At 46.6% G+C, this 72089-nt stretch overlaps 1 protein-coding gene and 1 long non-coding RNA gene across 4 annotated transcripts; both read right to left on the reverse strand.

The window, feature by feature from the left end:
- Window positions 1–7209: 7209 nt before the first annotated feature.
- Window positions 7210–28458, reverse strand: LOC103190510 (deleted in malignant brain tumors 1 protein-like). 3 transcript variants are annotated; one of them, XR_006085912.1, is made up of 8 exons: window positions 28258–28458; window positions 27332–27367; window positions 22312–22647; window positions 19518–19768; window positions 18547–18798; window positions 15912–16163; window positions 14819–15102; window positions 7210–10583 (listed from the first exon to the last, which is right to left on the reverse strand). XR_006085912.1 is itself a non-coding variant. In XM_042345470.1 (5 exons), exons 1-4 carry the CDS (start codon window positions 19663–19665, stop codon window positions 14873–14875), a joined length of 882 nt encoding a protein of 293 aa, XP_042201404.1. In that variant the 5' UTR covers window positions 19666–19749; the 3' UTR covers window positions 7210–10583; window positions 14819–14872. The 3 variants fall into 3 exon arrangements, 1 of the variants encoding a protein (XP_042201404.1); XR_006085911.1 differs by lacking the exon at window positions 28258–28458 and having other exon boundaries at window positions 27332–27549; XM_042345470.1 differs by lacking the exons at window positions 22312–22647; window positions 27332–27367; window positions 28258–28458 and having other exon boundaries at window positions 19518–19749.
- Window positions 28459–43839: 15381 nt separating this feature from the next.
- On the reverse strand, window positions 43840–45742 carry LOC103190509. Its single transcript, XR_006085915.1, has 3 exons — window positions 45557–45742; window positions 44078–44176; window positions 43840–43888 (listed from the first exon to the last, which is right to left on the reverse strand). It is a non-coding gene; the product is annotated as an uncharacterized LOC103190509 (long non-coding RNA).
- Window positions 45743–72089: the final 26347 nt, after the last annotated feature.

The following is a 72089-nucleotide window of genomic DNA, read 5'->3' on the forward strand; positions in this document are numbered from 1 at the left end:
TGAAAAATGGTCCACGATTTTGGAAAACAATCTCATTTTTTGGTGCCTTTCTTTATTTTGATATAGGTATAGAATTAGACTCTAACATACCTCTGTAACTGGAGGTTATTTGCTCAGTTTCGGATCTACTGATTCTATCAGCAAATTGGAGTATGACACTGGGGACAGTGTGAATGGATCTGATCCAGAACAAGGAAACGCTGAAGTGTTTCTAACCAATGGCGATGGTGAGTGAGTGAAATAATCATTGTATTTCATTCAGCCTCTAATCATTTCGACGAGACGTTTCATAGCACTTCACATTTGTTCACAGTGATTTATAGTGACTGTGTGCCTGCAGATGAACTGGACAGGTAATTTATGCGCAAAATATGCAAAACAATGAAGTAAATGAAACAGCTAATCGGGGGGATTTGTTGGCCAACCCTCCGGGATAAGCCCTATTTCCCTTGTGAGTTTTGCAATATTTAAATTCCAGCTGAACAGGCAAACAAAGCTCAATACACTGCACTCCTCCAGCACTGCCATGTAGTGTTAGCCAGAGTGTGATGTTACAGTCCCTGATTGGATTACACTCGGATCCTTCTGTCCTGGACGCTAAAGAGCTCCCAATTGATCCAGTTTTCATTGCAAAACTAGCTTTATTCTTCAGGTAACATATATAAAAGAAATTCAGTACTTTTTCAGTATTTCATGCATAAGATACAGTGAGCCCCACTGGGTCCAAATTTGGGGGATATGACTAGATATTTGGAGAAAAAAATTTGCAGGGGTGTGGGGAGAGCGTAGAAGAGTTGGAGTAATTTGGGTCGCTCTTTCAAGAAATGGAATGTATGGCCTCCTTTTGTGCTGTCTAATATTATGATATCTACCTCCTTTTCCTATCTGAATGTTTGAGTATGTAAGACTGTCTCCCTGTTAACAGATCAACTTGAGGAAGATGCTGATGACGCTGAGAGCGGAACCTTCCAAATGCCGGACCGTGGCCTCCTCCTGGACATTGACACACGCACTGATGTTCCCACACTGACCAGCCACACTGTGCAGGAAGCCTCGCTCTGTCGGGGTAACAGCCTAACTGTCATGTCTTAACTTACTGCGGGAGATAATTAATTAGAAACAGAGCTGGGAGGGAAAATCATCAGTCACAGTTATAATCAATCTTCTATTCGACACAGCAACAACAAGATTTACATTTGTATTGTACCTTTCAAGTTGGGACGTCCCTGATGCACATTAATGTGTCGTGACTATATAAGCTGTAGACCAGTTGGTACGTGTTTGCAACAAGGACTTAGTTTCAGGGCAGTTGGTGATATTTGGACTTGCTGTGACATCTAAAATCAGATTGATTACGAGTCGATGTCCAATCTGAACTGGATATTTCTCGGGGCATCTCAATAATTATACACTTTATAATTATTGATGTTTATAAATATCAATAATTACACACAGGGACGATGCTGTATGAAATGTCAATAAACAGACAGACAGAATCGTGCTGTTTGTAATGCCAATAATTACACATAGAGAATGGTACTGTGCGAAATTTCAATAATTACAGATATAAAATGGTGATGTGACAGATAGACTAACACAGAGTTCCTTGTTTCTATGTCTTGTTAATAACAATCAAAATGTAGTTAAGTAAATAGTGCTTTACAGCACTATGGTGAATTGTTGAAATGAATGTTTAAAAATAACAATCCCCTTAAAATTTAACAAGTGAGGAATTATTCCATCTTGAAAGCCCAACCCAAGTTTTTAAAATTCTGATTGTAGTGATGGAGCCATGATACACCATCACAATTACAAGATGGTTATCTCTACAGTCGTTTTTTTATTCTCTCACGCACAAACACTCAGATACACACGTAGAGACACACAAAAATACACAACAAACATATGTACACACAGACACAAACGCAGCACATACACGCTCACAGGCAGACACAAGCCCACACAAATAGACACACAGAGACACACAACACACAGCCACTCACAGACAGATAGACAGGCACACAGAGACAAGCACACAGACAACACACAGAGACACACAGATTCACATATACACAGACAGACAAATGCTCACGCAGACACGTACAGATACACAGTGACTCCATTCCGAATGTTATTACTTATAAACGATGGCTCTCTCTGCAGAGGGTGGACATCACACAGACAGTGACCCGCTGTTTTCTGTTGACTCCAGTCAGTGTGCTTATGATTATGATGATGTTGACTGTGACAGTGACACCGAGCAGCACAGACAGCTTCCCATTGGGAATCAAAGTGAATCTCCTGAGCTCTGCACCGTCTGATCTTCACATCCAGACCAAACAGTGAGTTTATGGCTTCATGACTTCCAGCATTATTTAACACCACAGAAACCCGCCATTGCCTGGCATTAATCACTACGGTGACATGTATATTGGTAACCAAAGTTACCGGTTTGTTCGGTAAGGGCTGATTCTAACGATTATAAACCTTGACCAACACCTGCACTGATTCTAATCAATCACAATCCTGACTTGAGGCTGATATTAGACTGAAGTGACCCAGGGCTGAGACAAATTCATGTTTCCTGATCCGAGAGCATTTCTTAAACATCTTGAAAAGAAATATGAAAAAGCTGTGAGGGTATGGCTGGAGAGTGGGGTGAAACCGATTGCAACAGTTATTGAAGAAAGTCTTTTATACAAGCACGATTGTCATTTTTTAAAATGGGTTGATCATAGCCACCGGGTGAGCAAAGACACCATTATATACCCCAGGTGACCATAACCACCAGGGATCGGCTGATCATAGCCTCATCCTTACCTTTAAAGCCCTCTGCGGTTTTTGCCCCAACCGAACTTTGCAAACTCCTTACACCATAAGAACTGTTCCGATTCCTCCCTTTGCCTGTTTAATGTCCCCGGCCTTGCTCTGCCTATCACACCATTGGACTTTCAGGCTATCTCACCCACTCTATGGTATCACATCCCAGGGATCATTTGTCTCCCCAATCCGCAAGTGACCATTGCAAAATGATTTACGATAATCGATGAATACAGTTTGCCTTCATTTGTCCATTTAGGCAATGAGATCCATTCTTGCTTCAAGCAAAGAACATTGTATGTTGACACTTTTTGAACCTGGTTCAGTTTGTGGTGCTCTCTCTCGCCTCTGATTCAGAATGTTGTGGGATGCAGCGCTTACACAACGTTGGAATTCGATCGATGCCAGAATGTCTGAATGGCTTATAATTATGTGTATATAGGACTGGAAATTGGTTTTGCCTTGACTAACACCCATCTGCACTGATGGGGAAGACCTACTTTGTTTGACGCTCTCAGTTCCAAACACACGTTTAAGTGATGTGCCCTCTGTGCCTGTGCTACTGGATGTAAAGAATAACATTTATCCTTACATTTGACGTGGCACTTTTCACGACTTCTTGGCGACTCAAAGCGCTTCACAGAATATACTGTAAAGTGAATTCACTGTATAATCTGTGGGGAAGCGTACATCATTATTCTATCGTACGATTCCAAGTTAAGGGAGGTTATCCATCCATTCGTGGTAATCATAACGGATTAATATTGATGTTAATATTAATATCAGATGTTGTGATCATCTAAATTAATGACAAAAGGCTACTCGTTTCGTAAAACAATATGAACAACATTAAAGCATGTGTATATCAGAGGATTTTTATAGATGGACAGTAGCTGGTCGATTGTTATCAACTTCGTGTTGTTGAGCAACTGGCATATTATCACATTTTTCGATCATATCAACAGAGTTATGTTTTATTCTCATTAATTCTGTGAAATTTAAACCGACCAGGTGAAAGCTGGTGCCAGGCAGAATACAAGCAGAAGTTTTAACTTGAATTGTTCTGCTCATTATGTATATTTCACAAAATATTCCGATCCACAACTGCAGAAAATGTAGATGCTAATACAGTTATGGAAAAGCATTGAAGAAGAAATTGAAGTTTATTATACAGTACGGCATGCGACATACAGACCGATAGACTGTCAGCCATTAAGTTGTGCATGATCTGACACTTTCTTCAAATGAACTTTGACGATGGAGGAAAAGCCGTTTGTGGAAACACAACGAAGATGGTGGGAGAGGTACGACTTAAACCACTCAAAGACAGGGCCTTGAAGTTTGAGGTGGGAGGACAATCGGTGAAGTAGGATAGCGTGGTCGACCCTATGACTGCTGCCGATAGGTCGAGGAGGACGAGGAGGCAGAGGGAGCCCTGGTTGCAGATGGTCAGGATCTCATTGGTGACCTTGACCAGGGCAATGTCTGTGCTATGGGCAGCACGGAAACCCGACTGAAGCGGTTCGACTAATGAGTGGATGGAGAGGAAAGAGCGCAGCTGGGAGCCGACAACTCATTCCAGGACCTTGGACAGAAAGGGGTGGTTGGAGATGGGCCGTTAGCTTGATAGCTGCGACGCATCAAGGGAGGGTTTTCAAAGTGGGAGTGATGGTGGCCATGTTTAGGGGAATGGCAACAGAGCCAGAGGAATGGGACAGCTTGATGATCTCTGTGATATGTGGGGCAGGAGGTGAAGCTGGGAGATAAGGAGTGGAGTGGGAATGGGGTCCAGGGAGCAGGTGGTGGATTTCAGTTATAGGATGAGTTTGGTGACAGAGGGTGGGGCAACGGGTACGAAGGTGTGTAGGGAAGAATGGGTAGGAGTCGGAGTGGGTGGGAGGGAGGGGCAGGGTGTCGCTGGAGGTTGGAGGGGATGTACCGCGGAGCGGATTCCCTTGATTTTGGTTTCAAGGAAATCCAGCATCTCCTCACAGTGAAGGTTGGAGGCGACGACCTGCGCGGGGTGGCGGGGTGGACGGAGGAGTCGAAATGTGATAGAAAACAGTAGCCTGGGTTTGTTCTTCGTCTCCAGGATTATCCTGGAGTAGAAGGACGACTTGGCCGAGGCTAGAGTGAAAAGGTAGATTTTGAGGAAGTCCAGCCAGATTTGTCGGTGGACCGTTGGGCCAGATTTGAGGCAGGTGCGTTCAGCGGCCCGCACCTGGCTCTTCAGTGAGTGGGGGTGGGTGGTGGGGAGGAGCGAGAGTAGAAGACAGTACGGGAGATGATGGGGGCAAGAGCGTCGAGCGTGGAGGAGAGGGTGTTGTGGAGGAGGGTGAGAGGAGGAGAGGGGTCAGTGAGGGTTGAAGGTCAGAGGGAATGGAGTTCAGATGACTCCAAGGCAGCGGTTAGGGATTGTGGGGTTAACTTTTCCAGGGGTGGTAGAAGATGGTGGTGGGTCTGGTGGAGGTGGGGAGGAGGGTGGAGATGGTGAAGGATATGAAGTGGAGATCGGAGACGGCCTTGTCGGCAACGGTGACATCTGAGACACTTAGGCCCCGGGTGACCAACAAGTCGAGTGGGTGGCCATGACTGTGAGTGGAGGAGTTGATGTGGAGGGAGAGGTTGAGCGAGGAGAGCAGGGAAGAGAAGTCCGAGGAGATGGAGCAGGAGGAGGTGAAGTGCAGGTTGAAGTCGCCCTGGAAGATTAGGCCATCAGAGCAGAGGCAGAGAGATGTAAGTAGTGTCGAAATAATGGAGATGAAGGTGGAGGAGGTTTTAGGTGGACGGTAGAGGAGGAGGATTTTGAGTGAGAGGAAGGAGGGGTGGGAGAGGGTGACGTGCTTGAAAGAGGGGAAAGAGCCAGAGGAGTAGAGTTACAGGACAATCGGTGTCCTTGAGATAAGGGCTAAACCACCGCCACGTCGTTGTGGCAAGGGATGTGGTGGGAGGTGTAGCCAGGTGGTGTGGCCTCTGTGAGGGGGACGGTGTCGCCTGGGGTGAGCCAGGTTTCCGTTGATGCCATGATGTCAACGCTCACATCATGGATGAACAGGGCCTTTTTGCAGAGGGAGCGGACGTTTTGTAGTCCGATGTAGAGGGAGCGGTTGACCGAAGAGTTTGTGGGGAGGGAGGTGGGTCCAGGTTGTGAGGCAGGGGTGGGGGAATGTGGATGAGAAAGGAGAGGTTCACTATATAGCAGTCCTGGTCCTTGTGTAACAGTCCTGGTTTCTGTATAAGAGGCCTAGTTTCTGTATAACAGGCCTGACCACTGTAAAACAGGCCTAGACTCTGTATAGTATGCCTGGTCTCTCTATTATGGTTCTGATCTCTGTGTAATGGGCCGGGTCTCTGCATAACAGTCCTAGTCTCTGCATATCGGGCCGCGTCTCCATAGAGCAGGCTCGATCTCTGTATAAAATGTCTGGTATCTGTGTAACTGGCCTGGTTTCTGTGTAACGGACAGTCCGGATCTCCATATAACAAGCTTGTTCTCTGTATAACATCTATACAGATACAACAGAAAGACCTATACAATTTGCTGCAAAAAGTGACGTTATTTGAACGACACCCAATTTGAAAATTTTGCTTGATTAAACTTGATGAATAAAGCCTGTATTTCTATCCTGTGTAAACCGATTTGGACTTTAGCGTTCTATTAACTGACGTGATGTCTTCAAGGGAAATCTTGATTTTTTGATAATTCCTTCACGTGATGGACAACAGAAATTTCCAACAGACAGTAATAATAATAATAATCCTTTCATTTGATATAGCGCTTTTCGGGTCGGGAGGACGTCCCAAAGCACTTCACAGAACACACTGTAAAGTGAATTTACTGTATATTTGTGGGCTAACGCGGCAGCCATTTGCGCACAGCAATGCTGCACAAACAGTCGTAGATAGAAAATGACCAATTTATTATTGTTTTGATTTCTGGAGGGATTATTATTAGGATCTGTGTGGAGTAAGGAAACTTGCCCGAGGTTTCGCCCCCTGCCTGGAATTGAACTCAGGTCTTTTTGATTAATATCTTACAAAGCGAGTGCTCTAACCACTGAGCTACGGGACTCCACACACATTGTGTGCCGTTCTTGCTCAGTAGTATCTATCTCACCTCTGGTTTGAGGTTCAAGCCCCATGTTGCGACATGGAATTGTATTGTATTAACTAAATTTCCAATGTAGTGACGCAGGTGCCGTCCTTTGGATGAAACGATCAACTGAGGTCTGGCTGCTTGTTCGGGTGGAGATTAAATAACCAATGGAAATAAACTGTTCCGAATGCAGGGCATGAACCATGAATATTCTGAACCAAAAAGGACAGTTCTTCTGAGCTACAGAGACAGACTGAAATACGTACACTTTATTGCTTTTCAGTATTATTCTTGCGACAATGAGTGAGGAATCTTGTCTCAAACTGGTGACAGATATTCCATTATTTACCCATAGTTTTTTACTCAATATGGACATTTGAACTGTAATTCTAATTACTGGGAACATTCTGATTAAGCCAGGAACATTGTTGAATTAAATAAATATTTGTAAAATTGTGTGAAATAAAGCGCATGTTCCAATCTTGTGTTTTTGTGTCCATAGCTTAGTTTTGTTTTGAGTAATGAACAGTGTGAGTACCACAGCACTGCTGTCTTGACGGACTTTGACATTGCAATGAGATAAGGAAGCCATCATCCAGCCAAAGGGGGAGTAGTAGATCTTTCTGTCTTTCAAAGTGAAATATCAGCTGTTAAACTGCAAGAGAGGAAACTGGCAGATATTGTTTCGGCAACTTAATTTCATTGTTCTGAAATCGGTAATAATTTTCATTTCGTTCATCTGAATTAATACAGATTATCAAACTAGATATTTTTATGAGCACCACTGAGTTGGTAAAGGTAAGCGCGTTAACAAAATAAGAATGTTTTGTTTTTCTCAGAAAGGCATCAGAACTTCATGGAAACAGTCCACTCCCTTAAAACATTCCAAACAAAACATTTTGAATTTTAAATCAAATAAAGATAAATGTAGATTTTATACAGATAGTTGTTAGGAGGTGGAATTCCCAGCATGAATGTCTGGCTAAGGTAGATCCGTATTCCATATTAAGAGCGTTTGATTAATATCTGGAACAGAAAGAAACAACGTTGAGGGGTAAAGAGCTGGAGAATGGGGTGAAACTGTCAGCATCCAATATTGAAAAAAGCCTTTCGAAAAAGCACGATTGTCAATGTTTTAAATGGTTTGATCATAGCCACCGAGTGATCATAGTCAGCACATATCCCCAGGTGATCATAGCCACCACGTACCGGCTGATCATGCCCAGGTCCTTACTTTTAAAGTCGTCCGCGATCTAGTCCCACCTGACCAGTGCAATCTACCCTCACCCTACGAACTGATCCGCTTTCATCTTTTGCCTGGTTAATGTCCCCGCCCTGTCTTGCCTACCCACCATTGGAAATTGGGCTTTCAGTCTATCTGCCCCCACTTTCTGTAACTCCATCCCAGGTCCTTGCCTACACACTTGTTTCCTGCCTTTCAGGTCCAACTCAAAAACTTACTCTTTGACTGTCAACCTTTCTCTCCACCATTAAAAAAGCCCAAGCATCAGTCCGATACAAACCCTTGAACATTCAGCGAATTGGGACGTGCTCCCAACAGGAAAGATGCTGTATACAGGCAATCTCTCAATGTTATCTTGTTACTGAACCAGGTGGGTACATGGTGTTCCACAGTGCTGATGAAGGATAACTTCACCTGACTCATTGACAGGACGAGAGAAGACCAGTCGCTGCTTTTGACAGCAATTGGAACAATCGGATATTAACTGTAAATAAACTCCCTGCTGCTTCAATAAAACTAAACTGTTAATTATCAGATATCGAACTCCGAGATAATGTATCTCAGAAACAGTTCGTAATGCATTAAATAAACCTTTCTATAGCGATGTGCATGTACAGAAATATAATGCTGCCAATTAGTCTATATTGTCTTCTTCACTCTGGAGGATGTTCAACTTGAGTCCAGTCAGTGAGCATCACATATACAGCTTTTCCACTTTCCAATCAACCTCGTTGCAACAATACAATCCGCCGTCTTCCTCTTGATTTTCACCCAACGGATACCATCCAGCAAAACATTCCTTCCCTGCTGGAGCACATCAGCAAGAACAGGAGATAACGGAGCTCTGCATGAATAAAAACCCAGCCCATAAGTCATCTCCTATCACTATTAGACGATCTCCTTGTTTTTTTTTCCATTTATCGTGCAAAACATCTGCTTTTACCTTCATTCTTCTCAGAAACATATCCAACCAAGCAAAGCAAGTGTAACAAGCATCAATCAAGGACACTTCACTAAATTGTCAATAAACTCTCCCGGGAAAGCAAAGACACATGAAGGCCATTAGTTGCAGAAACAAGTGTCTGGTTCACGTCAAATGGTTTACAGATTTAGTAACAGACATTCTTCTAAACAAAGCTATAAAAGTTAGATTAGCTATATTACATGTAAAATACACACAAAACCGCATAGTAATCAGTTCGACAGAATAAAAAGGGTTAAAATATTAAAATGATTACAACTCTATTTAATTTGAGCAAAGCTTATCAAAAGCACATATATATTACTATCATGTATCATTGAAATGCCAAGAACAGCTGACGAGGAAGCTTCACTTTGAGAGCGCGCACATTCCAATATATATGTTGAGAGTTCTGCGTAAATTAGACACTACAATCACACACAAATTCACAATAACTACACTTAACAATATATTACATGACCCATTTTGTGACATTCTCTGCGTTCGAGAGGCTCTATACCAAAGATAAAAATACCATCTGCTTATTATGTATGTGAAACACTCAGTGTGGAATGGATCATTTTAAACAAGTAAGAGGAAGCTAGATATATAAACGAAACCGAGCGGAATTGGACAGGGCAATGTCTCCCAGTGTAGTTTTCCGTGTACATCACCTTGAATCATGTTCTTGATGTGAAATGTGCTTTGTAAGTACATATTATTTGGTATTGTAAGTTTCCTTCATTTCCACTTGACATCTCAATCCCTTACTCCCCAAGTCAAAGTACATCTCCCTCTGACATCTTTTGATGGGCTAATGTATGGTCAAATATAGGGAGTTGTACCAACTTCATCCACTGCAAAGCAATTTAGTGAAACATGTTTGTTCGCCTTCAAAATAAATCACATGATTCTATGTTTTCACCAATTTGATGGCTGATTCTGGGTCATTGTACAAAGGTTATCTCTCTCGTTCATCCCCAAGTTACCCAGACTTGGAACAGTATATTATGAAAAGTGCTTTGAGACGTTTTCCTGATGTGACAACTGCAACATCAAATGTGGGAAATGTTACTGTTACTACAATTTTCAGGTGCACTTAGCCATTCAGTGCTCAAGGAGTCCAATTTAGCTCCTACATGAGGGTAAATGAGTTTAAAAGAGAACTTGGGAAGTGAGTGGATCAAGGTGTCGGAGGCAAATGCAAAGTCAGAAAATTAAAACATGAGTAAGAGAAAGGTACGGTGCTCTGAGAGGAAGGACAAGCTGGAGACGAGCTGAATTCTGAGAGCTTCGAGGAGATCAATTGTGAGGTCAAGTCGTTTCTTCAATAATCCTTTTCTGACTGCTGTCCTTTTTTATTGTTCGGAATTGAACCACGAGCAGAACAATAATTACCAGAGACAATGCAATCACCAAGATGAGGCGGGCAAGGTTCGCAATTCCCTGAGTATTCAAGGAACCTGTGAGAAAGACACAGATACAACACTGGTCAGAGAGTAAATTATGATTATTCTAGTGACAGAAGTTCATTTTGTCAGCCGAATATCTCTATAGCGCGGTGATGCGCTTTCTACTGTGGACAGTAGAAATGAATGCACTTCAATAGAGCAGCACAGGTCCCATAGACACCACCTGTGCTCCATAGTTCTGTGGTTGTACCTATGCAATTGACACATGGATATTTGGCTCTGGTTGGAATTAGCGTGGAAAGTTCTCTCCTGATTATCCAATCAAAAAGACTGTTGCAACAACTTCCTGCATTTATATCTTTCCCTTAACACATGATAGTGCCTGGCAAAGGTACGCATGGAAGTATGGTTTGCAAAGTATGGGAGAGGACGACGGATGTGTGAACATAGGAGCCGTTAAAGAGATAATTCAACAAATTAGATTAAAGACAGATAAAGGGAGGTTAAGGGAAGGATTACGGGGAGGAACGAGGAGGACACGGGGCACAATGTCACTATCCCTACCAAGAATCATAGAATAATAGAATGTTTCAGAACAGAATGAGACCTTTCCGCCCATCGTGCCTGTGTCAATGAGATATTTGAAAGAGCTACCAACTTGTCGCAACAACCCGTTCTTAACTCATAGACCTGCATTGCTTTTACTTTTTAAGTGACTACCAACTTCCATTTTGAAAGCTGATGTCGAAACTGTTTCCACCACCATTTAAGCAGTGCAGTCCTACCAACTCTCTGGATCAAAAAATATTTTCCTCATCTCACCTCTGCTTCTTTTGTAAATTATGTTAAATCTCTGCTCTAAGGAGAACAATCCCAGCTTGTCCAGTCTCTCCAAATAATTAAGTCCTTTATCCCTGGTACCGACCTGGAAAAGATCATCAGCTCCCTCTACAAGGCTACAATCCTCTAGTATCCCTTCTAACGTGTGATGCCTAGAATTGGAGACAATACTCCACCTAAGACCTAACCAGCGATTTCTAAAAGTTCAACAGAAGCTCCTTATTTTGTACTTTTTGCCCCAATGTATTAAGCCTAGCATACTGTATCCTTCTTAGTAACAATTTCGCCAACCTGTCCCGCCACCTACAAAGATTTGCATACGTGCACCCCAGGTCTCTCTGCGAAAGCAAACTCTTTAAAACAGCAACAATTATTGTAATTTCCCTCGACTCATTCCTCTACTGAAGATGTTCAAGTCACACTGGTTTGCAACAGCTTCTACCATGTGTCTGCCCATTTCACCAGCCTGGCTGTATCCAACTGCATTCTGCTGCCATCTTCCTCGCTTTTTGCTACGTTTCCAGACTTTGTGTCATCTGCAAACTTTAATATGTTACTCCTATAGGCAAGTCTAGGTCATTACTCCACACGCCAAATAATAATCCCTCCAAAACAAAACAATAATAAATGGGTCATTTTGATTCCACGACAGATTGTGGAACAATGCGGTGTGCAAATGCCTGCCACGTTTCGCCCACAACTATACAGTCAACTCACTTTACAGTCTATCTTGCGAAGCGCATTGAGACGTCGAGAAGACGTGAAGAGCGCTATATCAAATGCAAGGATTTTTATTATTATTAACGGATATTAAAAAGAACAGTAGAACTAACACCGAACCATGGGAGGTACCACTTTATACATTGTTCCAGCCTGAAAAGCAGTTGTTGACTAACACCTTCTGCTTTCTGTCTCCAACCAAAGTTAGACCCATGTTTCCTTACTGTTCCTTTAAACTCATGCCCTTCAGTCTCGCTAATGAGTCTGTATTTTGGCACCTTATCAAACGCATTTTGAAAGTCTACGTACACAGTATTAAATGCATTAACTTCTTCAACCAACACTTGAAGGAACAACTAACTCTAAGTATCGTATTTATAGAGCGTAATATTGAATAGGGTTGAGGGGTGCGGTAAACGGTTGCGGGAGAAGTGGATTGGGAATATCAGAAACGAATGCACCCTGATTGGACTCTATTCTGGTTCATGACCAGTCACTACAGGCAGGGAATATTCCATTCAGATTCTGTTACCGCTACAGCCGAAGCCCTAACTAACGCGAAGGGTGGTCCTAGCTGCAAAAGCAGCGGAATCGCTTGCCTAACAGCGTCCTCCCTCCATTACAAGCCATGTGGGTTTAACTGGAAACCCTCGAGCATTTAACTCAACGCAAATTCTGGAGTTTCGCTCTCATCGACCAACATGCAAAACGATTCAGGATTGAGCAGAAGTATTCCATCCTCCAGTTACAAGAGGGGAAGCTGGGGGAGAGAGGGTAGCAAGTGGTGAAGAGGAGAAGGAGAGCGAGGGGGAGGGGGAAAGTGGGAAAGAGAGGAGATCGAGTGGAAGCGGGTGGATTATGGGCGAAGGAGAGTGGATGCCGGAGGGAGCGACTGTTTGAAGGGGAGAGAAGGAAGTGAGATTGGAGGGGGAGAGTTGCGGGACAGGGGAGGGGGAGATGGCGAGAGTGATGCAGACAGGGCGATCGGGGCAGGGTTGACAGGGGGAGAGGTAGTTGGGCTGGAGATGGGGAAAGGGGCGAGAGAATGTGGAGATAGTGTTGCAGATGGAGGGAGAAAGGGCGGAAAGGGGCAACGGGGAGAAAGGAGAAATGTGGAGAGGTGTGGAGCATGGAGAGTATATTGGTAGATAGTGGGGTAGAGAGTGGGTGAGAGATGCACGGGCGGCGAGAGATGTTGAAGTGGGGAGACGGATGCAAATGGTGGGCGAGAATGTGAGAAAAAGGCGTGGGAGAGGGGAGAAAGACGGGGAGAGAGGTGGGGAGTTGGAATGGGTAAGAGTGAGAGACAGGGAGGGAAAGATGGTAGAGAGTGTTAGAGGGCAGAGAGCTGGAGAGAGACGTGGGAGGCAGGGGGGCGAGAGGTGGAGAGGGGAGAAGAGAGAACGGAGAGAGAAGGAGTGGGAGAGGAGTGAGAGAGCGTAGAAAGTGGGGAAAGTGGATGATAAAGGGTGAGAGAATTGGTGAGATGGGGAAAGTGGTGGGGAGGGCGAGACGAGGAAAATGAGAGATGATGGAGGAGAAGGGGGAGTGCGTGGGAGAGAAGGGAGAAAAAGGGGAGGTGGAAGACTTGGAAAGGGGGAGAGCGAAGCAAGAGACAAGATGGGCGAGAGAGGGGGAGAGTGTTGAAGAGCGTCCGGGAAATGGAGAGAGGGGCGGAACAGGGTGGGAGAGAGGAGACACGTGGGGAAAGGGTGACAGGAGCGATAGAGTGAGCGGAAAAATGGGGCAATGGGGGAGAGGGGCCAAGCGTGAGACGTGTGGGAGTTTAGAGTTTAGAAGCTGTGCAAAGAGGAGTGAGAGAGGGGCAGCGAGTGGGGAATAGAGATGATGAGCAAGAGAGAGATGGGGGTAGAAATGGTGGGAGGTGTGATAGATGGCTATAGTTGGATTAGTATTAGATTACGGAGGAGTGAAGTGTGAGAGGGGGGAGAGATTGTGGGAGAGTGGGGGAGAGAGGGGGAAAGAGTGTGCGAGAGAGGCGGGCAGAGAGGGGGAGAAAAGGAGAAGAGGGCAGGAGAGTGGGAGAGAGTAAGTAAGGCGGAGAAAGAGGAAGAAAGGGGGGAGGGATTGGAGAGAGGGAGAGAGTTGGACGAGAGGTGGAAAGAGGTGGGTAGAGGAAGGGGAGAGATGAGAGCGTGAAGAGGTGTGAGTGAGGGCGAGAGGGATGAGTACGTGAGAGAAACGTGCAGAAAGATCGAGAGAAGGGGGAGAGTGGGAGAGGAGGGACAGATGTGGAAAGCGGCGTGGAGAAGGGAAAGCGGGATTGAGATGAGTGATGTGGAGACAGTGTAGGAGAGAAGGACAGAATGAGGGGAGAGATGGGGCGGGAAAGAGGTGGAGAGAAATGATGTGAGGAGAGGCGGAGAAAGGTGGGTGAGGGGAGAGACGGGGTTTAGGTGGTGGTGGTGAGGGAGAGATTGAAAGGGAAGAGCAAGGGTGAGAGAAAGGAAGAGATGATTTGGGGGCAGTATACAGGTGATAGAGAGTCCGTGCCTTGCGGTCATCTCTCGGGAGTTCGTGTTTGGAAACTATGTTATCGTGGGGATGGGTTCCCGCTCTGGTCAAAGTCTCCAGCCAACACCAGGAGATAGCATGGGAATATGATGGATGGTTGTAAACAGTGGTTAAATAATGATTATAACAGGAGATGCTGTAAATGGTCAAAGACAAACACGTTATTGTGTGAGATTTTACTCAGCTCTTACCAGACACAGAGATTCCCAATCGCTCGCTCTCTGGTGATGTGAACTCTCGGCCATCTATATGTGCAGTATATTTACACCAGAAATTTCCTGCACTGATCTCGGATACGATGAAAATTGCTGTCTTGTTATGTTCCGGAGCTGGTTGTGATGTGATAAACGCGCCATCGCTATACAAAGAGAAATTGCAGCCAGGATAATTCCCAGAACATGAATTTCAGCACTTTCCCCTCGCACAATCACCTGGGCGTCTGACATCATGGAAATGTTGGGCTTCTGGAGATGATCTGGAATTTAAATACAGTAAAGATGATTTTACAAACCTCGAGTAGTCTCATGAACACTGAGAGCTCAGGGTTTGCTTGAGTTATGGGTCTGTGTAAGCGTGGAGTCAGTGTGATCTCTGGGTCAATGTGATTACACTGACTCAATCCCTCAAATAAAATGGATCATTCGCTTCACGGCTGTTTGACGACCTGCGCTGTGATCAAATAATTATTGTCCGTGGTTGTATTAATCTCTTCCCGACAGGGATTTTCACATCTAGCGCCTTCGGACGTCTTGCTGACATTAGCCGCGATGGCCACTGGTTGTTGGTGTAATGCTGTGGGTCAAGTCGTTGTGTTCATACTATCCCCCGCTTCCCAGCTGCTCCATCTATTCTTAGCCCCTACCACTGAGCTCAGAACCTCCCACTGTGCTCACCTTCCCTTGCTCATCACCCTCACCTGTATGCTCACATTCACACCACTGTGTTCACGCACCTGTGCTTACCCAACCACTGTGCTCACATTCACTCCCCTGTTCTTACCAACTCCCTATACTCATACCCCTGTAATTACCGCTCTGTCCTCACAGTTACCACCTGTACTCACATTCGCAACCCTGTGTGCACGCAACTGTGCTGACCCACCCATGTGCTCACACTTGTTAACCTGTGCTTTGTACCGTATTCACATCCAGATTTGAACTCACACAAACCCTCTGTGTTCACTGCCGATGTGCTCAGCCCCTCTGCCCAGTCGGGCCGCACACTCTCTGTGATAACTCCCGCCCACCCTGTTGTGTCAATGCAAGTTGTTGTTATGTCCTGTACCTGAGCAAAATATTCCACCGGCCTCTCTGTGTCCGCAGTCAGGCCGACCAACCACAGGCCCCGATCCTTCGCCAAAGCGACCGCCACCTGAGGCTGATACAGCAAATCCACATTCTAGATATGTACAAATATCTTCTGCAATCTTCATGTCCAGTGTCTCGCCACAAACTGTGCCCCAAGTGTCATTGGTGTACAGTTCTACTCTCCCCACACAGCGACTGCTTCCATTCACCAGTCTGGGTGGTTTACCTCCTACCAATTACATACAACACATTATATACAGCCAAAACTTCAATCATATACAATATACTATTACAATCTGTACTATCACAAACTGCGAAAGATTAACATTGGGTTAGCAGAGGATGTGTGACACACGGTTAGCAGAGGACGCGTGACACTTGGTTAGCAGATGATCTGTGACACTGGGTTAGCAGAAGAGGTGTGGCTAGTTGTTAGGAAGGAGGAGTGACATTAGATTAGGAGAGGAGATTTGCTCACCCACCATGTGCTCCCAACCTTGTGCTCACCTCCCAGGTGTTCAACCCTCCTGTGGTCACAACCCTGTTTTCACTCGCCATGTGCTCCCGCTATGAGCACCAACACCTGTGTACATCCCCTCCTTCTACTCACACACTCCTTATTCTCACCCGACCTCCTGTGATAACAACTCCGAAATCTCCCCTCGCTTGCTGATACCCCACTTCTGCTCATTCCACCCCTGTGCTTACTCAAACATTCTGCTGACTTCCCTATGTCGATCCAACCTTTTCCTCTCCCTCTTGTACTAACACCCGCTTTTGCTGACCACCTGTGCTCAGCCCCTTTACTTGTGTTCATTCCGCCCCATGCGCTAATCACCTCTCCCTGTGTTCAACCCTTTGTGCTCAGCATCCTATGCTCATGAAGCTGTATTGACACATCTTGTGTTCATCCACCGTTGCTCACACCAATGTGTTTTCGTCACTGTGCTTAATCCCTTGTTCTCAACCACCTTGCACACCACACCTAACGCTCACACCAATCTGCTCTAAATCACTGCTCTCCTTCCAATGCGCTAACACTGTTGTGTTCATCCCCACTGTTCTCACCCACCACTTGCTCTCTCCACCCTTTGCTCACAACCCCATGTTAACAACACTGTGCTCCCACTGCTCTCTCCACCCCTGTCCACTCTTCCCCTTTGTGCTCAGAGAACCTGTGCTCACCAAACTGTGCACACCTATCGCTGTGCTAACACCTCCTTATGCTCAACCCCCTCTGCTTATATAACCACTGTGCTAGGAAAGGAAGAGTGACATGAGGGATTAACGGTTATGGAGATGAGGCTAGAAGATCAGGCATGATCTTATTGAATGGCTGGCAAGGATCGTGTTGCCCAATAACCTGCACCTAATCCAAATTTCCATATTCCTATGTACCTGCACCAACCCACCCGGTGCTCAAACCGCTGTGCTCAACCACCCTGTGGTCACCTCTCTGTGTTCGCACACCATTGCTCTCACCGTTCACTGTGCTCACCACCAATGTTCTCATCACCACTTTTGCAATCACCACTGTGCTCACTCTCTTGTTCTCAAATGCACGGTGCTCACGTATCCCCGTGCTCAACGCACCCTGAGATCGTAAAACTATTTTCATCTCCATGGGCTCCCCATGTGCTAAAGATTTCCGTGATCTCCCACACCTTGTGTTCTCAAACCCCATGTGCTCAACCTACCCCCCACCCTTGAATCAAGCCCCTGTGCTAACTCAACCGCTGTGCTCATCTTGTGCTTAAATCCCCCTTGAGCTCCCAGTACATTATCCAACCCCGGCGCTCAGCCGCTCCCCATGTGCTCAGTCCCGCCCCAATCTGCCGAGCCCCTCCCATTTTGCTCATCCCCTTCCCCTGTAATCATTGGCACTCTGTGTGCTCAGCTCCTCCCCCTGTACTCAGCGCTTTGTGCCATCCTACCGCACACCAACCCTCTGTTCACCCATAACGTGTTCACGCCCAAACCCTGTTCTGACACTGAGCATCCTGTGCTCATTCCCTTGCTCACATTCTCCCATTGCATATAAATTCACTGCCCTGTGCGTAGACAAATGTACTTATCCACACTTGGGCTCACACACGCTCGCTTGTGCTTACTTCCCTGTTCTCACACCTATACAATTTACTCACACTCATCCCACTGTGTTTATTCCCACTGTGCTCACTCTCACTCAATGTGGTCAAAGGCACGAGCTAACAATCACTCTGGTGTTCTCACCCACCTGTGTTCAAACTCGCACCCCGTGCCAGAACCCATGTGCTCACACATTCTTGGGATGACAATCAACACCTGAGATGAGCAACCTTTATTCACATTCACTAATTGTACTCACATGCACCTTTCTGTTCTCAAACACACTCCTGACTTTAACTACTAATTGCGAGTCCATCCATGCTCACGCCCATCGAAGGCTCAGACCTAGCCCACTAAGCGCATGCTCACCTGCCCTCTGCTGGCTCCACTGTCCTAATAATCAGCCACCTCTTTTACAGATCAAATCCTTGTGCTCAAATTCACTCTACTGGGCTCACGACACCAACCAGCCCAACCCCCTTGCCCGACGCTATCTGAATGCATTCAATTATTATGGATTGTACCTGAACAGAATACGCCACCATCCTGTCCGTGTCCGCAGTCAGGCCGACCAATCACAGGCCCCAATCCTTCTCCAAAGCGAGCGCTACCTGAGGCTGACAGAGCAAATCCACATCCCAAGTATTTACAAATATCTTCTGCAATCTTCATGTTCAAGTTCTCGCCGCAAAGTGTCCCCCAAGTGTCCTTTGTATGCAGCTCTACTCTCCCCGCACATCGGCTGCTTCCATTGACCAGTCTGGGGGGATTGCCTCCTGCCCATTACATACAATACATTACGTTCAGCCACAACTTCAAACATATACATAATTAACACAATCTGTACCATCACAAACTACAGACATGTGACATTGGGTTGGAAGTGTAGGATTGACAATGGGTTAGGAGAGAAGGTTTGAGACTGGCATAGCAAAGAAGTTGTGACCCTGGGATAGCCAAGGTGTGTCCAGCTTACTGTGCTCAAAAGTATCCAATTTATTCATACTCAACATACTGTGTTCACTCCCCATGTGCTCAAACCATTTGGCCTATAATAACCCCTACGCTCAACGTCATATCGTCACAATAATACGCTTGTGCTCACACTCACAATATGTGCCAAACCCATATTCTCAACCAATACTGTGACCACCATCATCCCATGCGCAGAGCAACATATGTTCACCCTCAGCCCATATACACGCATTCACTCTACCGTGTTCACAAATAAAGCAGTGCAACGTCCCTAGAGATAACCAATCTGTCCTCAATTGAATCCCTGATTCTCACCTAATAAGATGTTTTCATGCATACCTGCCCTATGCTCAACCCAAGGTTCTCACAGCTACCACGCTTGCAAACACTCATCATCTCTTAATCACACTCATTACCCTGCATTCCTCCGCAGCACTCGCCCTCCACCACTACCCACCTCCACACCCCCACCTCCACCACATGGTGCTGTGTGAATGCTCGTTGTTGTTGAGGTCTGTACCTGAACAGATTATGCCACCATCCTTTCCGTGTCCACAGTCAGGCCGACCAATCACAGGCCCCAAGCCTTCTCCAAATCGAGCGTCACCTGATGCTGATACTGCAGATCCACATCCTAGATATCTACAAATGTCACCTGCAATCTTCATGTTGAGAGTCTCGCCACAAACTGTCCCCCAAGACTCCTTGGTGTACAGCTCTACTCTCCCCACACAATGGCTGCTTCCATTCACCAGTCTAGGGGATTACCTCCTGCAAATTACATACAATACTTTATCCACAACTGTACCTTCAAAAATATATACAATTAAAACAATCTATACCATCACAAACTGCGGCCGTGTGTTATCACTGGGTTCGCAGCGGGGGGGGGGGGGGGGGGGGGGGGTGATTCTGTGCTAGTAGAGGGTGTGTGACGCTGGATTAGCAGAGTAGGCATGATGTTGGATTAAGGGAGGAGCTGTGAAACTGTGTTCGGAGAGGAGGTGTAACGCTGGGATAGAAGAGTAGGTGTGACACTGGTTTATCAGAGAATGTGTGACACTGCTTGAGGGGAAAAAGTGTAACACCGGATTAGGAGAGGTGGAGTGACACTGGGATAGCAGGTCAGGTGTGACAGTGGGTTACCGGGAGGTGTGCTCACCTCCCTGTGTTCAACAATTTGCTCATACATCTCCCGTGCTCAAGCCCCTGTGCTCACCACACTTTTCTAATCCCAACGCTACTCAGCCCCCTGTACTTTTCCACCCTGTGCTCACTCGACCACCACCCACCACTTTGCTGAAACCTCCTTGTGCATACCCCTGTGCTTACCCTCCTATGCTCAACCCCACCTGTGCTCACCCACTATGCTTCCTTCCCGGTGCAACACCCTGTGCTCTCCCGCCATATGATTACACACCCGCTGGATTCACCACTCCTCAGCTGACTCCCTTGTTCACCCATCCGTTCTCTAAAACCCACCAGGTTCACCCCCGGATTCACCAACTCTGTTCACGCCCCCATGTTTTTCAGCCCCTTCCGTGAACAACCACTGCATTGTGCACACCTCCCCCATGCTTAACACCCCCCTACTCCCACCTCCCTCTTTGCTCGCGTGATCCTCTTCTTACCCCGTACTTACTCTCCAGTGCTCACACGCGTCTTTGCTCCCCCATTGTGTACTCTCTCACCTGTACTAACACTCTTCCTGTGCTCAACCACCTGTGTTCCACCACTCTGCTCAATTTCGTGCGCTGTCGATGCACACGTTCCTTTATCATCCAAGTGTGTTAACCCTCGATTGATCTCACATCACCTTTGCTCACTCAGCGCCATTTGCTCACCCGCGCCTTCTGCTCAACCACGCAACCCTGTGCTCACTCCCACAATGTGGTCATCTCTTGTATCACCACTACGCTGTGCTTACCATCGCCTTCCTGTGCTCATTCCCAATGTCACACGTTTCACAGTGCTCAGTTTCCCTTTGCTCATTCCCAAGCGTGATTACCCCGCTCTGCTGACACAACCTGCTCACGACCCTGAGCTACCATCCCAGCCACCCGTGCTCACCCCACTATGCTCAATCCACAGTACTCACCGCCCCTGACACCAATTACCTGTGCTCTCCCACAACCTGTGCTCCCGCACTGTACTCACGTTTCCCACCTACTCCCCCACAATGTGATCTGCTATCCTTGTGCTTTCCCACTGTGCTCATCCTCCCCAGTTTAATCAGCCCCTCCTGTGCTTCCACTGTACTTTTCACCCATGCTTGACTACATAGCTCTCGCCCACCTTGCTCACCCCTCCGTTTTTTTCACCCCGTGCCTGGGCTCACCTCTCTCCGTGTGCTACCTCCAGCTTACTTTTCCGTGCTCAACCCTCCATCTGTGCTCCCCCCATTTGTGCTCACCAACACTCTGTTCTGCTCCACACTTGCCCTCGCCCCATTTCCTCTCTCCCACGATGCTCAACGCGGCGCCCAAGAGATCACCCACATTTGCTCATGGCCCCTGTTTCAGCCCTTGTACTCAACTCATTCCACTCCGTTGCTCAACCCGCACTGTACCAACCGCTCCTTCCCAGGGCTCAACTCTGACTCTATGTGCACCATTCCCTTCAACCCTCCCATGCGCTCACACCCCGGGAACCCTCTGTGCGCAAATCAGCTCTACTCAACTACCCTGTTCTCACCACCCTCTACAAAAAGCCCACAACCCATGCTCAAAACCGACCCATGTTCTCACCCCTTTTTGCTCACTGAGCCCTGTGAACAGCCCATTTACTCACTCGCCCGTACTCACCACGATTGTGCTCACACCCCCCAGCCGCTAAGCAGTCTCACAACATCCAGTTCTATTCATTTCCATTGCTCATAATCCTGTGCCAGGCTTCCATATGATCCCTGCTGTGCTCAGCCTTGAGATTATCCCACGTTAGTGTAAACAGCCTCCCCATCTACTCGCGTCAACTGTGCACATCTCTCCTGTAGTCTGCCCTTCGGCTCATCAACCTCTGTGCTTATTACTCCCCATTTGCTTCCCCCTGTTCTCACCCAATTTACTACACTCCTGTGCTCAATTTCTGTGCCCCACCCCCGTGCTCTTCACCTACACTCAACAAACCGCACAAGTTCCTCATCCCCTATTACTCTCCCAAGAACACGGCTCTTTGGTGCAACGCTGTGCTCACCCACCCCCGCTATTCACTCCGGTTTAACTCCCTCTTTGATGACCCATTTGCTTCACCCTCCAGACCACCGTTCTCGTCCCTACCCCACGAGGATCAGATGACAATGAGACACATTAATTTACCTGAGCAGATGACACCGACATCAGTAGAGTGGGACCAGCGGTGGTGATCCCAGGTCCATGAGGGACATTCCCGCAGCGCAGACTCGCTCCCTTTGCAGCGGACATCACACGTCACAACGACTCCTGATCCACTCCCAAAGGGAGATCCCATTGAGGCTGAGAGCGCGGCTCCGCAGCCCAACTCCAAACATACCACAGCCGCGGCCTTCATATTCCATGTGTAATACAAATAGCTCTTGCCATAGCCACCCACTGTGCCCCATTGCCCTCTGTGGTAAACCTCCACTCTCCCAGCACACGGGCTGCCGCCATTCACCAGCCTCACGCTCGCATTCTCTGTAAAACATCACACAAATTATTAAGAGGCTATTTCCAGTTTGACTTCCAGTCACCCAGGCTAACACAATATAATGCACACCAACAGAGCGCCTTTCACATTGGGAGAGGGCCTGGGGCTAAAGAACACAAAAACAACAATAGTGCAACAAAAACAACAATAATGGTTTGAGTGACTGCTGGCTAAATACAGTCCACAACCTGGGTGTCAAAATGACACAAACAGTTTATTATATTACAAGCTGTACCTTCTGCAGCTACGTTTGTAAACAAAGGATCAAGATATGTTGGAACCGGATGATGGTGGGGTGAAATGTTCGCGGAGCCTGTACGGGAGTGGATACGGGCTGCAGAGTTAGATCTGGATGATCAGCAGCCTGTGGAGGGAAGAGTTGGCGAGGCGGACAAGAAGTGAGCTTGCATAGATTAGCTTGGATGTAGTTAAGGCGTATACGACGATTTTGACGGACTGCAGTGTGAGACAGTGGTGGAGCCTGGCGACGCTGCGTAGGTGGGGGAAGGCAGAGCGTGCGGTCGCAGATTTGAGGTAGAAAGCATAGTTGAAAGTCAAACAAGGCCCCAAGGTTCCAGAAAGACTTATCAATGTGGAGTGTGCAACCATGTTCAGTGATACTATCAGCCCCCGAGGTAAGGACGCGTTGACAGGAGCCAATCAGGAGAGCCTCGTTCTCGTTGACGTTTAACTGAAGAATGTTTGGGTGGGACCTTGTGCTGGGCACGTGGGAGGGGGTTCTTTCATCACCTCCGGAATGTCGCAAGACTAGGGCACTACCTCACCCCTCACACGGCTGAAACTCTGGTCCACGCCTTCATCACCTCAAGGCTGGAATATGGGAACTCTCTCCTCGCCGGCCTTCCCGGCCCTCCCTCCACACTGCAGGTCATTCAGAACTCTGCAGCTCGTGTACTGTCCCGCACTAGGCTTTGGGACCACATCACTCCCACCCTCGCCCTCGTACGCCTCCACTGGCTCCCCATCCCCCAGAGGATCGAATTCAAGATCCTCATCCTCACCTACAAGTCCATTCACGGCCTCGTTCCCTCCTACACCTCGGATCTACTATCCCCCAACTTACCTGCCCATACCCTCTGTTCCTCTGGCTCCGGTCTGCTCCACATCCCCCGCCCCAACCGCCCGACCATCGGTGTCCGGGCCTTCAGCCCCGAGGCTCTGGAACTCTATCCCCCAGTGCCTTCGCCGCCTCCTCCCTTTCCACCTTCAAGGCCGGTCTCAAGACCTTTCTCTTTGACCATGCCTTCAGCTCCCCTCTCGATTCACTACCCCTTCCTCGCCCCCTCACTTCCCTCCCCTCACCCTGACCATTTCCCCCCAATGCTCGGGTCCTGACCCAACTGTACAGCGCCTTGGGATGTCCTCGCGAGGAGAAAGGCGCTCTGTAAATGGAATCTTGTTGTTGTTCTGTCAAGAAAGCAGTGTTCCGGTAGTGAAGGGTGAGGCAGAGAGGTAGAGCTGAGTATCTTCTGTATAAATGTGGAAGTTGACCCCATGACTGCGGATGATGGATTCAAGAGAGAGTGCATAGATATTTTACAGGAGTTGACCAAGAAAATTGCACTGAGCAACGCTGCACTAGAGAGTCAGTAGGAACCAATTAGTCAATTGGTTGATCTGTTATCGTGGCAAAAAATGATTTTGCTCAATCCATGATGGTTCTTAGGATGCCACTGTGTGCGTTTGGCTACAGCCAGAGGGGTGGGGGTTAGGCATAACAATTCAGCAAACCGCACAACACAACCCCAAGGCACAGCCCCCATCCCCGCACCACGGGAACAACCCCTCCCACAATTCACAGACCCCACAAACCTCTACGGATACAGCTTCCCCCCAACGGCACAGCACCCTGACATCCTGCTCCAGCGAACAAAACATTCCAGCCATACACAGTTCCTAGTCACAGACCCGCAAAGGTACAGACTACCCCAGGGGAAATACATCACGGCAAAGCTCACCACAGGTCACAGTTCTCATTCAGGTAGAGCCCACACAACGCCCAGAACTGACAGATACCCAGGCACAGCCCAGCCCCCAGGCCAAAGCCATATTACAAGGAACAGACACGACCCCAGTGCACATTCCCACCCGGAAAGCATATCCGCACACCTCTCCCCAGTACCCAGGATAAACTCACACGCAGGGCACAGAACCCACCAGCCCACACCCCCACACCGAACACACAAAGAAGAGCCACAGAACCACCTCACATGTGCCAAGCACAAAGCTCCCCACCCAATGCACAGAATAATCCCCACATACAAACCTCAGCCACACGCCCCTCCCCAGTGCCCAGCATACACCACACACGCACTCTGACTCAGCCGACGGCAGGCTAATAACCATTCCCCAAGGAACACGCATTCACCCAGGTAACAGCCTACACTCAAACCGGTACAGCATCTTCCCAGTCGCAGCATAACCACATCCCACCGGTAACGGGGACCTATCACAGCCCCATCACCCGAAGGCATAATCAACAACACCCAGGCACAGACCCGCCCAGTCCCAGACAACACCAGACACAGCAAAGCGAGTGCCCAGCCCCCAAGCAGGCTCAGCCACACCCAAATGCACAACCGATAACAATGCACATTCACTCTTCCTCAGGGTAAAGACCCTCCACCACACCGCAAAGAGTGCTGAAGGCACAGAATCCAGACTCACACATGAAACAACCGTACCCCAGGCAAAGCCCACTTTAGACACAGAACCAACCGGGGAACTGCACCTCCATCAGGACACAATCCCCGCAACATGTCACTCCACCCCACAAGGCCGAGTCCCAACCCAAATGCCCAAACATAACCGCCGGCACAGTCACTGTTCAGTGACTTGGGACGTCCTCCCAACAGGAAAGCTACTGTATATAGTTATTACTGTTGTTATTATCTAGTCGCTGAGACAAGTGTGTTCAATTTAAGTGCTTGATCACATCAACAAAAACAGAAGATGATAAAAATAAGAACACAATAATAATCCTTTCATTTCATATAGCGCATTTCACATCTTCTAGATGTCTCAAAGCGCTTCACAGAATACGACTAACCCTAACCAGGTCATTTCTTATCAACATCCACACCATTTGATTGTTTGTTGGTCCCATTTCTCACTCAAAATATCAAAATATCTGAAGTTACATTCATTCTGCTTTTAAATGTATGCAACCAAGAAAGGGAAGAATAAAAATATCAACCAATGAACCGTCACAAAATTGTCAACAAAACGTCTCCGGAAAACATAGGTGGAAAACGACTGGCTGTTTCATTTCAAAGGCTTACGAGTTTCTTAGCTATCAAAGTTTAAATGTTAGATCACATCTATTATTTGTAAAATACACAGAAAATCTGCATAATAATCCACCAACATATTAAAGAGTGTTAAGATATTAGATTGATGGCAACTACATATTTAATATTAGCAGGACCCTCCTCCAGTTCACAGTAACAAACCCAGAGCAATGCCGACCCCCTCAGGCACAACCCTCATCCAGGTCTCAGCCCATCCATTCCTCAAACCCCAGGCACGTCACCGAGTTCCAGTCACACTCAGGCATAGACCTTCCCCATTGCTCAGCTTCCACCTCCACAGGGAAGGGATCCTCCCCAACCGAGCGAAGCAGCCCACCAGCACCCTCACCAGGCACAGCCCCCGCCCCCCAAGGACACAACCCCCACATAACAACAGCAACAATAAGATTACTGTTGCATCACGCCTTTTACATCGGGAGGACTTCGCAAAGTGCTGGAAAGTGGAAGGCATTTCAAACCTGAGAAGGGGTCAAAAGGGAAGAAGAGAGGCGAGGGTGTGTGATGGCCGATGGCATGGTCATACCCATAGGCCTTGCCCCCAGAGAGCATATACCTCCTTGCCCTAGTCTTCAACTTCTCTCCCCAGGGCACATCCCCTCCCACACCCAAGTCACAATCCTCCCTCACGGCACAGCCACTCTCTTCAGTGCACAGCCACCACTACCCCACCCAAAAATGCTCATCCCCCAGTGCAGAAAACCCTCTCCCCACTGCTCCTCATTCCCGATCACAGACCCTCATGGGCACAGCTCCTCCACCAGTGCATCGCTACTCTGTACAGGGCACAGCCACCTTCCAAGGCACAGACAGTGCCAGGGACGGCCACCACCCCAACACACCAGGCACAGGCCACATGGCCCAGGCACAGCAGACCTGCCTGCAGGGCACATCTCCACCATTCACACGAGTAAATCCGCCCCCCTCCCCAAGTGCATTCCCTCATGCACCGCCCTTCCCAAGATCACAGACACACCACAGATTCCTCCCACCAGGGCAGCGCCGCTCCACAGTGCCAACCAATTTGAGGCACAGCCCCTCCCACATGGCCCTAGGCCTCACTCCAGCCCAGCGCCCTTCAGAGCGCATGACGTTGCAGAATGAAGGGGCAAGGCGTACGGATAGAGGAAGAATCTTCCAGGTTCACCAAGCGTAGTCACCAACGGTGAAACGATGACAAGAGGGACAAGAGGAAGTTTCGAACCAATCTATTAAGCTGCCCTGTGGATTGTGTAAAGGTTTCTCCTCCTGTTCCCTAGATTGAGGTGAGGAGAGGCCGAGTCTCACTCTCAGCAGCTAATTTTCCCACAGCAGCTCCTGACTGTGAGTTTGTGTCACTGACCTGCACATTCCACCGTCTTCCTCTCCAGAATTATCACTGCACAAGACAAAAAAGCGAGACCAAAGCAGGCATTATTAATACAGTAATTCACACGATCGGAATCTGATCAGCCCGATATCTCACACCATAAATATTCGGTCCTTAACTACAGGGTAGCCATTTAAAGTCAGCTTCATAAAGTGCCCCAATGAGGAAATGGGCACGAGCACAGGCGCGACAGGAAGAGAAAAAGCACGGAATGAGATTAGAGTTGGGACGTTCAATGTGCGAGTGAGCACCAGCATAGGCACGACAGTGAGCAAGCGAGCAGTGAAACCGGAATAGCGTACTCCATTTGGTGAGCGAGCATGAGCAAATTTAGCACTCAAACCGTGGTAGAAATCTGGAATTCTCTCTCCTCTCCCTACTCCCTCTATCCTCTTCTCTCCACTGTCTCCACTCTTCTCCTCTGTCCTCTCGTCTCTCTCTCTCTCTCCTATCCTCTCGCCTTTCTCCTCTCTCCCCTCCCCTACACTATCCGATCTCTACTCTCCCCCCTCTCCTCTCCTCTATCCTCTGTTATCTTGAACTGTATCCGTTGAGTAATGGGGAGACTGTGGAGGCCGTTGAGGAGGGTGTTGTTGGGTCGTGGAGCCTGGTGCGGGAGAAAACGCAGACTGCGGTGTTCTGGATCATCTCCAGCCTGTGAAGGGAAAAGTTGGGTAGGCCGTCAAGCAATGAGTTTGCATAGTCGCGCCTTGATGGGATGAATGCATGGATTAGGATCTCGGTTGCCGGCGTTCAGAAACAGAGGCGGAGTCCAGCAGTGTTGCAGACCGGGGGAAAGGCGGTGTGGGTCTTGGCCTAGATGTGTCGTAATGAAGAACAGTTGATGGTCGAACAAGACGCCAGGGATGATTTGTGTTTGCGTTAGAAACAGTACTCACTGAAACATAAATTGAAGAAATATAATGGCTTCATCCTGAGGATGGTGAAGTGCTGCTGAGGGTAAAAGTATTGAAGCTTGTATCTGTGTCGGAAATTGGATGTGAGGGGGGCATCCGTACACTTGGAAACAACACACGGAGGAGATCTCAGGTTTAGCTTTGGCGGCGATCGCTGCACACTGAGCTAAGTGATCCCCAAATACCCACTTCCCTATGACACAAACACTGTGAGACTCACCCTATCAGCAATGACCACAGGAAAAGCAGCACAGCTCATGATGTTTTTACTTGAATTACAATACCCCCTGTCCGTAGTACCTCCGCCCACTGTCAATGTGCATTTGGTGGTAATTGTTAAACCTGTGAGATCTGAGATGGGGATCTGAACTGCGCAGGGCTGCATGGTTTTCATTCGTTAAACGCCAGCAGTTACCTTCAACTCTGGAAAGCATATTTAGGCCAAGCAGAGGGTGCAGAGAACGTTTACCAAGATGATACCAGGTGTGAGGGATTACAGTTATATGGAGACAATGGAGAAGCTGGGACTGTCCTCCTTTGACCAGGGAAGTTTAAGGGGTGATTTAATAGACTTACTGATCAAAATTTTGAAAGGCTTTGATAGAGTAGCTGGGAGAAATCGTTTCCACTGGCGGTTGGGTTGCTAACAGGGGCCAGATATTTCATATATTTTGCAAAAGAACCAGATGGAATACCAGACAACGAGAATTTATTTTACGCAGAAAGTTGTTACGGTATGGATCGCGTTGCCTGAAATGGTGGTGAAAACAGTTCAACAACAAATTTCAAAAGTGAATTGGATAAGTACTTTGAAAGGGAATTGGATGGTGACTCGGGGTGTCGGGGGATTTAAAACCTAACCCTGACCCTAAACCTGATACTAATCTCAACTTCTATATTTTCGGTGGAAATTAACAAAACGGTACAAAATAGAAACAGTCAGAACTAGAAAGAGGAAGAAAAGATGAGAAAGAAGCTGAGCTGTGAGAACGGGTCTCTGTGGTTTTCCTATATGAAAGTATCGCTGTACTTCCCTCATCATATCACCAGACCAGCTCAACAGGCTGTCAAGAGCAAACAAAACCTACTTGCTGTCTGTCATTCGGTCTGCAGGTCTCTCGGTCATTCCCTTTCTTTTCTCAGTCTCTATCTGTTTGACTCACACTGATTGATTCTCACAAACTCAGTCCCTCTCTCTCCATCTCTCTATCAAGCACTGTGTGTCATACAATTACTCCCTCTCTCTTACGCTGTGTCTCTCACCCACACTCTCTCACATTCACAGTCTGATTCTCCACTTGAGGCTCTCAGTTGTGTTGATAAATTCAGATACAGTTTGTACCTTGTTGAGGAAAGATATTAAGGATTCGGCGACACTATTTAGAAAACAGAAGGGAGTTGTTGCATATGTTCATGTCCGTACCAGTTAAATTCAATCTATGTGAAAGGAATAATATTTACGCGGTGTCAAATGGCAACGTCTGAAACACTGTTGCGGCGTTACTTTAGCAGTGTTACCGAATATAATCCGCCAAATACAAAAAACATTCCTGTAAAAAGGGCTGAAACATTGAACTGCAAATGGAAAAACAACAGAAGTAGAGTAGCTCTTTACCAGAGTTTTGTTTCTATATTTCCCTGGACATTAAACCATCTTCGAATCTCTAATCTGTATTTTTAGTAATAAAGACCATATTTACATTTCCTATAGCGCCTCAACACGTCTTGCAGAGTATTGAGAGAAATATTCAATATTTCAGAAAATACATTATTCAGAAACAAAGTGCATTTATGTCAGATAACGTGAAGGTAGCGTATGAAACTCACAATTTTAATCAGGAAAATCAGCAAAGCTATTGAACATCAGCTTTCCTTTCTGTCCCACATCCATTCCCTGACCGGTACGACTTTTTTCCACTTCCACCACATTGCCGGCCCCCATCCGTTCGTGCAGTCCTGTAGCTCAGTGGTTAGAGCACTCGCTTTGCGAGCGAGAGATCTGCGTTCAATTCCACGCAGAGGGCGAAACCTTGGGCAAGTTTCCTTACTCCACAAAGAGCCTAATAATAATCCCTCCAAAACCCAAAACAATAATAAATTGGTCATTTTCAATCTACGACTGTTTGTGGGACATTGCTGTGCGCAATTGACTGCCGCGTTCGCCCACAAATATACAGTCAATTCACTTTACAGTGTGTTCTGTGAAGCGCTTTGGGACGTCCTCCCGACGTGAAAAGCGCTATATTAAATGTAAAGCATTATTACCTCACGCCGACAGCAGCCGAAACACTCATCCACTCCATCTCATTTCCCGGCTGGACTATTCCAATACCCTCCTTGCGGGCTCCCCAGCTCCACAATACACAACATTGAATTAATACAAATCTCCGCCGCTCTGTTTTGAGCAGTTTCACTCTATATGTGAGATATGTGAGGAGAAAGCCGGTGCGTGGATGTGATAGATGGAATCTTTCAATATAATTGGCAAAGCAGTTAAAGGAATGTGAATTTTTTTCTCCAGAAAATTTTTTGAGCTCGTGATAGACATTCCCTTGTTAACCAGTACATTTGTACTCAAGAAGGGTATTTGAACTGGATTGCTAATCACTGGGATATTTTGGATTTTAATCAGGAGCTCAGCTATTAATAATAATCCTTGCATTTGATAATCCCAGGAATCTCAAAAAATTCAGCGGCTGTGACAATGTTGCATCGGGGAGTCACTGCAGATAGTTTGCCCGAATTGGAGACTAATGCTTAGATAAGTAAGGATCATGCTGGCTTCTGTTCTGTGAACAATGTGTTGGACAGGCTATAGGTTTTATAAGATCATAAAAGTTTGTAAGATTCACAGAAAAACCACCTGCGTTACAGTCAACGATTTCTTCACAGAATTGGAGCTGGTGCCCTTTGAACCCCTCACCATTGAAATATGAGTGATGGGAAAAGAGTCACATTTTGCAGTTGATTCAGAATTTTTATTACAAATCAGAGAACGCTGTCAACTGGTCGAGGGCTATGATTCTCGCTTCGGGGCTCTGAAAATTCAAGGAAAAGCAGGAGGTCCGGGTTGAATTTCCGGACGTTGCCGTCTTGCGTATTCTCCAGCGCTTTTGGACGTTAAAGGCGCTCTATGTGTAATGTTGTTCCTATTGTTGTGTGTTATCCTGATCAACAAAATCCTAAAAGCATCGGTGATTCACTGCACGGCTGTTTGTGTGACGTTACTGTGGCAAACTATTCTGGCACCTTCACTCGCAAAATACTGTCACAACTGCAACAACAACAACAACTTGCACTTCTACGGCGCACTTTATTCAGGGTAGAGTCTCTGTTCGCTTAGAAGAATGCCCTTTGCAGTGTTTCCCTTGGAATATCAAGTGATGTCTTCCCGATATGAAAGGCTCTTTGCCAAATGAAACGATTTTTATCTTCCTGGTTGGGGAGTGGCTTACAGGGGCCTCATAGGAGTTGAACTGTCTTGGAGGTGTTGTTCTGCTCACACACTCTCCCTCTACTCCACACAAGGCATAACTTTCACTTTCTCCCTCTCTCGCTCTCTCTCTCTCTCTCTGTCTGTCTGTCTCTCTGTGTCTGTCTGTCTATCTGTCTAACTGTCTGTCTGTATGTCTGTCTGTCTTTCCATCTATCTATCAATCTATCTGTCTATTACAAACTCCCACCCTCACACCCCCATGTGTCTCTCACACTGTCTGTTTCCTTCTCACTCTATGTCTCTCACAATCGGTCTCTCTCTCTATGTCTCCCTTTCTCATTCTTTCTCTTTATGCCTCTCAGATCAGATGAGAAATTGATTTCCAGGTTGTGTCCAATTCAGGTCAGATGCTAAACAACTCGCGCCACTACTGGGAAAAGAGATGGGAGTTTCTCCTGGTGATGGATTCCGTATCAGCTCATTTCAAGCGGTATAAAAGTTTCAATATTAGACATGATTTCAAATGGCAATGGCTTATGTGCAGCTAAACTACTGTTATTGTGTAAGCTTTGCAGCTTTACCGGATACAAAAGCACAATTCACAAACAACGCCCTGCAATAACGGCAGAAATATTTAACCACAAAGTAACAAAAAGATCTGACGTTAACGTCAGAGTTTCCGTGGAAGGTTTTTTTCCTCCACATTTCTCTCTGTAAGGAAACCGTCTTCGAATCTCCAAAGTTCTTTTTAACAATATTAGTAATCCTTGCATTTGATGCAGCGAATTATCACGTCATCAAAGCGCTTCACATGATATACTGTAGCGTGAAGTGACTCCGTGTTTATGTATGGAAAGCAGCATTATTACAAGTAATCTTTTTGCGGACGTAGCTTTATGCAATTTGTTGCTGCTTTTCACCCACAAAATATAGAGTCCATCCTGCATGGAGGGCGCTGTATAAGTGAAAGTTGTTGTTTCATATCGATATGGTTAACAGAGTAACAATAATAATATAATACTACTACTCATATTACAATACTGAGTCCAAGCTGGTGGATAATAACAGTAACAATAATACTGGGCGTCCCTCTCTCTGTCGCTCTCCCTCTCTCTCTCTCTCTGGCTCTCTCATTCTCCGTTCAATCATTGGTGACCAGGAAGAAATTGGTCGCGTCTTTCTTTTTGCTGCCAGTCACCAGTTACCAGGGAGCAGTTGCCGTGCCCTTATCAGTGAAGGAGAGGAGCATTTCTGCCGTAGGGTGAGGTTGGAATATTGGAATGAGTCAACCTGGTGATGTTAGGTGAGGGTGAGCGAGGGGGAGAGACGTGATGTTGTTGCTGGCGTGACCGCCTGAGTGTAGGAGAGAGGAGAGAGAGTCACACACAGTTGGTGAGCTGTGCGATAAAGCCTGTCACACACACACACACACATACACGCTCAGAGAAGCAGAGAGAGAGGGAGAGGGAGAGAGAGAGAGAGAAAACGCGTGAGCGCGAGAGACACTGAGAGAGGGTGATTGTGAAAGACAGAACGAGAGAGTGGGTGAGTGTAAGAGTGAGAGAGAGAGAGCGTAAGTGTGATAGAGCCAAAGTGATCTCACGACACTACTGTAAGAAGAGATGGGAGTTTCTCCAGGTGATGGAGTCCATTTCAGCTCAATTCAAGCTATAAAAGTTTTAATATCAGACATGATTTCAAATGCCAATGGTTTGTGTGCAGCTGAACTACTGTTATTGTGTAAGATTTGCAGCTTTACCGGATGTCAAGCACAAACCACAAAAAACGCCCTGCAACAACGGCTGAAATCTTAACCACAAAGCAACAAAAGGAACTGCAGCTCACGCCAGAGTTTCCATGGAAGTTTTTTCTTCTCCACTTTTCTCTGTACTGAAACCGTCTTCGAATCTGCAAAGTTCTTTTTAACAATAATAATAATCGTTGCATTTGGTGTAGTGTTACAGCCCTCTGGTGATGGCGCCGCGCGGGGCATCCTGTAAAGCTGTAGACAGAGACAGAGACATAGAGACGGACACATGTTCACACAGTGTCTGTCTATCTGTGTGTCTCTGTCTCTCACCGACTGAGCTGCGGAATGAGGGGTATGTCCTGACTCTCTGATGTTGATCTGCAGTGTTGGTGCTGGAGTAAATGGAGGATGGATTCAGGACAGCTCACACACACACACATGTAGTCTTTCTCTGTCTCACACATAAAAGGTTTCGCTGGCTCAGACACAAAGTCACTTTCAGTCTACTTTAATGCATAATCTATCTATCTCTCTCATAGATAGATAGATAGATGGATAGATGGATGGATGGATGGATGGATGGATGGATGGGTGGGTGGGTGGGTGGGTGGGTGGGTGGATGGATGGATAGATTGTTTGCGCTAGAGTAAAAGCAGGATGGATTCAGGACAACTCACACACACATATAGTCTTTCTCTGTCTCACACATAAAAGGTTTCTCTGGCTCAGACACAAAGTCACTCCCAGTCTCTCTTTTACACACCACCTCACTTTCTCTCACACATAGACAGACACAGTCTCTGTCTCTCTCACTCTTTCTCTCACATACACGCACAAATAATCTCTCTCACATACACACAGAGTCTGTGTCTCATAAACACAGTTTCTCTCTATGTTTGTCACACACACATTCTGTCTGCGGATCAAACACACAGACACAGTCTATCTCTGTCACACTGTCTCTCTCTCTCTCCCTCTCTGTCTCTCACACACAGTGTCTGTTCCTCTCCCAAAAACATTCTGTGTCTTGCTCACCCACAATATCTTTGTATCTCTCACAAACAGTCTCTCCGCACACAGTCTCTCTCTGTCTCTCACACGCACAGTCTCTGTCTGTCTCTCACACAGTCTCTCTCTGTCTCTCACACACACAGTCTCTGTCTGTCTCTCACACAGTCTCTCTCTGACTCTCACACACACAGTCTCTGTCTGTCTCTCACACAGTCTCTCTCTGACTGTCTCACACACAGTCTCTGTCTGTCTCTCACACAGTCTCTCTCTGACTCTCACACACACAGTCTCTGTCTGTCTCTCACACAGTCTCTCTCTGACTCTCACACACACAGTCTCTGTCTGTCTCTCACACAGTCTCTCTCTGACTCTCACACACACAGTCTCTGTCTGTCTATCACACAGTCTCTCTCTGTCTCTCACACACACAGTCTCTGTCTGTCTCTCACACAGTCTCTCTCTGTCTCACACACACAGTCTCCTCATGTCTCTCACAGAGTCTCTCTCTGACTCTCACACACACACAGTCTCTGTCTGTCTCTCACACAGTCTCTCTCTGACTCTCACACACACACAGTCTCTGTCTGTCTCTCACACAGTCTCTCTCTGACTCTCACACACACAGACACCTCGTGTCTCTCACATTCGTTCACACTGTCTCTGTCGCCCTCTCTCTCTGACATCACAATCACAGCCACAGACCGCGACACAGACCCGGAAACTATAGTTCCCGTCATGCTTCACGGCTTAGTGGCCTCTGGTGACGGGGCCGGACCGCGCGGGGCGTCCTGGGAGCTGTAGTCATGGAGTGGCAGAGACGCAGAGACAGACACATGTCCACACAGTCTGTGTCTCTGTGTCTCTGTGGCTGTCTCTCTCACTGACTGAGATGGGAATGAGCGGCAGGTCCTGACTGTCTGATATTGACCTGCCATGTCTGTGCTCGTGTAAGAGGAGAATGGATTCACGGACAGCTCACAAACTCACACACAGTCACACAGACTCTCTCTCACACTCTTTCTCACACGAAGAAATAATCTCTCTCTCCCTCACGCACACACAGTATCTGTTTCTCTCTCTCTCTTAAACCCACAGTCTCTCTCTCTCACACACCTCAATCTCTTTATGTCTCACACACATTCTCTCTCACACACACAGTCTCACCCACACTCCCAGTCTATCTGCGCACAGTCGCTCTCTCTCTTAAACACACACACATAGTCTCTCTATCTCTCTCACACACACTGTCTCTATTTGCGTCTTATACGCTGTCTCTGGAGGAAGATGGTTTCAGTCTCACACACCCACACAGTCTCGCTCTGTGTCTCTCTCACACACTCTCACACACACAATCTCTCTCTATCTCTCACACACAGTCCCTCTCTGTCTCTCACATACAGTGCCTCTCCGTCTCTGACACACAACGTCTCTCTCTGTATCTCACACACAGTCTCTCTCTCTGTTGACAGTATGGATATCAGTAATACTATTATCAATATTAATATACTAGTAATACTGATATCATACTGCTATTCTAATATAACATAATTTTTATAATGAGAACAACAATAAAACCAAAATTATATGCTAGTAACAATAAAAGCGCTTTCCCTTCACACAGAGCACCATTTCAGAGCTTAACGTTGGCGGAACCTGTTTCCAAGTCAGAGGAAAAGTGATAATGATTACAATAACGTGGTTGAGTGTGAGAGAGGAGGTCGTGCGTGTCGCATTGAGTCCTTTAAACTGTCCTTTAGCTTAGATCCTAATTCATGAAACTCGCTCTGCAGCATCCCCTTCCGTTTTTTTTTTCCCTACGCCGTTTCTCCCAACGTGGAGGACGATATCTGCCCCCTCCCTTTCAAAATTCCTCTTCAGCTGCTTTGAGTTCCTTAACCGGCACCAGGTAGCCCACGTACGCTTCGGGCACTCCTTCTTAGCTGCAAATGATACTTCCTATTCACCTAATAATTGAAACGCCAAGTCACATTTACGGTTCGCTTCTCCTCTTCCCCGCTTCGGATAGCCTTCTGATCCATTGTGCCTTCTGACTCTCCACAGTCATTCTCATTGCACTCGCAGGAATCGAATACATCTTACCTGTTGGTGAGGCCTAGTGTCTGCGTGGCCTACTCCTCTTCCTCTCTTAGATACCCACTGCTCTGCTCACTGAAGTAGCACCTTCTCTTTCCTTTATCTGTGCTTTGCTAAGGGACGTGAACGACTTCAGCATAAAGCTGTCCAGAAATTCCTGTCCCTTCCTTTTCAATCGGAGTGTGTCTGACTCGCACTGCAGCTCAACAATTATGAATCAGAGTGTGTCAAGCCAGAGACAATTCCTGCAGAAATGATATTCCAGGACAATCTCCCAGTGCATAAACTCTCGGATATTAAGTTCTCGACACTCTACCTGTTCTGTTATATCAACTTATAATTTATCAGTTAACTCTGTAGTTCACTTCACACCTTCTTCCGTCTCTGCACCAAGTTCCCATGCTCACTCAGTACTCTGGTCGCAGCTCACTCCAGAAGGCTCTGCTTGATTGGCAATGAGTATTTGATTCCCTTGCTCACCATGTTCAAAATCCAAATGAACACAGTCTTCTGACCAAATTTCCCAACTCCAGCTCGGTACCCAGACAACAGTGTCAAGAGTTTTAAGATGTGTTAAAAGCACATTGTACAAGCTTTACAATTGTCAGCTGAGCTTGCTTGGCAATATTGTTTCGCTGAGCACTAACCATTCACCAATTTGTCAGAGAGCACCAGGATCATTATAACAGTCTTCATTTCTGCATAAAAAGCCTGGTCTGTGTACAACAGCCCTGGACTCTCTTTTACAGACCTGGTCTTTTTACAACTAGCCACGTCTCTGTGTAAAGGACCTGGTATCCGAGTAAAATATCTGGTCTCTGCATAAAAGGCCTGCTAGCTATATAACAGTTCGTTTTTTGTATTATTGGCCTGATCACCAATTAACAGGCATGGCTCTGGATTATGGGCCTGATCTCTGCAAAGAAGGCCTGCATTCTGTATAACAGGCTTGATGAACTTATAACACATCAGATATCTGTATAAAGGTTCCCTTCTCTGTATAACAGGCTGATCTCAATATAACAGGCCTTGTCTCTGTATAGCAGGCCGGTCTTTGGAAAACATGCCTGGTCTTCGTATAACAGGCTTGATTTCTTTATAATAGGCCTGTTCTCCTTAAAGTAGGCCTGCTGTCTCTAAAATGGGCCTGGTTTCTGTATAACATTGCTGGTCTCTGTATAACAGGCCCGATCTCTTAAATCAAGCCTTGTTTCTGTATAACAGGACTGCTATCTGTATAACAGGCCTGGTGTATGCATAAGAGGCCTGGTCTCAGTTCTACAGGCCTGGTCCCTGTGTTAGAGGCCTGGGCTCTTTATAACAGGCATGCTCTGTATAAAGGCCTACCCTCTGTATGACAGGACTGATTTATGTATGATAGGCCTCGTTTCCGCAGAACAGGCCTTGTGTCTGTATAAGAGGCCTCTTGTTTCATAACAGGCCATGTGTCTGCATAACAGGCGTGTTGTCTATATAACAGGCCTTTTGTATGTAACAGACCTTATTTCTGTATAACAGGCGTTGTTGCTCTATTGGCCTTTTCAATGCATAACAGATCTGATCTCTGCTTAACAGGCCAGATATGTGTATAAAAGGAGTATTCTGTGTACAACTGGCCTGATCTCTGTATATCAGGCCTAGCCTCTGTGTAACAGGTCTTGTTTGAGTATAACTGGCCTTGTCTCTGTATAGCAGGCCACGTTGTCTGTATCACAGTTCTGGTAACTATATAACAGGCTCGTTCTCTGAATATGAGTCCTTTTCTCTTTGTAACAGCACGGTCTTGGTAAAGTAGGCCTGTACTCTCTGCAACAGGCTTGGTCTACGTATAACCGACTGGTCTCTGTATAACAGGCCTTGTGTTTGTAAACACGCTGCTTTCTCTACAACAGGTATTGTGTCTGTATAACGGTTCTGGTCTCTTGATACCAGCCGTGTTCTCTGTATGACTGTCCTTTTCTATTACAGATGTGGTTTCTGTATAACAAGCCAAGTCTCTGTGTAACAGAAACTGCTCTAAGTTTATTAGGCCTGTTCACTGTATAAAGGCATAGTCTATGTGTAACGGGCTGATCTCTGCATAATAGGCCTTGTGTCTGTACAACAGTGCTGGTCTCTGTATAACAGGATTATTCGCTGTATAGATGGCCTTGTCTCTGTATATCAGGCCTAGTCTCTGTTTGATGCCTCATCTTTGTATAACAAGTCTGGTCTGTTTTTAACAGGCCTGGTGTTGTCTACATAAAAGGACTGCTCTCCTTATAATAGGTCTGTTCTCTGTACAACTGGCCATAATGTTCATGATCGGCTAGTGGTGTACATTAGGCAAATAATGTAGATACGTGAATATCGACAGATATTTTGCAACAAGTCTAAACACTGTGTTTTTTAGCTTTTTTCACTAAGAAAATCAATTGTTTGTTGAGGAAGGGTCACTTCATTTTGGTGTGGATTAACAGTGTCTCCTCCACTTCTGCACTGTAAGGAATAGAACTAAACCCTGATAACATAATTTGTCCTTGGCAGAATTCCTTTAATCATGAGACAGATCGGATGAAATTAGTCCAAATTTGCCGGATTATGCATCGACTGGAGTTGGCTTCTGCCAGCGGTGGGAGCTGCCGGTAGTAGAAACTGTCGTTGGTGGGAGGGGAAAGATGATGGAAATCTTGATCAATCTGCCTGGGGTATTGGAAGCTGGAGACGTAGAAGAGGTATCAGAAAGCAGAATTAATGTGTAATGTTAGACGTTTGTTCCTGTAGCTTTGTGTATCTGTGATGGTGTATCCTTGTAACTTCCATTGTTTCTATTAAGCTTCAGAAAGTACATTTTCGAAATAGTTGGCAATTAAACAATACCGTTTCTTAACCATTTAGGCAATTGTTGTTCAGAGCGTAATAGTGTCAAGAACCTAAAGCACAAATATCGTCACAAGTAGGGAAATCACGACTGCAATTGTGAAATAGGGTTTAATGAGTCAATATGTCCAGGAACTATGATTGTGACAATGAAAGGACAAAAACGTAATGAGATTCTTACCATTAAATTCCAGCCTCCACCACAGACGTATGGCAAACCAGCAGCTTTAAGAAATTTGCTCCGATTCACACCAATATATATTTCCTTTATTTTAAATTTAAGCGAATGCAATTTGGTAACAATCATAGAGGAAATGGGTGGCTTTGAAAAGAGTATTTGGGGGTTAACATCAGCAGAAGGGAGAATCGACAGCTTCTTGTCTGCCACTGGATTTGGTCATGTTATTCCTTCTCTCCATGCCCACTGCATCCATGTCTGCAGTCTCTCTTCCCAACCATGTCTGCAGTCTGTCTATGATTACAGTGGTGAGACATCACCTTGTTGACGAGTATCAACAAGATAATAATAATCCCTCCAAAAAACCAAAAACAATAATAAAAAAAATTGGGTCATTTTCAATCTACGACTGTTTGTGGGACATTGCTGTGCGCAATTGGCTGCCGCGTTCGCCCACAAATATACAGTCAATTCACTTTACAGTGTGTTCTGTGAAGCGCTTTGGGACGTCCTCCCGACGTGAAAAGCGCTATATCAAATGCAAGGATTATTATTATTATTATTATTATTTAATAGCCACCGGTGCTTTGGGGGTGTGGGTGGTGAGGGAAGCGGGAGGATTTGCTGTTTTGCCACTTGATCATTTTCTGCGGATGCAGCAGCTTTCTTTGCAGCTTTCTTTACCAACCCTTAACACACAGAGACACTACAGTAGCCTACAGAGGGCAACGTAAAACAAACAGTCACTACACTGACCTCCTGGAGACAGTGCAGCAGACAGAGTCACAATATTGGCCTCCTGTGTGCAGTATAACACAACAGTCACTTCACTAGCCTCATATAGGCCGTGTGACGCTCACAGTCGCTACATTAGCATTCTCTGGGCAGTGAAGCATACACAGTCACAACAATGATATCCTGTGTGCAGTTTAACACCAATAATCACTTCAGTAATCTTCAAGGGGTAGAGTAACACACACACACAGCCACTACACTACCTACTTTTGGGCATTGGGACACACACTGTCACCATATTTACCTCTTGTGTGAAGTGAAACACGCAATTAATTTCATAGGCCTTGTGGGAAGCATACCAGACACAGTCACTACACGAGCATCCTGTGGGCAGTGAGATACACACAGACACTACATGGCCTGTCGTGGGCAATGTAACAGTCACAGTCACTACACTAGCCAGCTGTGGGGAATGTATCGCACACAGTCTCTACACCAGCCTATTGTTATGGAGTCCTGTAACATATTGGTGATGCCACATGGTTCGCCAGTCAGGGGACTTGGTTTTGATTCCGGGAAAGGGAAAAACATTAGGCATATTCCATTAATCCACCCACACGACTTTCTTTACTTGCAGTAAGAAGAAACCAGCTTGTTAGTCAATTGGTGGATCACACTTTAGGATTAATAAATCTTTCAAATTGGCACATCTCTAAGTTGCGATAAGGTGTTATATCAAATGCAAGGATCCTTCCTGGACAAATTGAGGCCACAGAAGATGTGGATATTGGACTGTAATCAGTGTCATTATCCTTGATCCCAATGAACAGAGAGGCCACATGAGATGCGAGGGCTGTATAATTGCCAGAGACCGTATTCTGGATCATGCTGAGGAGAAACAGAAGGACTGAGATAGATAGATAGAGAGAGAAGGAGAAAGAGAGAGAGGCAGATAGGCGGAGAGGTAGAGCGATAGACAGACACAAGAGACAGAGAAAAATCAGCTAAAAAAATGGAGCGTTTCAGTTTTTAAGTGTGCAGAGAGGTAATTGAGAGAGAAATAGATCTTTTGCATTCTGGGGTCCTGTAGCTCAGTGGTTAGAGCACTGGTTAGTGTGTTCTGTGAAGCGCTTTGGGACGTCCTCCCGATGTGAAAAGCGCTATATCAAATGCGAGGACTATTATTATTATATTTCATCTAGCGCGTCAACATGTTGTCAAAACATCTGAAAGTGCTTCTCACAATCTAATGAAAAGTGTACTGTTTCGTGAATGAAACGCAGAAGCAAATATTGCATAGCAGTATCCCACAAACAGTCGTCGAGCGAGCGATCAATTTTATTTTGGGGATTATCGGCCAGTACACTGAGAGAGAGAGAGATAGAGAGCGAGAGAGAGAGAGAGAGGGAGAGCGAGAGAGAGAGAGAGAGTCCGGTTGAAAGAGACCAAATCACTAACCGAAAACTGACTGTCGAGCGATTTGGGACGTCCTCCTCAAGCGAATCACGCGAAAGTTGCGACAAGGGGTTAAATACACCACCTTCTGGCTCAGGCGAGACATAGGGCTGAACTGGGCAGACACTGGGCCAACAAAGCGGTCAATACTCAGAGCTGGAAGCAACGAGCATTCAACCATTCACTGAGACAAACACGGTTTAATAATAATAATCCTTGCATTTGATATAGCTCTTTTCACGTCTGGAGGACGTCCCAAAGCGCTTCACAGAACACACTGTAAAGTGAATTGACTGTATATTTGTGGGCGAACACGGCAGCCAATTGCACTCAGCAATATCCCACAAACAGTCGTGGATTGAAAATGACCAATTTAATATTGTTTTTTGTTTTTTGAAGGGATTATTATTAACACCAGAGTGCTTAAATAATTAAATAAACAAAGAGTAAATAACAAAGAAACAAACAAACAAACAAATAAATAAACAAATATATAAATAAGTAAACAAACAAACAGACAAACAAACAAATAAGGGATTATATTAACACCAGAATGCTTAAATAACACTCACTTTTATTTCTTAACATTATTAAGGATATCAGTATTATTAAGGATATCAGTAATATGAATGAACATTAGCAATGATAATGTCAATAACATGTATATTACAAAGTGTAATATATTACCAATCATTTTGTTTGAAATAACCCATTATCACTTCAACGAGACATGGCAAAGCACTTCACAGGATTGACTATACAGTTGAGTGACTTTACTTTGTGAGCGAAACATGGCAGTCAACGGTATACGATAGCGGCCCATAAACAGTCATTGGGTGAGTAACTGCTTTTGTTTGATGGAGGGAGAAATTCTCTTTTTGAGTAGTGCCACGGGTTATCAAATGTACACCTGAACAGGCAGACTGCTCCTTGGATTATCATCTAATCAGAAAGACAGAACTCTTGAAGCTGCTCAAATTAAGAGAAATGAACGACAGACAGACACACTCTGTCAGACAGACACGCAGACATAGACACACACACAGACAAATGGACAGTCATTTCACCGGCTGACAAACAACTATTTTCTTTAATCTGGGGGAGGGGTCGCCGCCTGTTCAGTACATGTCTCTTGTGCAGCAGTTTGTGCAGCAGTAGGAAGCTTCGCAGACAGTGATTTCAAAAGCTGGTGAACGCAGGACAAATGTAGAAACCTGCTCTGGATTAGAGATAGCAAACTTGCTAAAGGGTTTCTGTGAACTCGGTGACACAAAGGTGTGTGTGTGGAAAGGGTATTATTGGGGGGGTTGCTGTAAGTCTGGAGTGGGCGTGTGTTGAGATGTGGGGGCGGGTTTAGGGGTCAGGGGTGAGAAGATGATTCTGTGCAAATATTTCCCTTATCGCTGGACAATTATGATTTAAGGTTGATGGGGGTGGGGTGGACCAGGCATCTGATACATGTGGAATCACACCATCGTGCTTACGACTTACAGTCACAACATCTACACGTCGAAATTCCTGCGTTTGTAAACAGTGTGCAGCGTCCCTGCCAAACTAATCACCATGAGGATGAGGCACAGACTTGCGAGAATCAGGCTTGCGGTTCTCATCGTGTGTCTCGGGGTAGCTGCTGTGGTCCAACCAGCTAATCATACATAGATTGCAATTGAGAGCACTGCCCATAAACATTCACCACTGCCTGTCCAGCTACAACCATACTACCTTTCAGGGCTTTGGCTCGCAGGATCGGCCTACCCTCCCCAACCCCTCCATTGCAAATGCGCACCTCCACACCGCACGCGGAGCCCTGAATTGGTAGGATTTCATTTTCCTAGTGAACAGTCCGCCCTTGGGTGCCCTGCCGAATTGTGGGGGAGCAACCATTGGCGGGTACGCAATAGGAAGAGAGCAGAGAGTGGCATTAGAGTAGAGAGCTCCAGTGGGATAGCGAGCACCAGTACAGAAACTGGTAGAGAGCACGAAACGGGATCAGATAGAGAGTTGCAGCACCACAATGACAACATGGGGAGAGAACAGAGAATGGGATTAGAATAAAAATCTTCTCACCAATCCCTTCTTGAACTGTTGTGTTTAACTGCGAATACAAAATGTAATAAACGTCTTGTTTTATTTATTTTAATCCTTCCCTTTCATCCAGTATCAAAAGGCATTCAAAGATAATTTTTGTAAAGTGCAGTTTCCTACCGCACCAACGCGATGAGCTGGCTGTTCCTTTATTACGAACAATTATATTCTGCATTGAGTAATATTAATGGCCACTTACCTCTCTTGTACTCACAGATTCCCAGTATAAGGCCAGTGATTACTGTCAAAGTGACAATCCCCACTGAAAGTCCTAGAGTGAGCATCCCGGTCCAGCGTGCTAGTGAGGAAAATGGACAAGGAAATTTGTTGTCTTTGAAGAGTGCAGAGATAACAAAATGTATCATGTTCAAGACGCCAATCTGGTTTCATCTCCCGATAAGAAAACCCTACAGAAACTAATGTTTCCTTTGTTCCAATGAAAATAGCCCAAGCTCCCCTATTCTGTCCTCAAGAGAAAAGCCTGTCGCCCTCTGACCCTGTGAGGGGAAAGATCAGCAGGATCTCTTTCGGTGCTGCGATGGTGACCTGCCCAGCTGTGGAAGATTAGTATCGATTCCACCTTTGATGGTGGTCACCAATCCGATCCCTGAGCCAGACGGCTCCGCAGTGTTGCAGCGGACTGCAGATGGCAGCAAAGTCCAGCCTGGCACACCGGCAAGCGGTTTGGGAGAAGATTGGTCACCGGAGGGTGGAGGTCTACCCACTCGACTTTTATAGCCCAAGCCAGTGTTAGCGGTTTGGATGGTCCTAGCCAGGAAAGAAGGGGCTATGTACTACACTGTGCTCAGTAACAAGCTGTGGGGTGCAGTTTATTAAATAATAGCTGCTATGTAACTACAAGATCTGGAATCGCCAAATCCTGCCTCAAACAACAAAATAAAAACGAAAGAACGTGACGGAGAAGCGGTTCAGCAAAGGAAAAGCTTTACAACAACAACAACAACAACAACAAGCTTCCATTTATTGTGCGCCTTTCACATCGGGAGGACGTCCCAAGGCGCTGTACAGTTGGGTCAGGACCCGAGCCGGGGGGAAATGGTCAGGCTGAGGGGAAGGGAGGGAACGAGGACGGGGTAGAGAGTCGAGAGGGGAGCTGAAGGCTGAAGGTCAAAGAGAAAGGCCTTGAGATCGGCCTTGAAGGAGGAAAGGGAGGAGGCGGCGAAGGCACTGGGGATTAGAGTTCCAGAGCCTCGGGGCTGAGAGGCTGAAGGCCACCGATGGTCGGGCGGTTGGGGCGGGGGATGTGGAGCAGACCGGAGCCAGAGGAACGGAGGGTACGGGCAGGTAGGTAGTGGGATAGTAGGTCGGAGAGGTCGGAGGGAGTGAGGCCGTGAATGGCCTTGTAGGTGAAGATGAGGATCTTGAAATCGATCCTCTGGGAGATGGGGAGCCAGTGGAGGCGAGCGAGGGTGGGAGTGATGTGTTCCCGAAGCCTAGTGCGGGACAGTACATCCCGAACATGCTGTGTGGGGATCGCTCGGATGTTTGGGTTTGGAAACTGTTTTACAGCTGTGATGTCTCGCATCAGATAATCTGGTCAACACCATGCGATAACATAGAAATACCATCGATGGTGCGAAGCGTAGCTACAACAGGAGCTGCTGTCGATGGTCAAAAAACAAACAAGTTATTGCATGAGATTTTACTCAGCTCTTACCCGACATAGAGGGTCCCACTTGCTCGCTCTCTGGTGATGTGAATTCTCGGCTGCCAATATGTGCAGTATATTTGCACGAGTAATTCCCTGCACTGGTATTTGATTGGGTAAATGTAGCCGTGTTTTTATTCTGTGGAGCACGTTGCGATGTGATAAACTCGCCGTCTCTGTATAAAGAGAAATTGCTGCCGGGATAATTTCCAGAACACGAGATTTGAGCGATTTTCCCTCTCGCAAACATTCGTGAATCTGACTTCATCCAAATGGTGGGTTTCTGGAGAGGATCTGGAATGAAAAGACACTGAAGATAATCTCACGTAAATCCACTCCGTGACACGGACACGATTCAGGATAAAGCAAAACTGAAAATGTATTTGTTTCCCACCCTCGATGAGGCATTTGAACGAGGGGCGTTGGGGAGGGTTTGAGAGGCAGATTCAGAACAGGATCCAGAAGTGTTTCTTTACACAGGGGGATTGGAGCGACGGCTGAGAGTGGGGTGGCCCAAGTGGGCAGTGATGGCCGGGACTGGGGTAACACACAGCTCCACACTGCGACAGGAGGATGGAATTTCAATCTGAACCTCTCAGGTGATTTTCATCCGTATTTTTAAATAACAATTGGAACAAGGTGGTAGAACAGAAAACGCAGAAGGGGACTTCACACAGAGGGCAGTGAGATGTTGGCACTCAACTCCTGCATCTGCAGCTGACACAGATAGTGTAGACACACTTATGAGGAAGTGCGACCGTCACACGAGGGAGAGGGGAATAGAGAGTTTTGAAGTGACGGTGTGGCAGAGAATGAGATACAGTGTACTAGAAGTTTTGCGAGGTAGTGAGGGGGTGCAAGGCAGGAGTAGACCGTATGGGAAGAATGGAGGTTGTGGGAGCGAGTAACGGTGATGGAGGCAGAGTGTAATAGCAGTTAGGTTGTGGGAGTCATCAGTGTGTGGGAGGGTATGATTTTGTGGGAAGGACGGTGGAATGCAGTTGTGAGTTGCAGTAATGGTGAGGGAGATTGTGTGTGGGATGGAGTGAGGGAGTCGGCTGAAGGAAGGGCAGAAGGAGAGAGGGGGATATAGAGGAATGCGGAGATACTTGTTTCACAAAGCGAGTGAAAGAAGATAACTGTTTGGGTAGGAAAAGTTTGAAGGGTTATGGGACGAAAGCGGAATCGTGATATTGAATTAGATGGTTCTGGTTAAACACCCAATGGCCTCCTTCTGTGCTGTATAATTCTATGATTCTATGAAAAAGGGTGAGGACGGGGAGGAAAATGCTACGAACGCGGTGACTGGACACGAGGGGCAGTAAGTGATCATTGGTGAGAGAGTCCAGGCTTCCGCTTTCACTCCGCATAGAGATTCCCACTCGATCGCTGTTTGGTGATGTGTGCTGTTGGCCGACTATCTGTGTAGTGTATTTTGACCTGTAATTTCCAGCACTGATCTCCGATGGGGTTAATGTGGTCGTATTATTATTCTCTGCAGCTGGTTGTGATGTGATCAACTTCCCGTCTCTGTATCAAGAGAAATTGCTGCCAGGACAATTCCCAGAACATGACATCTGAGCGCTTTCTCCTCTCTCAAACACCCGGGAATCTGGCTTCACGGAAATTATGTGTTTCTGGACGGATATGAAATTAGAACAAAGTAAGGATAATCTCGCAGACACTGTGTTGCATGCAGACAGTTAGGGTTAGAATAAGAGTGACCATTTGCTTGTTTTTCAGCATCGAGAAAGCGTCTGCACAAGGCGGAGTGGTCAAGGGGGAGATTTCTGACAGACCCCAGATAGTGTTTCTTTACGCGGAGGGAGGGGTAGCAGCGGTTGCGAGTTGGGTGGCTTGGGAGGGTAGTGGACAGAAGTAACCCACAGCTCCAGCCAGGGACGGGAGGACGCGAATTCAGTCTGAACATCTCGTGTGATCTTCAAATGTGTTTGTAAACAAAATGATAAGATCAGGCCCAGTTGATCAAAAACAAAATTTAGGAGCAACGATTTCACACCGATGAGAGTGAGGTGGAGGAATTTGCTGCCTGAACCAACGGTGGAATCAGGTGGTCCAGATACATTCAAGAGGAAGATAGCTCTTTGCAAGAGGGTGAGGGGAATAGAGGGTGTGGGAAGCAGGCGCGTGTGGGAGCGAGTATGTGGGAGGAATGTGGCAACAGAGGAGGGAGGGTAGAGAGATTGAGGGAGATGGGAATACAGAGTGATGCAGTAACGGAGTGAGTGGTTGAGATGGAAATAGAGTGTATGGAGGAAGGGAGTGAGTGGGGAAGAATGGAATAGAGCGTGTGGGATGAAGTGATGGAGGGGTGAATAGAAGTTGTGGGAGGGATTTTGGGATAGAAGATTGGGAAGAAGGGTGTGGGAGGGGTTGAGGGAGAAAATGAGCAATGAAGGATGTGTGGGGAAGAATGGAGGGTGAGGGGAGAAGTGAGGGATGGATCAATAGAGGGTGTGGCGGGAGGCAGTAATGGGGAGGTACTCGTGTTACAGAGCGGGTGGAAGAAATTGGTGAATGGGAGGGGGGTGGAAAGGACGCCGATCACTATGATTGGACACAAGGGGCCAATATATTGTCATTGCTGAAAGAGTCCAGGTTCTCTATCTTACCACGCACAAAGATTCCCACTCGATCGCTCTCCAGTGATTTGAGCTCTCGGCCGTCTATGTTTGTGCTATATTTGCACCATAAATTTCCTGCACTGATTTCCGATGGAGTGAATGTTGCCACGTTGCTCTTTTCTGGATCTGTTTGTGATGTGACAAACTCTCCGTCTTTGAAAAAAGAGAAATTGCTACCAGGGTATTTCCCAGAACATGAGATCTTTGCTCTTTCCCCTCTCACAAACACCCGGGTATCTGGCTTCAGGGAAATGTTGGGTTTCTCCAGCGCATCTGCAATAAAAACGCAGTGAAGATAATCTCACAAACACTCGCTATGATCTATGATACTGAACATCAGGATCGACAATACGTGTAGTCTCAGCTTTGGAGACTGTTTCTGTCTGAGCTTCAATACCAGAAATGTTGACAGTTTTTAATCCCGATCTTGCTTGGGCGATGGGTTTCTGCTGTAATTAAACCTTTCTCTGTGAGTTCGGGCTCAGTGTGACTTCGGGGTCGGTTGGAGTTCGGGGTCCATGTGAGGTCAGACCCTTCCCGTGTGTCTGCCGTTCCACCGAGCTCATCCGCTCCACCTTGGCTAAGCACTACCCCTGAGCTCAGACCCTCACCTGGGCTAAGACCCTCCCCATGAACTCAACCCCTCGATCGAGCCTGAGCCCCTCCACCTGAGCTCCAGCTCTCTCTCTGTACTCAGCCCAGCTCCCTATGCTAGTTATCTCCCCCTGCGCACATGTGCTCTGTCCCTCCCTCTGTGCTCAGTCCCTCTCCGTGTGATCAGCTGTCTCAGTGATCCTGTCTCAGCTGCTCCCCGTCTTCTCAGTCCCTCCCCCTCTGCTGAACGCCTCCCCATGCATCAGGTCGTCCCCACTGCAACCAGCGCCTTCCCCTGTGCTCATCCCATCCGTGCTCTGCTCAGCCCCTCTCACTGTGATCAGCCGCTCCCCCTGTAGTCATGTGCTCAGCCCATCCTCCCTGGATCTCCACCTTTCATCTGTGCTCAGACCTCAATCCTGTCCTGAGCGCCATCTTTTTTCAGACACGGCCTATGCATTGCGCAACCTGTGCTCAGCATTCCTGTTCTAAACCCCTCCCATTTAATACGCACTCACCCCTTTTTGTCAGCCTCCCTCTTTCTCAGCCCTCTGTGTTCACTCCCCCCTCCTGTTGCCACATACCTGTGCTCCAGCAGGCCCGTGTCACTCCACTGTGCTCAGCTACCAACTGTGCTCAGCACCCCCCTGTGTTTACGCTTTCTGTGTTCAACCCCTCCCATACACCACCACACCCCCATACTAAGCCTCCCTGTGTTCACCCCTCCTATGCTTCCACGCTGTGCCTTCCCTTTGATCACCCTTCTCCTGTGCTCACTTCACTGAAATCTCCCATCTCTGTTCACCCACATTACGCTGCTCACAACCTTGGCGTCACCCACCCCGCATTGCTCACCCGGACCGTGATCAACAATCATTGCTGACATTTCCCCTCGTGCTGAATCCCATTCATCCCGCCCCGGTGTGCTCAACCCCACCTGCGCTCACCACTCTGAGCTCCAACCCTAATATCAGCCTTATGTGCTTCCACCATCTGTGGTCTCTCCACCTGTTTTCACTCAACTGTGCTCAACACACTTTTCTGAACTCTCCTGGTGTTAGATCCCCTCCCCCAATCCATGTGCTCACCTTTCCCTCTGCCCATCCCCATCCCATGTCTCACAACCCCGTTCGCTCATCCAGCTGAGGATTTCTCCCTTTGCCAATCTACCCTGTGCTCAGCTCCCTGTTCTCCCACCACCCTCTGCTCCCACCATATGCTCACCTCTCGCTGCTCGCACGACATGCTCATCCCTCTGTGCTCACAAACCTGTACTAATCTAACCTGTGCTAATCCACCATGTGCTCAGCTCCCTCGCTGTGCTCAATCTCCCGCTCTCTGTAACCACAAACAACTGTTCTCCCACCTACTGTTTCCCATTACACTGTGCTCCGACAACGAGCTCAACACGACGCCCTTGTTCAAAATCCGAGCTCAGATCCCTGTGCTCAGTCCGTTTTCTCACCTATCCATACATGCTCACCCCCTCTGCTTACCCATAACTGTCACCACATTTTGCGCACCCCCAGCCCCCCCCCCCCCCGTGCTCAACCCCTGTACTCAACCTACTCTGCTCAACCCTTCCTTATGATATCCCCCACGTGATCCATCTGTGCTCATCCTCCATGGGATCCTCACTCTGGGTTCACGCCTTCGGTGCTTCCCACTGTGCCCTCACTTTTCTCACCTTTCCTCCTGTGCTCAGCCTTTCTTCAGTGCTCACTTCCGTGCACTATTTACCATCTGCTCACCCACTGCCCGCTGCTCAGACCGCTGGTTCTCAGTCACCTTTGCTCATCCGCAGTGTGCTGAACACCTTCCCGCTGACACTCGTCCTGTGCTCAATTCCACTCTGCACACTCTGCTGTGGTCAGTGTCACCTGTACTCACCCCCACTGTGCTCCAACATATGATCAATCCCTCACCCTCACCTACAAGGCCTTGCTCCCTCCTGCCTCTCCGACCGACTATCCCGCTACCTACCCACCTGTACCCTCCGTTCCTCTGGCTCCGGTTTGCTCCACATCCCCCTCCCCAACCACCCTACCATCGGTGGCCGGGCCTTTTCCTCTCAGCCCCGAGACTCTGGAACTCTATCCCGCAGTGCCTTCGCCGTGCCTCCTCCCTTTCCTCCTTCAAGGCCGGTCTCAAGACCTTTCTCTTTGACCGTGCCTTCAGCTCTCCTCTCGACTCTCTACTGCCTCCTCGCTCCCTCCCTTCCATCCCCTCACACTGACCATTTCCCCCTTGCTCGGGTCCTGACCCAACTGTACAGCGCCTTCGGATGTCCTCCCGACGTGAAAGGCGCTCAATAAATGGAATCTTGTGTTGTTGTTGTGGTTGTATGCTCACAACATCTGTGCTCGCTCTACCTGTGTTCACGCAACAGTGATCAAGCCCATGTGCTCAAATCTCATGCTGCTGTAGCCCTGCCTCTCTGTGCTCACCTTCACCTCTGACCAATCCCCACCACAAGGGCTCACTTCCGCGTTCGCTCACCCAACTGTGGATAAACATGCGTACACCCTTGTGCTAAACTCCCATGTGCTAAGACACCCCTCCCTGTGCTCATCGCCCTCAGTTCGCTCAGACCCCAGTGCTCCCACCTGCCTGTGCTCCCACCCTATGCTCCACCCACTGTGCTCACTCCAGCTGTGCTCAGTCCCTGTGCCCACACACCCATCTATTTTCCCATTGACATGTACCCCACAATGTGCTCACTCCGACGCCCCTGTTCAACTCATGGCCTCAGCTCCCTGTGCTCAATCCGCCTTTCAAACCCCGCTGTGCTCAGCACGACTGTATTCATCCGCTTGCACTCACAGACTCCCACCTACTGTGCTTTCCCATTGGGCCCTCCCTGTTTTCACTCTTCCCTTTGTGCTAATCCCATGTGCTCCCGGTTTTGCTCACCCACCAAGGCTCAACACATTCCTGGCACCGCCCGGTTATCTTGACCATTGCTTCCCTGTGCAACCCTGTGTTCTCCCCCATGTGCTCACCCACTGTATTTCCCTACGCTATTCTCACGCACCTATGCCCACAATCCCTGCGCTCACAACCTTTTGTACGCTCTAGAGCTATACTTATCACCCACCCGCCCGCGGGATCACCCCAACTGCGCTTATACTTCTCCCTGTGCTCACCACCCAAATCCGCCCCCACCCTCCCGGGCTGACCCTACTGTATTCACCCAATTTGGTTCACCCCAACTTTGCTTCCCCGCTGTGAGCCCACACACGACCTATGCTCAGCCTATTGTGCTCACCACACTGTGCTCATCCCACTGTGCTTACCCCAATGTGCGTAACCCACCTGTGTTGCCCCTCTTTGTACCCTCTGTGCTCACACTTTCCCGTATGCTCACCCCCTGAGCTATCCCCTCCTCCTCATCCCACACTGCTCACCGAACTGGTTCTCATCCCGTGTTTCTCACACCTGTGCTCAGCACCCTGTGCTCACCAGCCTGTGCTGACGAGTCCATGCTCACTCGCTTAAGCTCACATGCCCCCGCACAGTGCTAAACGCCCTGGGCTCACTGCCCCATACCACGCTCACTCCCGCTCAAGCTTATCCGAATTATACAAAAGGACACTCTGCTCCGGCCTACGCATTCACCCTCACCTGTGTTTAAACACCTATACTAATTCCACCGTCCTCATCCTCTGTGCTCATACCCCGCTTTTCACGAACTATGCTGATCTACCATGTTCTCGACCCCACTGTGCACACGACAGTTTACAACACAATGTTGTTGCTGTTGCTGTTGCTAAGATCCCTGATCGAGATCCCGGATCTCACCCCCACTCTACTCAGCTCCTTTTACTCACCCACCTGGGCACAACTCTTTGCCCGCACTGCGATCACACTCGCCCCTTTGCTCAAGGCCCTGTGCTGATCGCCCCTGTGCCCACAACTATTTTCTCAACACACTGTGCTCAACACCGCTGTGTTCAGCCCCACTCCACCGCCCTCCGTGCTCCTCCCTACTGCGCTCATCACCATATTTACTCACAGCCCTGTGTTTTCCCATACAACGAGGCTCATATACTTTTTCAATTCGTCTGGGCTCAACGTCCCGTGTTCAGCCGTTTGCGTGTGCTCACCAACCAGTGCTCAGTCCCCTGTGATCCTCTCTCCAGTGCTCATTCTACGTTATGCTCCCATTGTTTTGCACTTCGCTGTGCTCCTCACCACTTTGCTCAGCCTCCTGTGATCACCAACGCAAGTGGTCGCAACCGTTCTCCTGCCAAACTCGTGGGCTTGCAAACTCCTGTGGTCAGCCATCTTTCGCTCCCACCCGGTGATATCCACCCTATGCTCACGTCCCCTATGTTCCTCCTTCGTGTGCTCACCCGTCACTGTGCTAACTTAAAACCCCTCTGTGCTCCCACCTGTGCTCTTCGCCCTTGTGCTCACACCTCACATGCTCTCACCCTCTGTAAGCAACACCTGTACTTCCACCCTATATTCACTACCATGCTCTTTCCCGCTTTATGAAAAATTCCTTATCCTGTGGTCATCCCCTGAGCTGCATCCTCTATATTCTCTAACATGTGCTCACACATCTGTGATCACAACCCTATGCTCACCCCGCTGTGCTCACTTTCCCTGTTTACGCACTCTGCTGACCCTCCACAGTGCTCAACCATAATGTGCACACTTTTTACTCACTGCCTGTGCACACACCGCCCCATGTGCTCGCATCCACCACTGTGCATCCTCCGCCCCTTGTGCTCCCCGTGTGCTCACCCCCCTGAGCTCACCACGCCGAGCTCACTTCCGCTAAGCTCACTGTTTACTGCCGCTGTACTCAGTCCCCTTATGATCCTCGTGCTCAACCCACACTCACAGTCCTTATCACCTATCTTTGCTCATTCCCTAGTGCTCACTCCATCCCATGTTCACACCGATCTTCACCCCCCACCCCAGTGCCCTTACCGTGATCATTGACACCACCACCAGCAACGTGGTGACCACCACGGCCCACAACATCCCCCACCCCCTCGCAGACACGTTTTGAGGAACGGAGACAGATTTACCTACCTGAGCAGATGACGCCTACATCATAGGAGTGTGGCCAGGAATAGTGATTCCATTTCCCTGAGGGACAGTCGCTCAGAGCAGCCTCGCTCCCTCTGCACTGAACATTATACGCCACAATAAATCTGGATCCTTTCCCGAAGTGTGCGCCCCGTCGTGCCGACAACGCGATTCCACAGCCGAGCTCTTTACATACCACAGCCGCTGCCTTCATATCCCAACCGCCAAAGCCATCCACTGTGCCCCATTGCCCTCTGTGGTACACCTCCACTCTCCCGGCACATGGGCTGCCGCTATTCACCAGCCTCACACTCTCACTCTCTGTGAAACATCACACACATTAATAACAGTGTGTTTCCTGTTTGACCTCCGGTCTCCCAGGATAACACAATACAGTGTACTTTTACAGAGCGCTGTGGGAGGGTATCATGGGGGTAAAAATTACACCGCCAACAATATTTGTTATAATGCTTCCAATGACTGCTGGCTACATACGATCCACAAACTGGGTTTCACACATGACAGTAGCAATTTATCCCACTATAAAAGCTCCGGTTTTTGTGAGGGGAAGTTTCACAGCTGATACAAAGCACAGCGAGTTAGACATTAAACAGGAGAACACAGCCTCACAGCTCAGGCAAATTAGGACTATTCTCTCTCGCGGCAAGGGGGCATACCAATTTAGCTACAGACAAAAAAATTCACAGGTCCGTACTTGCCAGGTCTTAAATTCCCTCCAAAACTAAGACCCGCCACCCAGCCCCCCGCACTCCCCCACTTTAGGCTCAGTTCCCCTCCCGGTCTAATCAGTAACAAATCTGGGGACAGCCATGTTGCCGCGCTCCCCGAAACCACAACGACGTCCCCAATACTTCGCCCCTCGAGTTTGTCCACCATCCTCCCACCTGACTTCCTGTTAAACACATTCTGTAACGCCTGACACACAGCAGCCACACCAGGAGCACTAGTTTGCATTTGCACAGCGCCGCTTCCACATAACACCATGTCTGAGCCCTGGAGAGCAGCGGAGCACAACGGAGTGCCAGACAGAGAAGTGACCATAATCAGAGTCAAATAGGGAAGCTTTCACGCGGGACGTGATGTTGTGAAGGGAAGGGACAAGGCAGAAGGATAGAAGGAGAAACTTCCAGAGTTTAGCAGCGTAGTGGCTGAGTGTGCAACCATCAATGGTGGAGCAGAGGGCATGAGGCACATGCAGAAGGCTGGATCCCGTCTACTCCCAGACCTGTGAATTGTGAAGAGAGGAGAAGACTCACTCTCCGTACCTAATGTTCTCACACGATTTCTGGCTTTGAGATTAAATCACTAACCTGCAGAATCCACAGTCTTTCTCTCCAGAAATAACGCTGCACAAGATAAAGGAAACAAGATCAACGCAGGAATTATTAATTTGCTAATTCACAAATAATTTTGCCGATGTGCACGGTATCTCAAACCGTCAATGGTCAGTACATAACTACAGCGCAATTATTTCAGGGAAACGGAATAAAGCGCACCAGTGGGGAAGCGAGCAGAAGCCAAACATGTTGGTGAGCGAGTAGGAGTGTGATTAGGGTAGAGAGATCCAGTGGGGAGTAAGCACCAGCACATACAAATTCAGGCAATGGACTGAATGCAAAACACTTTTACAGAGTCACACACACCAGTTGGCTAACAAGCCATTTCCTCTGAGAGGTTTGCTTGAGATTCTATTTTTGTTTCGAGTCTCAGAGAAGATGGACTTTGTTGTCCGTTCAGAAACTGAGTAATTACTCCGAAATTACTCTCTTGTCTCCCATCCACTACCATTCATGACTGCACTGTTTCCCTATCTCAGAGAGGCTCGACTTCAAGTGCCTCACCCTTTTATTCAAATCCCTCCCTCCTCTGCATCCCCGGACCTCTCTGATCTCCTCTCTCCTCAAAAGAGTAACCGTTGCCTTCATTCCTCCGGGTCTGCCCTCCTTTTCGACCCCCGAGTCCTCCGCTCCACCTTCGGCTGCCGTGCCTTCAGCCACTGTGCCCCGAGACTCTGGAACTGCCTTCCTCACTCCTTCCGCCTCGCTCCCGCCCCTCCCATTTTCAGTTCCCTGCTGAATACCTTTTTGTTCGAGCTTTGGTCACCTTCCTCCCCTCCTCTTGGATCGGCCCCGGGATCCCTTACTTTAAAGCGCTCTGAGACACCGTCCGGCGTGGAGGGCGCTATCCAAATCCAATTTGTTGTTGTTGTTATTTTGTTGGTTAAATCCCGTTTACAGACAGAACGCAATGTTTCTCATTGTCACTCAATGTGTCTCGCTGGCTGTTAATTTCTCTTGTATTTCCTAGTTCCCCCAATCGTATCCCCTCTCTCCTCCCTCCTTCTCCTCTCGCCTTTTTCATCCCTCCTCTCTCTTTTTCTCTCCTCTCCGATCTCTTCTCTCTCACCTCTGTCCTCTCCTATCTCCTTTCAACTCTGTTCTCTCTCCTCTCTCCTTTCTCATATTTCATCTACTTTCCCTCTACCCTCTCCACTCTTTCCAGTTTGCACTCTCCTGTCTCCTTTCTCCTCTGCACTGTCCCTCTCCTCTCTGCTCTTTCATGCCAACACTCTCGGTTTTGATTTCCCCACTTTCCTATCTTCTCTTTCCTCTCTCTTGCTGGGACGTTCATTGTTAAACGTTTAGAAACGATACTCACCAAGTAGCAGAATCAAGGTCTTCATCGTGAGGGCATGGAGGAGCTGGTGAGCGGAAAAGCGTGGGTGGGCGTGGTGTGGGGCGGGTGTTCGTGGTGCGCAGACTCTGAGGTAAACCAAACGGACGAGATCTCTGGAGCAAGTTTTGCGGGGATCACTGACTTCTGCCATCCGCAAACATTAACGTCCCTGTGAAACACACACATACGTTGAGAGACGATGTGGTCTGTGGCAATGACAGCGCTACTTCCACAATCTCTTTCCTCAGTTTCAGGGTTGGAGTCACAGTGAAGTTACCTCTTCGCCGTCTGGCCGTAGACCGGGGTGAGGAATAGAGACGCATCAATGCTCCCTCTACAATGCCCATCCGTACTATCAGATCACGTTTAGAAAATCATAAAGCTCTCTCCAAGCTGACAGTCGACACTACAAGGATAGAATTAGAGACAGAGACGCACACTTTCTAATCCCTCCCTGAAGTCAGAATTAGAGACAGAGTAAAGTTTCCTGCAAATTGTCCGTTCACAATCACAGCACACGGTTAGACAGTATCAAGAGCGTATAAGCTCCCAAAGCTGGTATTCTGTCCTATGCTATTATTTAAATTATATGTTAATTACCTAAACAGCATCAGCATCCAAGGCTGCACTCTCCACCTCTCAAAGACAGTCAGGAACCTCGGCGTTCTGCTTGACCCTGAGCTGTCCTTTCTTCCTCATATCTGCGCCACAACTGGCACCGCCTTCAATCACCTCCGAAACATCGGCAGATTACGGTACTACATCACCCCTCACGCTACTGAAACTCTGGTCCACGCATTCCTCACCTCAAGGCTCGACTATGGGAACTCTCTCCTCGCCGGCCTTCCCGCCACCTGCCTCCACACGCTGCAGGTCATTCAGAACTCTGCAGCTCTTGTACTGTCCCGCACCAGGCTTCGGGACCACATCACTCCCACCCTCGCTCGCCTCCACTGGCTTCAATCCCTCAGAGGATCGGATTCAAGATCCTCATCCTCACCTACAAGGCCATTCACGGCCTTGCTCCGTTCTTCCTCTCCGACCTACTAACCCCCTACTTACCTGCCCGTACCCTCCGTTTCTCCAGCTCCGGTCTGCTCTCCACAACCCCGCCCCAACCGCCCTACCATTGGTGGCCGGCCTTCAACCTCTGAGACCCCAGGCTCCAGGACTCCATCCCCCAGTGCCTTCGCCTTGCTTCCTCCCTTTCCTCCATCAAGGCCACTCTCAAGACCTTTCTCTTTGGTCGTGCCTTCAGCTTCCCTCTCGATTCTCTGCCGCCTCGTCGCTCCCTCCCTTCCCTCCCTCCTTCTCGGGTCCTGACCCAACTGTCCAGCGCCTTGAGACGTCCTCCCGACTTGAAAGGCGCTCTTTAAATGAAATCTTGTTGTTGTTTTTGTTGTAGACGTGGCTATAGGAGGTAACATTTTAAAGTTCGTAGATGAACAGATAGACCTGTTGATTCGCATACCAAGAATTTTAAATTTGGATGGGCAAGTAGAGAAAACTGCGAAAATATCATATGGGATCCTTGGCTTGATAACAAGAGGCATCGTTTACGAAAGCGAGGAAGTTATGTTGAAACTTTTACAAAATTGCCTGAAAGGCCTGATCTTGAGTATTGTGTTTAATTGTGGGCATCACAATTCAGGAAGAATGTCAGGGCCTCAGTAAGGTCACAGGGGATATTTAGCTCCAGTGATGATGAACTTAACTACGTGGAGAGACGAGAGAATCTGCGATTATTCTCTTTAGAGCAGGGAAGGTTGAACGGAGATTTAATAGAATTGATCAAAATTATGAAGTGTATTAATAAAGTAAATAGGGGTAAACTAATTCACTGTCAGTTTGGTTGTTTTCCAGAAGATACCGATTTCATGTAATAATATTAACACTATTAATATTATATCAACATAATTGGCAAAAGAGCCAGAGTTGAGACGAGAAGAAGTTTTTTTCACCCACAGCGTTGTTACTGTCTGGAATACATTGCCTAAAATGATGGTGGAAGCCGATTTGATAGCAGCTTACAAAAGGGAATTGTATGAGTACTTCAAAAGAAAAAGTTTGGCAGGGTTAAGATGTTAGAGCGAGTGAGTGAGAATCGTGGATGTAAGAGAGGGGGCGTGGAAATAGTTTGTGTCAGAGAGGCGGAATGGGAAAAGTTGGCTACGATCGAGGTTTGGGACTGGATGCTAAATCTTTTAAAGAGCTAACACAGGCACGGTGGGCCGAATGGCAAACCTCTGTGCTGCAGAGTTCTATGATTCTGCAGCAAAGCTCCTTATACACTGCCCATCCACAATCCTAGTTCAGGGTAAAATACAGAGCGAAGCTCCCGCCACACTCGCCGTGCGAATTCCAAGGTCAGGGCTAGAGACACGGTAAAGCTCGATCTAAACTGTCCACCTACACCCCCTGTTCAGCGTTGCAGACACGGTAAAGCTTCCTGTACAGTGTTCAACCCGATTTCGAAGGCAATACCTTACACTCCTTATGATAATAGTTCAGCGTAAACCTATCTGATGTTGTGTGTAGCCGAGAGCCGACTACTTAGCGAAACTCCCAGTAATGATCTTAGAGGGTCCGCCTGTTACCAGAAACCAAATACTTGGTTATTTTAAATTTTACACTGAATCAGATTAATGCAGGACAATGTAAGAAAACAAAAGGGCGAGAGAGTTTCTCTCTCCCAGATCCCTGTTTGAAAATCCTACAGATGAAACCAATCACTTACTCTGTTTGTTGACTGTTGAGGTGTGTACATCCGCTGCTGTAGTTAACCACCAGCACAGTCACCACACTTTACGGCGTGATAGGTGCTGTATCAAATATAAGGTTTTTGTTTTGGTGATGTAGTTCTCTCAGCACTTTACCAATTCAAGATTTCCCCCAAAACTCTCCCGCACGCAGTTTCCTTCCATTTCTCTCATGGAGCATCATATATGTGTTATTACTTGCTCCCCACACTGAAGCTCTCGAATCCTATTCCGCTGCTCTCCCAAAGTGTCTATGCTCTCCACACTGGTCCTCCCTACTTTATACAATCTCTCCCGCCCCAGCCCCCCACACCGACCCCCCACCCCCCACTTCCTCCATGGGTTAATCCCCCAGGTTATTAAGACTTGTGACAGTTGATAAGCATTGCACTGATTGGGCCCCAACAACCAAAAACGAAACCATTGTTGAACCACACTGCCGTTAAGTGAGGTACTTAGATACAGTGTCCAAGATGTGAAGGTAATTCTAAATGTTGTTAGAATAATGAGTAAACGTACATCAATGTACACGAATATAGACTGATATATATAGTAGAGCAATTCTATATACAGTATATATACAGTCTGCGAAGATACATTTGGAGCACTTCAGGAGAGATGGCAGATCAGTTCAGCTCTGCCACTCGCTGTCAGTCCTGTTCCTGTGGCTTGGGGATTCAGTTTACGCTGTAAAGCTGCTTGAGAGAAGTGACCCTAATAAACTGTTTAAAACGTCAAATACTAACATTTTTGTCTTTGTTAATAACCAACCTAAAATCTTGATCGAATGGCTTGAAAAGCCCGGATACTCCATCCAACCGAGAATGTTGCATATCGCCAACAATCATAACCACTACAACTCCTTACCTCTACATTATGCTTCCACACTCCTGGGTCAGGCATAGAGACACAGTGAAGCTTCTTCTACACATCCCTTCCAAATACTTGGGTCAATGTGAGAGACACAGTAAAGCTCACTCTACATTGACAATCCTCTATCCCAAGGCAGGGCTCGAAACACATTGAAGCTACCAGTACACCGTCAGTCCACACTTCCAGGTCAGGATTAGAAACACAGTGAATAACCCTCTGCACTTTGTGTCCACAATCCTAGGTCTGGATTAGAGACCTCTACTCTGTCCAATCTGTCCGTCCACGCTTCCAGGTCAAGCATAGATATACAGTAAAGCTCCCAATGCACTGTCCAGCTACACATATGGGTCAGGATTACAGTCAAAGCAATCCACTCTACAAACGCTCTGTCCACAATCCACTCTTAGGGATGGAGAACAGTAAAGTTACTGATCACTGTCCTTGAACAGTCCCATTTCATATTTAGCGATACAGTCAAGCTTCCTGTACACTGTGAGTGCACAATCCCAGATCAGTGTGTTTGACACAGAACGAGTCTCTGTTTCCTGTCTGTCCACTGTCCCAGAGAAGGTTTGGAGACACAGTAAAGCTCAATCTGCATTTTCCGTCCGGACTCCTGTGTCACGGTGACAGACACAGTAAAGCTCCCTCTTCACTGTCGGTCCACTCTTCCAGTTAAAGGTTATAGACGCATCAAAGCGTCCTCTAAATTATCCATCCGCACACCCAGGACAGTGTTGTAGACGGAGTATCGCTTCCCCTGTAATTTGCGTCCGAGAAACGTACACATTCCGACGTCAGAGTTCGAGACAGACTGAAGCACCTTCAACGCTGTCGTCCACATTGGCTGCCGCGTTGGCGCACAAATATACAGTCAATTCACTTTACAGGGTGTTCTGTGAAGCGCTTTGCGACGTCCTCCCGACGTGAAAAGCGCTATATGAAAATGCAAGGATTATTATTATTATTATTATTATTATTATTTTCACCAATCTATGACTCTCCACACACCTCTATCGCCCCCTCTTCTACCCCCATTCGCACTTCTCGCTTTCCCCCTTCCTCTCTCACTTCTTTATTCTCTATTAACCTTCCTTCTAACACCGTCTACTCTTTCCCACTTACTATCCCGCACGCACCCCCATCACTTTAAACCCTCTCTCCTTCTCCTCCCCACCCCTCCAATCTCAATTTCTCCACCTCTTTCACTCTCTCTCTTTCTTCTCGCCTTCTCTCTCCCCACTCTCTACCCTGCCTCACTCTCACCTCACTCTTACCTCCACTCTCTCTACGATCCCTTTTCCCACTCTCACTCTCCTCACACTGTTTCTTCCCATTGCCCAACTCTATCTCCCACTCTATATCCCGCAACCACGCCCCGTCCTGCCTCACCCACCTCCCTTTCCCTACCGCCCACCCATGTTTCCCTCCTCCCCTCCCCACATTTACCCACACCCAGCCTCTGCCTCTACGCCCAATCTCCTCCTTTCCCATCCCTCTCTGCCTCGCTCTACACGCTCTACTCCCCTTTCCCCAAAACCGTCTAATACCTTCCTTTCTTGCTGCCTCTGAGTCTCGCACTCTTTCTTCCCCCTCCTCTTTCTCCTCCCGCACTCTGTTTCACGCTCAGTCGCTATCCTTCCCTATCTCTCCACTCTTTTCTCCCCTCTTTCTTCTCCCTGCCTTTACCAACCTCTTCCAAATGCAACTGCACTCTCATCCACCTATCTCCCTCTCTCGCACATTCAATTATGCTCTCTCCTCTCTCTCCTTTCCCGTCCTCTCTCACTTTCCTCCCCCGTCATTCCCTCTCTCCACTCTCGATGTCCGTATTTATGTCCCACATTCTCCCCTTCAATCCCACTTCTCCCATTTCCCTCTCCCTAACTCCCAACCAGGTTTCTCTCCCCCAATTTCCCCGCTTACCCACTCTATTACACCTTCTGTCTTTCTCTTTGTCTCTACCTTCTTACTCCCGCTCTAACCCTCCCTCTCCTCCCCCAATCCTACCCCTCTTTCACATCTTCTCTTCTGTCTCCCTCTCACGATCCCTTCTGACTCTTCCCTCTCTCTATGCCCACCTCTCTCTCTCTCTCTCTCTCTCTACCCCGCTCTCAATATCACCACCACTTCATCTCTTACTCGTCTACTCTCTCTCCGTTTCCCCACCACTCGCCCATTGCTCTCCCCCCACTCCACTTCTCCCAACCCTCTGACGCTCCATCCCTCTTTGGTCACCTCCATCCTTCTCTCTCCCTCACCAACGCCCTCTCCTCCCACTTCCGAACTTCCCTTTCTTATCTTCTCTTCTGCCTCCCCCTCTTTCCACACTGCGGACACTTTCCCATCTTACCTCTCTTCTCTCTGTGTCTCCCTTTCTCCCTCTCTGACTATGCTACCATCTTTCTTCCCACTATCCTCCTCCCTATCTCCTGCACTCTGTCTCTACCCCCACTCGCCTTCTGTTCCCTCAAATTTCCCATACGTCTCTCGCCCCAACCCTCTTCCACAAATCTCCTTCTCCCGCCTACTGCATTACTCTTTCTAGCTTTCCTCTCCTCCACATTCCTCTAACTCACACTCCCAAATCCTCTCACTCTCCTCCCTTACTTCTCCATCCCCCGCACTACCCCTCTCCTCCATCCTTCTCACTCTTCCCTACAACTCTCGCTCTCTTTCCCCCACTCCATACCTTCTCTCCCATCTGTCCCCTCCCTTTCACCTCCACCTCCCAATGCCTCTATCCTAATTAACTGGGCGGGTCACTGACTGTATAGCCGCTCTTCTGGAGTTAAAGACCGCTTTTGTTTTCCCGAGAGACTGTAGTTCCTCCTGTATTATTTACACTCTATATGCTGTTTCCTCCTTTCGGCTCCAGTCTCCTTCGAACCCGCGGCTCCTTTCGCTGCCCTGGGAGGAAGGCAGGAAAAGGTGGAATGTTGGAATTAGTCACGGGCTGAAAAAAAGTACTTGGGTAGCCATAAATCGCATCCCAGGTCACATGCACATGTTGTGCCACATGTTGTACCACCCTGTTCTATCTTATCTATTCCTTTCAAAATCTTCAACACCAAATTATCTTCCCCACTACTACCGCAGATTGTCTTTTCGCTCGTAGTCCAGTTCTCTGCAATCCTTCAATGATGTTGGTTGTTGACCCAGTATAGTCGCGCCAGCGGTTGATGAAATTGGAAGATCATCCTCTAATTTGTCCGATTGTTGCCATTTTAATACAGCCGAGCATCTGGTCCTATATGCTCTGCTACCGAGCATTGTTATGATAGCTTAAATTTATTATCAAACGGGATACCCAGATCCTTTTTATTTTCCATACAGATTATTTTCTAACAATTCAAATAATAGTCACTTCCTTGGATTTTATCTTCCCCTGTGAAGCACATTGCATTTCGCTACGTTGATTTTCATCTGCCATTGATCTGCCTAAATCCCAAGTATTTTCAAGAGTCCCTAAAAAATGATCATGTACATCTTTGCGTTGTGAAACGTGCATTAGCTTTGTGTTGAATAAAAGAGATCTGTTTTGGTCTTCCAGGTTCAAACGTTATGTCAATTACAATTGCATTACAAGAAACTTCCTCTGATTCCCGCTTTCTTTACTTTCAGTACCAGTTTTTCATTAGAATCTGTATGAAAGTCATCACAGAATACCAAATATAGAACATCCACAGTGATACCGTTGTCAAACTTTCTTTGTCACATCGTCATAGAAAAGTAGGAATGAGTTAGGCTGGATGTGCACTATCATAAACCAATATTGGCTAACTGTTATTACACTGCAGACGCTCCATGATCTTATTTTTCATGATCGTCTCCATGACTTTACCACAATGGATAACAAACTCACTGTGATTCCTGAGTTAGGAAACTTTATTAGAATTATTAGCTGCCTTTCTCCAGGCATGCAACTCTCCAGTGTCACTTATTTCTGAAATGTTTGTTCCAGAATTTCTACAATTCACTCCGTTATTCCGCTAAGCATTCTCCAATGCTATTTATTCGGTCCTTGCAATTTGTTTACTTTAAGTTTGCACAGTTGATTGGCAGCGGTATAGGTCGTGATTTGAATAGTGTTACAACTTGAATCCGCAACAAACTTAGTCCTCCTTCCAGGTGCAATCTCCTATTTACCAAACCCTGAGGCGAAAAATGTATTTATCTGTTCTGTAGCTTGTGTAGCATACCTTGCCATATCATCACCGTATCCCAATTTGGGTTGTTTATTTGTATTTTGAGCTGATCCTTACATATTGATAAGATGGCAATTTCTGTGGCAGTCATCCCGTGGTCTCATGCCATATGCTTGAGTGCAGTGCCACGAATGCGTTTCATTTTCAGAAGTCCCGTTTACTTCAAAAACACTGCATGAATGCCAAGTGTATTTGCAGCGAGTGCACTCTATAGTAAAGCGGTTAAGGACGATACTAAATGCAAAAGGTAATTACTATTGAGGTGTATCACGCGATAACCTTGCAGTTCGTAAACGTTTCAAAGATTGATTGTGAAAACTGAGGCAACGAACAAATTTCCAAGATCGTAGACTTGTTCCAGCGTTGCAACCAGAAACATGGTTTAATTGAGAGCAACAGATATAGCGACATCGTGAGACAGACATTGTCCATTTGCAACCGATGACGCAGATCTGTTTCCATGTCTGTCCGGACATGCGGTAAATTATGTAGGTCGCTTTTTTGCAGCCAAATATAACCTTAACCTGCAACGGAGCATTGTATTTTGGAGGTTGTTATTTTACCTTATTTCGCACGAAATCCACTTGCTCAGACAGACTTAAACCACATAAAGTCAGAAATAAAAACGCTCAAATAGAGATGAATGACCGAGTTAGTTGCAGGGAAGGTTGAATAATACGTTTTGATGCTAGATTCCTGTAGCTTGTTGGCTAGAGCACTTGCCTAGCAAGAATATTCCGAACATGGTGAAACCTTGGGCAAATTTCCTAACTGAATACGCCTGATAATAATCACTCAAGAAAAAAAAACAATATAGTTGGTCACTTGAACCCACGATTTTTTGTGGGAAAATGCTGTGTGCAATTGTCTGTCGCGTTTCACCAACAATTATGCAGTCAATTCATTTTTCTATACTTTATTTTAAGCTCTTTGGGATAGCTGGAAGACGCGAAAAAGCACTGTATCAAGAGCAAATATTATTATTATTTATTCCGCTAAAATAAGCAGGGATTATGCATGGTTAATTGCGACTCTAGGATTAAATGTAACTTCTCATTTCACAAGAGAGTTCTTTGGAGCTTTTGAGATGACTTTGAGATGGCAATCCTACAGACCTGAAAGCGTGGTACTGCCATCCGTGTTAGCATCATGTCTACATTCATGAAACAATGCAACAAAACGTCTCACAATTCAATAGGACTATTTGTCTCAAAACGCAAGAACGTGCAGAACTCTGCGAAATTCTTTTCCCTATTGTTTGGGATCTGGTAGTTTGTCAGATCTGCAAAAACTGATTTGAATGTTTAACTGAATTTAAGAACTTTCCACATTTCTCTGAATTATATCTATGAAACCAAATGTTAATATTTAGCAAAGCTGACGAAAAAGTACATCATCCAATGCACAATGCAAAACAATAATCTGCAGGCAATAGGGCAAATGGCAGTTAAATGTTGTGACTGTTTGCTTTGTTATGACACGCTTTCTTTTAATTAACAAGGACATGCAGGAGGGCAATTGCCACTTTACATGCTGCACATTTCTATGAACCGCACTGGTTTGGTGGTTTGGTTGCTAACCCCCTTCTGCTAATATCTTGAAAGAAGTTTGATGCAGGCAACATCATAAGGCTTGCATATCAGTAACAAAACAGCTGATTTTTATAAAGTGTGCATACAAAAATGTAATTATTTCCACAAAGTTGTTTACTTACTGAAAGTATATGTTCAGTGATTCTGTTTCAACTTGCTGAATATCCAAGAGAATTATTTTAAGACATGCCTTACAAGAACGAGCTCAGTTGCAAACAATAAACTACAACAGAAACGCTCACCGCTTTGCAAAATTTACGTGTGGTTTCTCACATTAGCGGTTATTTCTGTTGTTCTGAAATGAGATTGGTTTCCGCTTGCAAAGTGGGTCGAGGAGGAGCGCTTCTGCAAACTAAACTTGTCTCAATATTTTTAGCAGCATCAGTTTGCACATATATGTGTAACAGAAGATTTTGTGAACCAACGTAATTTTTGCAGTAATTTATTACAATGTTATTTTGATATGCTTTAATTCTTAATCTATTATTTGACAATTATTAATATTTATTTTACACCTGTTCCTTATTTAGGACACTAACATGTCAGCCAGGCTTAATAGGCACCCGTCAAGCATCAGAAGCAAACCATATTGGCAGTCATCGCCCAATGCCTACTGTCACCTCATATCTCTGTGTTTTTGGAATCAAACTACCCAAGTGTTCACCGCTCCAAGACGCTTTCCAGCGTGAAGGCCATGAATACATTCAAATTGATGTTGTTGAGTTAGGGTTAGGGATAGGTTTAGGGTTAGGGTTAGGGTTACGGTTAGAAATTTGCAGGTTCAAGGCCCACATCGGGACTTTGAACTCCAAAAGTCCAAATTGGCATTCCAATGATGGTGATCTCGGCATTAATTGTATTTTCATCCTTTGGAAGAGAAGTAAATCGGAGCTCCATAGTGGGTGTTCAGCTGGACGCCAACATTCCGATGGCACAATTTGAAAGGGTAGCGCGGCCAACCAGCCACCAAATAAAATGGATGAGTAACTTAACGGCTGGTTCTTGGAAGTTGGAAGTGTAAATCAGTTGCCTTATAACTAGACGCAGGATTTTCTAAAATTCCATCACACAACTGTTCCGCATACAAGCAGGGTTCTCAGTATCAAGGGTGAAGAAAGGATGACCAAAACATTGTCAAATACATTAAAATAATAATAGTATTAATACTTGCATTTGATAAACAGTCGTACCACGACTCTGATACGTCCCAACTACTATACAGAATATACTGTAACGTGAATTCATTGTATAATTTGTGGTCAAGTATAGAATACAACTACATTAATTTTGCGTTGATAAAAGAACCTTTCCCATTCAGAGGAGATTGTAAAACGTGTTCGCAATGCTGGATAAGCGCCCGAACTGGGCGTTGGAGTCCAGGTAATTGAGAGGCGGGTTGATAATTCACAATTACCGAGTTACGTTTGGAGAAGTGAGTCGAAGGATTGAAGGCAGTAAGCAAGTTGGAAGAAACCCATGTTATATTTGCAGAGTGCATGGGCAATAATTCTGCAGACCGTTCCTGGCTGAACTAAGGGAACTCTCGGGCACAAGGAGTTCGCAGATGCAGGGTGTGAATCGAGCCAGTGGAGGAATTTCAGTATGAGAATGATCATTTGGAAAACAGTGTGAAGGAGGAATGTGGAGCTGTAGGAGGATGACGATGATTGATTCATGGTCCTGGTGAGCAGATGATAAAGGCTGCAGATTTACACGTTTTAAAGCTCAGGTAGCAAACAGTTGGGGCATTCGGGAACATTAAATATAACTGATCACGCACTTTGGAGCTCTTTTTATGGGTCCAAGGGATGACGACGAAATCAATGGAAATCTCCCCCCCGTGGGAGTGTCAGCTTGGAAAGCGTCTCGGATCGGTTAGCAGTTGGTGAATTTGATACGGAGTGAAACGAGAGATGAAGTGATGGTAGGCACCAGTCAAGGACTACAAATATGGACTGATTTTCAGGCTAGGGAGCTGCCAACTCAGCCAGACCGACTTTTGATGACTAAAACAGGGCTAATAAATAATATATCTGTCAAAATGTTAATAAATGACTCACAATCGATTTAGAATACAACCAAATAAATAATAACATAGTAAAACAATTACAAATTTGAGGTAACTCACAAATTCACACTTATTTGCGGACTTATTTTGCTAAAGATATTTGCATAAAATAAATACACGTGAGCGGCCCGATCGACACACTTTGCAAACGGGAACACTGAAAAACAGAAATAGCCATACATACATACGCTTAAATATAGGCTTTCCACTTACCTACGGAGTCGGAATCAGTAATACATCATACCGGCTTTTGTTCTACCAATCTTCAATTAATTCGATAGGTCTGCTCTCAAACGTCTCTTCGAATTTTGTTTATTGGGTCTTTCTGAATTGCTGGATGTGCTCACCAACAAATCAAAAAAAAAACAACTTCCGAAACTTCATGTTCAGTTGCAGATTACGATTTTACTTGGCTAAAATAGCGACAATACCTAAACAATTTACCACAAGTGTATTGATAGACGTGCAGACATGTCTGCAACATCCGCCATAAATGAACAACGTTTAAGTTCTCACGTCGCTGACTATTTCTGACGCTCCGATCAACTCAAATTTACGGTTACAAAGCTGAACCAGTTCCTATGCTCTAGGAAATGTGTCCGTTGTATCAGTTTTCAGGGGAATCAATCTTTGAAACATGTATTTTGAACTGGGACATCGCGTAAGTCACTTCAAACAATAATTAGCTTGGACTTTGATATAGTCTGCAAAGGCTTCATTAAAGGGTGCTCTGGCTGCCAATACATTTGGCATATAAATAGCCTTTTTAAAATTGGCAGCGCAAAACAAAATGCACAGCAATGCTGCTTAGGTAACCGAACAGAAGGCAGGAGTTCGGGGAGTGGGTAAGGCTACGTTGAAAAGGTCGATCAACTCTGAGGGTACGGATAGGCTTAAAACACTGAATGCTCTGCAGTCGAATGGATAACCATTTCCACTGTGTGAACGCTTGTATTTCTCTGTTGTAGAATTCAAAGTTATTCCGTTTTATGATCCTGACGTAATAGGTCTATCTGGAGTTATTTTCTGGAACAGTTTTTTTTTATTTTTTAACCCAGAAACCGATAATTAAGCGTAAATCCATTTTAGCCCACGTCGTTTTGCAGCTGATTATGTTGACTGATACAAATTTTACTGAGACGATTCAGACAATTGATATCAGATTGTTGATTTTTTATGCACCCGGTTTAATGGAATACTTGAAAATGTGAACGTGTATAGGCTTGTATCAGTTTGATATTGAACATATTTAAAAACGATGTAACGTTATTTTATATTTTGTATTGTAACAGCAATCACTACAATTAATACATGGACCAATCTCTTTGGAAAATGGATATGCAAAGATTGATAAATGATAAGTAGACTTGATCTATCTAGATATGAATTCCATTGAGTTGAATTTAATACATTCTGTAAACGCTTCACTAACGAGTGCAGATATACTTGTCATTCACGTGGCCTTTTTGAAGTCGGCAGGATGCCTCAAAAGGCTTAGCAATACTGGTTAGGGACCCAAACCTAAGGCAGGAGGCCAGGAGAGTGATGGACAGTAAAGGCGATTATTCACCTGGGAGAAGGTGTGTGAGAGGTAGACAAGCGGGGTTTCCTTGAAGCTGAACTGGTACTAAGGTCACACGACTAGTAATGGAATAACATTCTCCAGTCTGGTTCCCGAGTCTGATGGGTTTGCATTATTCCAGGGAACTGCTTATAACAGCACAGTCAACGCGGCTTGTCGACAGGACCTGGAGGGGTAGACCAGTCCCTGGGGGCAGTGAGTCAACCCGCTCAGCTGTCGTTAAACCTGCAATCCAAAGCCCTAATCGGAATGGTATTCCAAAATGGACACGCAGAGAGAAAGCTTCCTAGAGCGCAATGTTATTGACAAACTATGCGGTTTTAACTGCATACAATCCAATAGTCCTCCAACGTACGTCCCCATGTCTTGGCTTCTGCCAATCTTCGCCTAATACTTTCCAAAATTATTTAAGCCCATGAGTGTAGATTCATTTCAGTAAAAGTGAGCGTAGATTCCATTCCAACAATCTGTCTCTAGTAACTCCGTGTGCAGGTGAGATGCATAGAAATCTCAGCTTGAAATCCTACGCATGGTTTTGGGTATCCACATCAGTGAGTCACCCGTCTGACAAAATTAGTAGATACAAATGATTTAAATCATTTTACCATTGGTGGATTCTTCCAAGGATTCTTGCACTGCATTCACCATCTTAAACGCTGCAACACTCAGTTGAAATTGAGCCAAAGGCAGAAAACTGATGAGGTGGCTAGCAGAATTGGTACTGTAGCAATGGAAAGCGTTACCCACAGTATCGTTTTTTGCAGACACTCTCACAAAATGATGGCCTGAAATCCACCTTGATACGTATGCTATTTGAAAATTTGTATCAACACATGCAGTCTGTTCAAAATCAAATTGCAGTATTTGCAGAATAACGGAGTTGCAATACTTTTGTTCATCAACTAAATCGAGTTCCCGTCTACCAGTTCTCTTGGACGGTAATGATCACAATTCATTTTTCGAAAGGTGAATGAGATTTCTCTTGTTACCCAAACAAATAATCCCCGGATCAATATCATGGTTTTATTTGAAATACTTATTAATATTGTAAGTCTCCCATGATTTGTTTTCCCTCCAGGTCTCCGGATTGGAAAGGGGCACGTTCAAGCTAAAGGTTAGTCTACAACAACGAAGGCAAACCAATGATCTGACATTTTAATAATGTACCTGAAAATGTTAAATTCAGCACAATGAACTCAAGTTATATACTATGCAACGCAATAAACTATGGAAGCATTTAACTATCTTATGCAGTGAGACAAAATTTCCACTCTGTTTGAAATCCATTCTCTCTTCTCTTCCCATCATATCAGTGCTGATTTTCGTTTCGCATTGGAGCTTTCCATTTTAATGCCGTTCCCAAGCTTTTACACCACCGTTCAAATTTTCCTTCTCTCCTGCAATCATGTTTTTTCCCGCTCTTTCTCTACCTTTCCATGTTGGTTAATAGTTGTGTTCATTCGCATTTCTTTCAAACTGCTATGTCCGTATATCCACAAACTCCACCTCATGGCGATCAACACAACAACTTTATTCATCTAATCTCTCCCCAGGATGAGGGTTGACCTAATAGAGGTCGCTAGAATTCAGACAGTGTACTCCAGGGTAGATATGGATAAGATGGTGAGACGGAAACCAGGGACAGTTAACACCAAATATTCATCATTGAATCATATATCGAAGTGAGAAGAAACTTCTTTACCCAGAAAGATTTGGGAACGTGTAACTTGCTGCACAAGGATTAAATGAGGCGAATAGCATAGATGCATTTAAGGAGAAGCTACATACTTATGAAGGAGAAAGGAATAGACGGTAATGCCGAATGGCTTAGTTGAGGAAGGGCAAGAGGAGGCTCATGTGGAGCATAGACCAATTGGGCAGATTGGTCTGTTTCTGTGTTTTATATTCTATATACATCTATGTAATTCAATTTCACATAGAACGTAACGTAGAGCTGCCGAAACCTGTCGTATAGAACAGTCCACAGTTCTGCCTCATCAGCATCAACACTACCTCCACGGAAATCCACTCTACCTCAACAAACTAATTTGCAAATGTAATTTTGTCGCCGCTATCTTCCAACTCGACACAGATACTGTTTTATAGGCTGATACTGGGCTCATTGTCGATATTGATATTTGGTGCGACAGCGTGGACAGAGCTTCTGAGATTTATCTTTCCTGTGTTTTAATTCCAGATCCAAGGAGAACAACATTGTTGTTCAAAGAGAGATCTGGATAGAGCTTGTAGCATATTTTTTTCTGAAAATTGTATATTGCAGAGATCTGTAGCTTAGTGGATGGAGCCGTCGCCTCACAATAATCCTCGCATTTGATATAGCGCTTTTCACGTCGGGAGGACGTCCCAAAGCGCTTCACAGAACACACTGTAAAGTAAATTGACTGCATATTTGTGGGCGAACGCGGCAGCTAATTGCGCACAGCAATGTCCCACAAACAGTCGTAGATTGAAAATGACCAA

This window comes from Callorhinchus milii, unplaced genomic scaffold, assembly GCF_018977255.1.
Source record: "Callorhinchus milii isolate IMCB2004 unplaced genomic scaffold, IMCB_Cmil_1.0 Scaffold51, whole genome shotgun sequence".
In the NCBI taxonomy this organism is placed as follows: domain Eukaryota; kingdom Metazoa; phylum Chordata; class Chondrichthyes; order Chimaeriformes; family Callorhinchidae; genus Callorhinchus; species Callorhinchus milii.

Bases quoted from the DNA above. Each gene is read 5' to 3' on its own strand.
- LOC103190510 (XM_042345470.1), bottom strand. From the start codon at position 19,665: ATGAAGATTGCAGGTGACATTTGTAGATATCTAGGATGTGGATCTGCA. The intron at 16,164-18,546 runs GTACAATCCATA...TGTAATTGGTAG, and splicing joins TGGTGGCGTATTCTGTTCAG to GAGGTAAACCACCCAGACTG. The intron at 15,103-15,911 runs GTACAGGACATA...TTTAAATTCCAG, and splicing joins CGGTGGAATATTTTGCTCAG to ATCATCTCCAGAAGCCCAAC.